We start from the raw sequence: 72,089 nt of genomic DNA, 5'->3' as shown, positions 1-72,089 counted from the left end.
CTTCCCGAAATCCCTCTCAAAAACCAAAGATGTGTGCCTATCGTACTGGCACCTCTTAAGCAAAGATTTCACCCTGGAGATATCCTCTCGGCAACCTCCAGTCGAGACCAGTTGTTCGAGTTTCCTCCTCAGACCCCGATACAAGCGGTACTTGTCCAGGGACCTGAGGCTCGAGAGCTGGCGGAAGAATTTTGCCACCCGATCTTTGAATATCTCCCACCACTTAGTGTCACAAAGATCCAGCAACTCTACCTGACTCTGAAGGAAGTCCTCAAAGGATTGTCTCACCTCTGCTTCCTCCAGGAGGGCCGAATTTAGCTTCCAATAGTCTCTTCCCATTTGGGGGGATTCTGCAACATTCAAAGAGAACATAATCATGCAGTGATCGGAGAATTCCACCTCTACCACCTCTAAAGGTGAAAAAGTAGTCTCCTCCTTTAAAAAAGAAACTGTCTATTCTAGACCTAATCTGACTACCTCTATAATAAGTGAAACCACCGTGGCCTGGGGTGTGCCTAATGTGGACATCCACCAGGTGAGCCTCGCTAGCTATGCTATTCAGGGATACACTATCATAAGCCAGCCGGTCTCTGGCGCCTCCCCGGTCTTGGGACCTTGTGACTGTATTAAAGTCCCCGCCAAAGACCACCTGCTGACTCGTAAAAAGGAAAGGTTTGATCCTCATAAAGAGACGCTTCCGATCCCACCTGGTTTTGGGACCATAGATGTTTATCAGGCGAAGCTCTTGACCCTTCATTAGGACATCTAAAATCAAACACCATTTCTAACTCAATCACTCGTCCGCTTTCTACTGGTGCGGTAAAAAGAACCGCCACTCCGCTATACGGCTCAGCCCCCAGAGACCAATATGATGGACCACACCTCCACTCCTTTTTTGCTTTATATACAGCCGCCAAATCTGGCTGCCTGGTCTCTTGCAAAAATAAATTCTCAGCTTCAACCCGGCTGAGAAAATCAAAGGCTACAAACCTAGCCGCATCCGATTTAATACTGGTGACATTAATGGTCACCAGCGTCAACGGAGAGAGTGCCGCCATACAGAGTGATTAAGTTAGACGGTCTTCTTCCTTCCCTTCCCCTTCTTTTTCTTCTTCTTACCCCTCTTGGGGCTACCCCCTAAGGTGGCACGATTTCTTTTGAGAGAGACAGTGGTGTCCATCTCATTAGTCACCACCGACTCCTCCTTCGCACCACCCTTGTCATTCCCATTCCCAGTGTCTGGACCTGCCCCACCTCCCGAGGACCTTGCATCCTCACCGGAGGGAGGTGCGGGCCCTTCCAGAGGCTCCTTCTCTTGCCCCTCCGGCTCCCTACCTTCAACCTCCTCCCCGGAAGAAGAGGAGGCGGAGATCTCATCCAAGGTGAGGTACCGGTTGGAAAGATCCAGGGGAAGAGAGTGAGGATTAGAGAGGTCCAGGAGGAGCTGGCTTTTCCTTCCACAGGCACTCTAGTCGGGCTAGATCTTTTTTTGGTCAGACGTTTCCTTCTTGTTCTTTTAGACTCTGTCTCACTCCCCTCTGTTGCACTCTCGTAGCAAGAGGACAGAGTCACCTCGGAACGGTCTAGTCTCCTAAGTTCCTCATTCACCTCAATATCCCCCAGGGTCTCAGCTCTAGGAGAGGCATTCTTTTGGGAGTGCACAGGCATCACCCCAGGACGGGGTTCCACCTGCCCCCTCTCCATTTGACGCCTCTCCCTCCAGTCTCTGCTGGGACGGGCCGTCTTTTCTCTTCATTGACCCCACTGCCCTGTCGCCTTCGCCAGCACTCGCCTCGGTGGTGGGAGGCCAGCTCACCTCCGCGCGTGCATGAGCCACATTGGCGACAGAGCGAGAGCAATGACTGAACGGGTGCCCTAGCTCACCACACAAGTTGCATTTAATCTGCCCACAAGATGCAGCTAGTTGGCCTTCACCCCCGCACAACGCGCACCTCTGCACTTGGCAGCTTAGGCTGCCCCCTGTAGAACACCATGATCCTATCCCGACCAAGGAAAGCAGATGATGGTATGTGGGAAACCGACCCCCCTGAATGTTTCAACTTAATCTGAAACATCCAGGCACCCGACCAGATGCCAAACTCATCCAGGTTCTTGCTAGGAAGACCCTGGACGTCCCCGTACCTGCTTAACCAGGTCAAGATGTCAACACAAGAAAGTGACTCGTTACAGGTCAGAACGGTCACTTTCTTGACCTCATTCTGGCGGGTTATCGCTTGCACAAAAAAACCCTGCCAGTCTGGCTGGTCTTTTGCCAGTTCATACCCAGACCAGAAAAGTTCAAGACCCTGTGGCCGGGCAAAACTGACATCAAACACCCGGGTGCCATACGGATGTATCAGGGCAAAGATGTCACATGCCCTGATGCCCATCTGAAAGAGGAGCTCTGCCACCCTCTTCCTGGTAGGGCACGCTTCGTTACCTCTACATTTCAGACAGACAACATTCCGTCTGGTTGACCCGGGGCCGGTTGTGGGTGAGGACCAGGTGGTCTCGCCCCCGCCTTGCTCTCGGAAGGCACGCAGGCCATGCCTGTCTATCCAGAAGGATAGATCCACCTGCTGCCCCCCTACTGTAATGGAATTCTCTCCTAAGAGCCTCTAGAAGTTGCCGCTGCAAGTTACCGTCACCAGACATTGGTAATGAGGAGGACAATGGGGACCGCCCCTCCCCCCCTGCGCCGGCGACCACACCAGCATAACCTCTGCCAGGTGTAACCGACGCAGGAGGGGCAGCCAGACCGGGCCCACCCCCACCCCCCAGACCTATCTACAGCAGGTGTCACTCCAGACCCCTCTGAAGGGGCTACATGAGGCACACCGGCCACTTGTACAGTGGCCGGCCGACCTCCAACATTCACACCTTCATCAGGGCCCGGGGCAACACCACTAACACAAACTGTATTTACACTACTAGAAGTGACCACTTCTTCAGTGGCCACTACCGCACTCTCCCCTCCCCCCACACACACTGCTGGGCCAGAGGGGACAGAGGTCACGTTATTCGTTTTGTCCAGCATTTCCTTGCTGGACACATTGTTAACAGTCTTTCCTGATTTTATACAAGACAGGAGAAGTGGTACTGTGCAGTGTCCATATATACAGAATAAGAGCAGATACTGAGAATTACACCCAGTATACAGGACAGGGGAAGTGGTACTGTGCAGTGTCCGTATATACAGAATAAGAGCAGATACTGAGGATTACAACCAGTATACAGGACAGGGGAAGTGGTACTGTGCAGTGTCCGTATATACAGAATAAGAGCAGATACTGAGAATTACACCCAGTATACAGGACAGGAGAAGTGGTACTGTGCAGTGTCCGTATATACAGAATAAGAGCAGATACTGAGGAACTCTTTTTAATTTTATACAAAAATACAAAAAATTTGCCATAAAATTTCCAAACAATATATAAAACAATATATAAAACAAGTATATACACTTACCCTACTGGCCCAGCTCCATGCAGACTATCTCATTCATACCTACTAAAAAGAGAAAATGAAACCTAGCCTAACGTAAACATCCGATCCGGCTGAACCCCGACTATATACAAATTGTTTCTAACAGAAAATAACAACTTGTCACAATAAATAATATACCATATATACATATATATATATACATACACATACATATACACACACACATACATACACACATCATTTTTTTTTTTTTTTTTTATATATTTTTTTTTTTTTTTTTTTTTTTTTGTATTTTTTATATATTTTTATATATTTTTTTTTTTTTTTTTATATATATTTTTTTTTTTTTTTGTAATTTTTTTTTTTTTTTTTTTTTGTTATACACACACATATACGAGAAAAAACAAACCTATACTAACCCTACTAATCTATCTATCCCATCACCTTCACCCAGGGCCAACCCCCGCCTCTTGTCCCTCCATGAGGCCAGCCCTTCCTCCACCACCCACACCCAGCCCCTCGCCTCATGTCCTCCTATGTCCGCATAGTCCAGGGCTGGATGCAGGCCTCCCCACACGAAAAAATAAATAAATAAATAAATATGAACCCCCCCCCCACCCCATCCCACCCAACCTAACTACACCCCACTTACCCTATCATACAATATATACATCTTATAACAACCATATCTATCTATACAAACCAATATTAAAATCCACCCGAAGGCCCAAGTTCAGTCATTTGCAAACCTTTCTTCAAAAACTCATCTTAAATACAAACAAAAACCTAATGTGAAAGCCTCAGCCCAACACCAGGAAAAGTGCTACTGAGGCTAAGGTACATCAAAGGTGAAGCCTCTCCAGAGGTAAGAGACCCCATCCGTACCCACCTTCTCGCACTCAAGAAAGCGAACCTTCGCCAGGTCACCTAGAATGTTCCTACACACTTCTTCCACAGGGAGGACTTTCTGCTGGGTTGAAACTAAACACCGTGCGTTCCATGTGAAGTACCTGACCACTATGCTAACTACAAAAGCTGTGCATGGGTCCCTTCTTCCCAAACCTTTGAATGCTCCATAAGCCCATTCCGCATAGGAGAGGTTGGCTAGCCTAGGCCAGCCAATGGATGCGCCCACCCGTTTGTATACCTCTGTATTAAAGGGACACTGAAGCAGGAAGTGCTCCATACTTTCCAGTATGTCGCCACACTCCTCCCGGGGACAACCCCTTTCATCAGAGTTCCTATACCTCAAGTTGCCCCTTACATACAGCTTCCCGTGAAAGCAGCGCCAAGCCAAGTCCCAAAACTTCAAGGGGATCCTTGCCGAATTTAACAACTGTAAACCCCTGTCTAGATCCCGGCTTGGGCAATCCTTAAGGGCCAGGGGCTTTCGGAAGTGGGTCAACAAGACCCTCTCATCAAGGGATCTCCTTGACTGGGTCTTGATTTCCCTCACTCCCAAACCCCACCGGCGGATCACCTTCAGAATCGGGGTGACATAAGCCGGAAGATATCCGTGAGGTGTACGCAAATCCTTCACTTGCCCTCCTGTCTCCCACTCCTGGAAGAAAGGCCGAAACCAACCCCTGCAAGAGACTACCCACGGAGGAGCCCTCTCTTTCCAGAGGTTTGCCAGGTTGATCTTAACAAAGGTGTTCACGAGGAACACCACTGGGTTGACCATACCCAACCCCCCTAATCTCCTCGTACGGTATGTCACCTCTCTCTTGACTAGGTTCAGCCTATTCCCCCATAACAGTTGAAAGAACAGACTGTAAACCCGAGTCCAGAGAGGTTCTGGCAAGACACATACACTGGCCAAATAGATAAGCAAAGGGAGAAGGTAAGTCTTGATCAGGTTCACCCTTTCCCTGAGGGTCAAAGACCAACCCTTCCACTGGTCAACCTTCTGAGCGGCGATCGTGAGCCTGCTGTCCCAATTTTGGGTGGGATAATCCCCATGGCCGAATTGAACGCCTAGGACTTTGGCTGACGACTGGGGCTCTGGGAGGGTGTCCGGGAGACCGAAAGATGGATCACCCCCTCCCAGCCAGAGACTCTCACACTTATCCCGGTTAATCACGGACCCGGAAACTTCCGAGTAGCGTTCTACCTCCGACATCACGTATTCCGCCTCCCCTCCCGAGGACACGAAAACAGTGACGTCATCGGCATACGCCACCACCCTCAGAGTGGCTTCCGGCTCCTCCAGACTCATCCTGACTCCCGCCAACGGTCCTCGATCAATCCTCCTAATAAAAGGATCAATCGCAAACACGTATAAGAGCGGGCTCAATGGACAACCCTGGCGGACTCCAGACCCGACCTCAAAAGGGCTGCCAGACCAACCGTTCACCAGAGGGAAACTCTCTGCCCCTGCATACAAGATCTTTAACCAATCGACAAACCCCCCCGGCAGGCCATATTTCAGAAGGACTGCCCAGAGGTACTCGTGGTCAACCCGATCAAAAGCCTTTGCCTGATCTAAAGCCAGCATGTACCCCTTCCAGTTACCCGCCCTACTCTGCTCCACTGCCTCTCGGACACCGAGCACAGCACTAAACGTGCTTCGGCCTGGAACTGAGCAATGTTGGGTCTCCGAAAGGAGCCGGGGCGCAAACTGCACCAACCGTTTAAACAGTATCTTGGCCAGGATCTTTCTGTCCGTATTGAGAAGCGCTATGGGACGCCAATTCTCAATACGGCTCGGATCTTTACCCTTTGATATAAGGATCAGAGCTGACCTCCTCATTGACTTTGGCAGAGCACCCGAGGAAAGGCACTCATTGAATACCTTAGTCAAGAGGGGAACCAAGGAGTCCTTAAAGGTCTTATAAAACTCGGATGTTAAGCCATCCGGGCCTGGCGACTTCTTTAGGGCAAGCCCTTCGATCGCCAGGCTGACTTCCTCTTCTCTGATTTCTTCTATCAAAACGCCAAGAGAGAGGTCTACTCTTGACTCAGGGATGGTTTCAGCCAGGAAAGCCGAAATCCTGTCCCGATTCAGATCCTTCTTCCTCAAGAGGCACGAGTAGAAGGACTTGACGATTTCCAAGATCCCTGATCTGGACCTATCCAGAGATCCCGTACCATCGACCAGTCCCGTCACCAACTTACTTTTCACTGACATCTTACAGTTTCTGTAAGGGTCGGGCGAGCGGTACTTCCCGAAATCCCTCTCAAAAACCAAAGATGTGTGCCTATCGTACTGGCACCTCTTAAGCAAAGATTTCACCCTGGAGATATCCTCTCGGCTACCTCCAGTCGAGACCAGTTGTTCGAGTTTCCTCCTCAGACCCTGATACAAGCGGTACCTGTCCAGGGACCTGAGGCTCGAGAGCTGGCGGAAGAATTTTGCCACCCGATCTTTGAATATCTCCCACCACTCAGACTTAGTGTCACAAAGATCCAGCAACTCTACCTGACTCTGAAGGAAGTCCTTAAAGGATTGTCTCACCTCTGCTTCCTCCAGGAGGGCCGAATTTAGCTTCCAATAGCCTCTTCCCATTTGGGGGGATTCTGCAACATTCAAAGAGAACATAATCATACAGTGATCAGAGAATTCCACCTCTACCACCTCTAAAGGTGAAAAAGTAGTCTCCTCCTTTAAATAAAACCTGTCTATTCTAGACCTAATCTGACTACCTCTATAATAAGTGAAACCACCGTGGCCTGGGGTGTGCCTAATGTGGACATCCACCAGGCGAGCCTCGCTAGCTATGCTATTCAGGGATACACTATCATAAGCCAGCCGGTTTCTGGCGCCTCCCCGGTCTTGGGACCTTGTGACTGTATTAAAGTCCCCGCCAAAGACCACCTGCCGACTCGTAAAAAGGAAAGGTTTGATCCTCATAAAGAGACGCTTCCGATCCCACCTGGTTTGGGGACCATAGATGTTTATCAGGCGAAGCTCTTGACCCTTCATGAGGACATCTAAAATCAAACACCTCCCCATTTCTAACTCAATCACTCGTCGGCTTTCTACTGGTGCGGTAAAAAGAACCGCCACTCCGCTATACGGCTCAGCCGCAAGAGACCAATATGATGGACCACGCCTCCACTCCTTTTTTGCTTTATGCACAGCCGCCAAATCTGGCAGCCTGGTCTCTTGCAAAAATAAAATGTCAGCTTCAACCTGGCTGAGAAAATCAAAGGCTGCAAACCTAGCCGCATCCGATTTAATACTGGCGACATTAATGGTCGCCAGCGTCAACGGAGTGAGTGCCGCCATACAGAGTGATTAAGTTAGACGGCCTTCTTCCTTCCCTTCCCCTTCTTGTTCTTTTTCTTACCCCTCTTGGGGCTACCCCCTAAGGTGGCACGATCTCTTTTGAGAGAGACAGTGGTGTCCATCTCATTAGTCACCACCGCCTCCCCCCTCGAACCACCCTTGTCATTCCCATTACCAGCGTCTGGACCCGCCCCACCTCCCGAGGACCTTGCATCCTCACCGGAGGGAGGCGCGGGCCCCTCCAGAGGCTCCTTCTCTTGCCCCTCCGGCTCCCCACCTTCAACCTCCTCCCCGGAAGAAGAGATCTCATCCAAGGTGAGGTACCGGTTGGAAAGATCCAGGGGAAGAGAGTCAGGATTAGAGAGGTCCAGGGGGGAGCTGGCTTTGCCTTCCACAGGCACTCTAGCCGGGCTAGATCTTTTTTTGGTCAGACGTTTCCTTCTTGTTCTTTTAGACTCTGTCTCACTCTCCTCTGTTGCACTCTCGTAGCAAGAGGACAGAGTCACCTCGGAACGGTCTAGTCTCGTGAGTTCCTTGTTCACCTCGATATCCCCCAGGGTCTCAGCTCTAGGAGAGGCATTCTCTTGGGAGGGCACAGGCATCACCCCAGAAGGGGGTTCCACCTGCCCCCTCTCCATTTGACGCCTCTCCCTCCGTCTCTGCTGGGACGGGCTTTCTTTTCTCTTCATCGACCCCACTGCCCTGTCGCCTTCGCCAGCACTCGCCTCGGCAGTGGGGGCCTCCCGGCTCGCCTCTGCGCGTGCACGAGCCACGTTGGCGACAGAGCGAGGGCAACGACTGAACGGGTGCCCTAGCTCACCACACAGGTTGCATCTAATCTGCCCACAAGATGCAGCTAGATGGCCTTCACCCCCGCACAACGCGCACCTCTGCACTCGGCAGCTGGCGCTGAAGTGCGAAGGGCTGCCGCACTTGTAACACAGCTTAGGCTGCCCCCTGTAGAACACCATGATCCTATCCCGACCAAGGAAAGCAGATGACGGTATGTGGGAAACCGACCCCCCTGAATGTTTCAACTTAATCTGAAACGTCCAGGCACCCGACCAGATGCCAAACTCATCCAGGTTCTTGCTAGGAAGACCCTGGACGTCCCCGTACCTGCTCAACCAGGTCAAGATGTCAACACAAGAAAGTGACTCATTACGGGTCAGAACGGTCACTTTCTTGACCTCATTCTGGCGGGTCATCGCTTGCACAAAAAACCCCTGCCAGTCCGGCTGGTCTTTTGCCAGTTCATACCCAGACCAGAAAAGTTCAAGACCCTCTGGCCGGGCAAAACTGACATCAAACTCCCGGGTGCCATACGGATGTATCAGGGCAAAGATGTCACATGCCCTGATGCCCATCTGAAAGAGAAGCTCCGCCACCCTCTTCCTGGTAGGGCACGCTTCATTGCCTCTCCATTTTAGACAGACAACATTCCGTCTGGCTGACCCAGGGCCGGTTGTGGGGGAGGACCAGGTGGTCTCGCCCCCGCCTTGCTCTCGGAAGGCACGCAGGCCATGCCTGTCTATCCAGAAGGACAGATCCACCTGCTGCCCCCCTACTGTAATGGAATTCTCCCCTCTCCTAAGAGCCTCTAGAAGTTGCCGCTGCAAGTTACCGTCACCAGACATTGGTAATGGGGAGGACAATGGGGGCCGCCCCTCCCCCCCTGCGCCGGCGACCACACCAGCATAACTTCTGCCAGGCGTAACCGACGCAGGAGGGGCAGCCGGACCGGGCCCGCCCCCACCCCCCCCAGACCTATCTACAGCAGGTGTCACTCCAGACCCCTTTGAAGGGGCTACATGAGGCGCACCGGCCACTTGTACAGTGGTCGGCCGACCTCCAACATTCACCCCTCCATCAGGGCCCGGGGCAACACCACTAACAAAAACCGTATTCACACAAGTGACCACTTCTTCAGTGGCCACTACCGCACTCTCCCCTCCACCCACACACACTGCTGGGCCAGAGGGGACAGAGGTCAGTTTATTCGTTTTGCCCAGCATTTCCTTGCTGGACACATTTTTAAAAGTCTTTCCTGATTTTTCGGGCCGGCGGGCTGTAGAACCACTGGTCCCAGCCACGCCAGCCTTATCCACTTGACGGACAGCACAGGAGGGAGGGGCGGTGCGCACCACACTCGCATCAGGACCGCCCCCTCCCTCTCTGCCTACAGACACACTGCTCTGAGCCCCTTTGTGGATTTCCGAAGCTCCACCCCCTCCACTCCTGACCACTCCCACTGCGCCTCCACTCCCCGCCGCCACAACAATACCAGCGGAAGGGACTGAAGCGGAGCAGACCGGGGCAGAGGAGACCGGAACCCCGGCAAGGACCTTGGCACACAACTTGGGAGGGGCGGAGGCAGCCACCTCGCACCCTCCCATTGCAACTCCGGATCGGGACACCGCTGTACCCGCGGCCGTACCCCCTCCACCCACAGCCACCCCTACCACCCCCGTACCCCCGTCCCCCGCCGCCACGCCAAAACCGACAGGGGGGACTGCAGGGCGCACGGGAGCGGCGAAGCAGACCGGGGCAGAGGACGCAGACCCCAGGACAGGGATCCCGGCAACGACCTCTGCAAGGGGGGCAGTGGCAGCCACATCGCCCCGCCGCTCCTCCACCCGGCACTTGTCCAGTGCCCCAGCAGAGGTGGGCGGAGCCACCCGACCACCAACCATGCCCCCCTCGCCACTCGCCCCGGGAGCCTTCCTGTCTGGCCCCTCCTGCTTCTCCTCACCGCCCCTGTTACCGCAAACAGGGACGGCGTCCTGCACCATCTTTGCCACGTCTGTCTCCCCACTCCTACGCACCGGTCCCACAGCAGAGACCGGGCCAGGGAGGATGGTGGGGTTCGTGCCCTGAGCTGGCTTTTCAGCTGGCCCCGGGCACGCAGGGTGGGTCACATAGACATACCTCACCTCTGGCTTTAATGTCTTTGCCTTTCTCTTCTTTCCTATAGGCTCATCTTCTGGTAATTCATTTCCAAAGCAAATGTCCTCACGAATTTTTTGGGGGGACTCCAGGTGGCGTATCTCAGCCATAAGCTGCCCCCCAACTCCGCTGTTCTCACTGTACCCGCCTTCTTCATCAGAACTAGTGGGGGGCAGGCACACCTGCTCTGCGGTGATACCAGTTTCCACAGGTTGCCCCCCCATGTCCGACACTTCTTCCTCACTAGAGGAGTCATCTTCTTGCTGCTCACGGCTTCCAGCCATTTCATTAAATCTTTTGTCATTCAGGAGCTTCTCCTTAAAGGGGCCACTATTCTCCAGAATGGCCCCCATTCTTTCCTGCAGCTCTTTAATAACTTCCTTCAAGCCTTTTATTTTTCTCGATATTTCCGGCCAGTTTTTTCTGGCCGCTTTGTCCACCTTCCCCCTCTCAAGCCTTAGTTGCTCCCTCACCTTCTTAAGGGTCCTATTCGCCTCCTCGAACTCCCGGAGGTAGGCCGCGATCCGGGAGCTGTAAACGGCGATTAGTTCCCGGGGCTTCATGTTGCCCCAGTCAGCCTCAACCGGAACCAGCCCATCCCCAGGAGCACTCCGCGTACCTCTTGGAGGGCTACTGTCCGCCCTCCTGGAACCGCCGGCGATGGACACGGCTTCACCTCCGGGGGCTGCAGGGGCCGCTGCACCACGACTCCTGCTGGATCTTCTGACCCCCGGGGCGGAAGATGGAACTGAGGCCGGTAGCTCACCTCCCCTACCTCCCGCCGGCCTACCCCGGGAAGCAGGATCCTGGGTCTTGAGTCGCTTCATAGCCCAGAACCCTACCAGCTCCCTGGGGAGAGAGAGGCAGGGCCTGGGCTGGGATAGATGGAACAATCCCTGGTAGCTTGTCAGCAATCAGCAGGAGCTCCTCCAGACACAACCACACCCGACCAGTGGCTCCTGCACACTGAGGATTACTCCCAGTATACAGGGGAAGAGAAGTGGTACTGTGCAGTGTATATATATACAGAATAAGAGCAGATACTGAGGATTACAACCAGTATACAGGACAGGGGAAGTGGTACTGTGCAGTGTCCGTATATACAGAATAAGAGCAGATACTGAGAATTACACCCAGTATACAGGACAGGGGAAGTGGTACTGTGCAGTGTCCGTATATACAGAATAAGAGCAGATACTCAGGATTACACCCAGTATACAGGACAGGAGAAGTGGTACTGTGCAGTGTATATATATATATACATATATATACAGAATAAGAGCAGATACTGATGATTACACCCAGTATACAGGACAGGAGAAGTGGTACTGTGCAGTATATGTATATACAAAATAGGAGCAGATGGAGAGAATGAATAGCACAGATCAGTTTTACTGCATAGGGAATGCCGTAGAAATGAAACCTATAAAATTTTAGAGGAATAATATTTTTTTATTGTATGCAATATTAAATGGCGTCATTACAATGCTTAAATTGTCCCGAAAAAACGAACCCTCCTATGGCTATGTGAATGCAAAAAATAAATAAATGTTGTGTCTCCGATAAGGTGGAGAGTAATAAAAAGGAAAGCACAGGGTGCTGACAGGGTTAAAAGACATTTCCTGGATCCAGATATGAGCAACCAATTCTCATACTTTGGGGTTTTCAATTATTATAATATTTTTATAAACTTTTCCTATTAATTTGTTTTAAAAAATGCAGCCAAAAATTCTGCAAAGACAAAGAGTAAACAGGCACAGATGTAGCAATATTATTTTATTTCACAAATAAAACCGCACCAAATGAATTCACAGTGCAGCACAAAACACCACACAGCAGCATCCGATTCCACCGTGCAGCACAACATCATTGTCCACTGACCACTCCTCTCCACTGACAGCAGTCTTGTCCCCAGGTACTGACACCCCTCCTTACTAGCAGTAAAACTGACCCCTGACAGCAGTCTTGTCCCCAGGTACTTACCCCCTTTCCCCACTGGCAGTAAAACTGACCCCTGACCACCAACTCTCCACTGCCACTGACAGCAGCATTGTTCCTGGTTACTCGCCTCATCCACTCGCACTCTCAGAGACAGTCGCTGCTCACTTGATACAGAAGGACCTGCTGTGCTCCAAACATGGTGACGTCATCATGATGGCAATGCAGGTACTTCTGCATCTGGTGAGGAACGACTGTCGCTGCGTGTGTGTAAGTGGATGAGGGGGCATTAATGGGAGCATTATTAATACTGGGAGCCACTGACGGGGGCATTAGCACTCATGGGAGGCACTATTGGGGGCATTCCTTATACTGGGGGCACTATGGAGGCCATTATTTATTCTGGGGACAGAATGGGGGCCATCATCCATACTGGGGGCACTATGGGGGATATTATTTATACTGAGGAGCAGTATGGGGACCATTATTCATACTTGGGGGACACTATGGGGACCATTATTAATATTGGGGGCATTATGACACCAGGACATGACATGGCCCCCATAGTGCCCCCTAGTATGAATAATGGCTCACATATTACACTCAGAATAAATAATCGCCCCCCATAGTGCCCCCTAGTATGAATAATGGCCCCTATATTACCTATTACCCCCTAGGCTAAATAATGTCCCCCAAACTCCCCCCCCCAGTATAAATAATGGCCCCATAGTGTCGCCCAGTATAAATACTGGCCTCCATATTGCCCCCAATATAAATAATGGCCCCCATAGTGCCCTCAGTATAAAAAATGGCCCCTATATTACCCCTAGGATAAATTATGGCCCACATACTGCCCCCAGTATAAATAATGGCCCTATAGTGTCTCCCTGAATGAATAATGGCCTCTATATTACCCCTAGGATAAATAATGACCCCCATAGTGCACCAGGTATAAATAATGGTCCCCATAATGCCCCGCAGTAAAAATAATGGCCGCCATACTGCCCCCTAGCATAAATAATGGCCCCCCCTAGTGTCCATAAGTATAAATAATGGCCCCCTAGTGTCCCCCAGTATAAATAATGGCCCCCATACTATCCCCCAGTAAAGCCAAAATGAACATTAAAAAAGGATGCAAATGGCCATTAAAATCTGTCAGTGCTTTTTATTTGAGTGTAGTCTTCACCCACTGGTGCATTTCTCCTTCTGTAGCTGATTTTCCAACAGCAGCGTATACATATAGCCGACACAAATGGACTTTACCCGATGACAGTGAATTGCTGATGCGTGCACTTACCTTATCTGGCCATGTGTACATATCTGACTAAAGAGCAGAAAGGAACAATAGAAAAAACACAAGAATATAAAACACATAGAAATATCAAACCAAGTCACCCGGCCAGCGATCAGAACCAGCAGTTGGAATAATAGTTGACTGTGGTCCTGTGGGCCGATCTGGGTAGACACTGACTGAGCTAGCTCTTTAAGGCCGAGTTCACGTGTGCGTTGTGAACTCAAACCTTATGTTCCGATCATAGTATCCGGCATACATGCTAGTGTCACGCTTCGGTGTGGGAGAGGAACACCACACCGAGCATAGGAGGAAAGGGGGGAACAGGAAATCAGGCATGAGAACTAGGGTAAGAAGATGGACACCTTCTAGTGAAAACCCTAACCAAAATCCTGAATGACTACCAGTATGAACAGACCCCAGAGGTAGGTGAGTTAATACGCAGGAATACCTAGAGCCCTATCTAGTCCTGTAGGACCCTGGTACTAATGGCAGGGACGAGACTACCTGGCCCTCCAAAAGGAAGGACGAACAGGAGTCTCCTTCAGGCCTAATACAAACAATAGGGAAATGCAACACACACAACCTAACCAAAATACAAAAGGGGAAAGGAAACACTTAACGGCTATGGAAGCACCAGGATCCAACCACAAACAATCCACAGAAGCTATAAACCGCACAGCATAGTGGGAGAAGCAACTATAAATAAGTAAGGTTAAATGACCACATTAGCAACACCTGAGGCAAGGGGTGCGGCCATCACCAGAAACAACACAGACGCCTATTGATCCACAGGGAAAACCTGTTAGATCAAACCACATGTTGCCAGTCTCACCGATCTCCTGCCACTCACTGTCGCCGGGACATCTGTATGTCTTGGTACGTCCGTCACAGCTGGCTTTTCGCTGGACAAAGAAATACTACACTTGGCATTTTTTGTCCAGCCAAAAGCTGGCATACATGCCAAAAAACAGATGGATCCAATAATAGTGAATGGGAATCCGGCGGGGAGCGATTGCCGCAGTTCACAACGTAGATATGAACACGGCCTTACAAGCAAATAGTTATGTAATACCACAAAGGCTTTTATACCGTATTTTTCGCCCTATAAGGCGCACCTTGGTTTTACAGGAGGACAATAAGAATTTTTTTTTTTTTTATTAGACCTCAGGTCAGACCACCAGTGTTAATAAGACCCTCAATAAGACCTCAGATCAGCCACCCATGCCTCATATCAGCCGCCATGGCTTATATTAATCAGCCCCATGACATAATGGAAACGCTCATTAGCATTTGCCCCATAATATGCAGTGACATTTTCTCTGACTTTGGGAGGGAAAAGTGCGTCTTATAGGGCGAAAAATACGATAACTTCATCATGGGCTTCATGAAAACTAGACACTTGGATGTTAGTAAGCTAAAGGCACATTCCAGCATCTTGTGTGTCCTGGTCAATCACTAATTAATATTTTTTTGGTCGAGCACAGTTAAACCAGGGTTAAATTAGGTTTTTTACACATCTGGAATCAGCAACTATTACAAATGGCAGGTTTGGTTCTGAAGTACCAGTGTAGTGCCCTAGAACAAGGGTTCTATGGACCATAGACGTTGGTAGATATTTGTCCCGTTTGCTGCTATGCAACGTCAACTCACTATTTTATTGCACTTTGAAGGGTTAACCTGCGCTGTGATTTATGCTGTTGTGTGCACCGAGCTAAACTTAGCGATGTGCCAATGTCAGCAGAACATAACTGTATGATTTATAACTCGCTGCCTGCCGCCATTCTCTCAAAATAAAGACTTTTATATTATGCTAATGAGCCTCTAGGTGCTAGTGGGGCGTTGCTGCAGCACCTGGAGGCTCCGTCTTCTCACCCTTTGGCACGCCCATGTCCAGTTGATTGACATCCTAGTTCTCCTCTGTGCCCGTAAAATCTCGCGCCTGCACCGTCCCGTTTAGTATTCGGCACAGGCGCAGTGAGTAAAGGACGCTCTCCTGCTGCCGGCTTCACTCACTGTGCCTGCGCCGAATACTAAACAGAACGACACCTGGGACCCCCGCTGATCAGCTGTTTAAGAAGGCGCCAGTGCTCACAGTAGCTCCACACCTTCTCTTAGCTTGGTATCGCGCTCAACCCCATTCACTTCTATAGTGCTAGGAGGCACCTAGGCCAAGTGACCGATGAACTTCATTTTGGCTAGGGAAAGCGGTGAGAAGGTCGAAGCACTGCTGCCTTCTCACACAGCTGATTGGCAGGGGTCCTGGGTGTCAGCCCCCCACCTATCAGATACTGATGACCTCCAGAGGAGAGGTAATCCTGGAAAACCCTTCTAATTAGGGGCCCTATAGGAACCCTGTCCCACTCACAAGCAGGCACACAGTAACACAACTGTATTTATACTTTAAACCGGAGCTTAGGTTTGTTTAGGGCACAAGGCAAACCATTAAAGTTTTAGGCTTTAATGTATAAAAAGCGTACAGCACTTAGTTAAAAGAAATACATACACTCACCTAAAGAATTATTAGGAACACCATACTAATACAGTGTTGAACCCCCTTTTGCCTTCAGAACTGCCTTAATTCTACGTGGCATTGATTCAACAAGGTGCTGATAGCATTCTTTAGAAATGTTGGCCCATATTGATAGGATAGCATCTTGGAGTTGATGGAGATTTGAGGGATGCACATCCAGGGCACGAAGCTCCCGTTCCACCACATCCCAAAGATGCTCTATTGGGTTGAGATCTGGTGACTGTGGGGGCCATTTTAGTACAGTGAACTCATTGTCATGTTCAAGAAACCATTTTGAAATGATTCGAGCTTTGTGACATGGTGCATTATCCTGCTGGAAGTAGCCATCAGAGGATGGGTACATGGTGGTCATGAAGGGGTGGACATGGTCAGAAACAGTGCTTGTGGCATTTAAACGATGACCAATTGGCACTAAGGGGCCTAAAGTGTGCCCAGAAAACATCCCCCACACCATTACACCACCACCAGCCTGCACAGTGGTAACCAGGCATGATGGATACATGTTCTCATTCTGTTTACGCCAAATTCGGACTCTACCATTTGATTGTCTCAACAGAAATCGAGACTCATCAGACCAGGCAACATTTTTCCAGTCTTCAACAGTCCAATTTTGGTGAGCTCGTGCAAATTGTAGCCTCTTTTTGCTATTTGTAGTGGAGATGAGTGGTACCCGGTGGGGTCTTCTGCTGTTGTAGCCCACCTTTCTTTCCCATTCTGTCATTCAGTTTGGAGTTCAGGAGATTGTCTTGACCAGGACCACAACCCTACATGCATTGAAGCAACTGCCATGTGATTGGTTGACTAGATAATCGCATTAATGAGAAATAGAACAGGTGTTCCTAATAATTCTTTAGGTGAGTGTATATACACGTGCAAAACAGTAGTGAAAATAAAAAGGATAAAACGAGAAAGTCTCTTGATAAGGGCCTTTTCCGTTCCCAGGGACAAGTAGAGAAGCACAGCCCATGGCGACTCCCTCCATTTTGGCCCAGCCTTCTGGGAAGGCTGGCAAATATGAAATATGAATAAACTATGGGGGTCATTTATCAAACAGAAATACGCCTAAATTAGGCATATTTCTGGTGCAGATCGCGGCGCAAAGATCCTTCCCGACTTCTCCCCGCTCACGCCAGGTCTAAAAAAGTAACTGTGGGTGGGGAAGGGGACGGACAGGTAGGCTTGTCTCATTTACCATTTTCTACGCCTGTTTTGGGCATAGAAAATGGTCTTAATCTAAGACAGCTCGGACGTTCTTACATTTAGAAGTGGCGGAGGATCCGCCGAAGTTTTGGAGAGGCCGGCGCCTCTTAATAACGCCAGCGGATAGGGCTTATTAAGACCGGCGTTTTAAATGTGCCCTTATGTGTTCCCGTCTGTTCTGAAGGAAATTCGCGCGTCAACATACTTCCATAATTCATGGTTCATCATACCGATCGTATAGCAGTGCGGAAATTGACCTGCCGTGCGGATTTCCATATCTACGACATGAGATCTGTTGCAAAACCGCATCTAATCCGCACCAGAACCTGCAATTAGAAATTAAGGATTTTGGTTCGGATATGTAATACCCCAGATTTGGGGGTAAAACTATGGGCCTCTTTAATTACTTTATTTAATGTTTTATGTGTAATTCTATGCAATATTACATTTGTCTCTTGTATTGTATTATCTCATTTTATCCAGCAGGGGGAGGTATTGCATGGCAAGGGCAGGCTGTAACAGGGCTTAATCACCCCTCCTGGGAGTGGACTCTTCTGACTTCCTGCCAGGAGGGGGAAATCTAGTGTGTGTCAGCAATCTTTGGTCAGAGTTAGCCGTAGAGGGGACTTGACAGGTCCTGTCCTGATGGTGGAGGAGAGTAGGGAAGCAGCTCATAGAGCACCAACTCCCCAGAGTTGAATTAAGGACAGCAGAGTAAACTGCAACCTCGCTTCTACAGTCACTGCTGTGAGGTGAGGGACTACGACTAAACACACCCTCATCCCCAGACAACCACTAGGCCAGAAACATCTAAGTGCAGAATTGCAGCCATCCCATCTGCCACCATACCTTCTCTGCTGGTGCCAGAAGTAGCCTGATGCTACTGTTTGTACTTTCAAGTTCTATGTTGCACTTAGTAAAAAGCACTTTGTTATGTTCAACTCTGGCCTCATTCTACAGTGCTGCAACGGCCCGAGGTAGGAAACCGTGACCAAACTATACCACATCAGGGCCACAACCACTCCCATCCTCTCTACTGGCTCCCATAGGGGCTCACTGCAGAAACGCACATACGGAGATTTGCATGGATCTTCTGTGCGTTCATGTCACGGCCACGGTTTTGGCCGTGACTCCTTGGGAGCCGCATACTGTTGTCCGCGGTTTGGGTTGTTGTTTCAACCGCAGCTTGAGGCATGATGTTACTTGTCTCAGGTGCGGTTGCCGCGGACAACAGGTGTGTGTGCGGTCCCTTTGGAGTCTGTGTGCGTGTATGTATACACCGTTGTTTGTCTGTGTGCACTCTGTGTATGATGTGGTGTGCACTGACACCTTTCCTGCACTGTGGTTGCCCGTGGCAACGTTTGGTGATGTGTACATGTGGTGGCAGTGTCCCGGCCTTTTGGCTGACTCCCAGGACACGCTTGCCACCCATGTCGTTGCCAGCGGTAACAACCACAGTGTGTTTGGACACGGTTTATTTGGGTTGGTGTTTTCCCTTTCCTGTGGTGCTGGAAGGGTTAACTCTCTTCCCAGTGTGTGTGATGTCACTGGGTGTGTCTGACCAGTGGGTGTGGCCACTTAGGCCTATATAGCTTTTCTCTTTGGCATGGCTCAGGAGGTTGCTTCAGTCATGCTTTGCTGTAGCAGCCTCCTGTGATTTCTATCTCCTTGTAAGGGCCACCCTTTCGGTCATATGTTATTATTGCGTGATTTGTTGTTGATGTCCTGTGTCTTTGCTTTTTGTGCAGCTATGGATGTCCTGGTCCCTGTGTGTCTTCCTGTGTGTGCTGTTTACCTTTATTTGTGTGGACAGCGTTTGCACGGGTTCCAGTCAGCTAGACTGAGACAGGTATGTGTGGAACTGTTAGGGTTCACCTGTCTTATCCGTAGTCCTGTTTATGTACCCCATCTTCATGCTGCTTGGCCAGTGAGACTCCTGCTCCTCCGTTCCTAGGAGAAGTGGGTTGTCTTACCCTGCTCCTTAGCCAGGGACCGGACGGAGGGTAAGTCAGGGCTCCGAGGTTCCTGCGCATGGGTCCTCCTACCATCAAGGTTGGCCCATGCAGGTAGGAGACAGGGTCAGCGTTAGGCCGGGAGCTGCGTTGTGAACTCGCTGCGGGAGGAACACTCGTCTACAAAACCCCACGCTGATTCCTGACTTTCTGCAGGCCTCCAGGGAGATGCTAATTGGATTACAACAGGAGATGTGTATTCCCCACACAGCTTTCCAGACTCATCACTATTCCGTTTTTTTTTTTCCGCTCTTCTGACCCCCAGGACAAATATGACAATCACATTACAAAAAACATATGCTACTAGGTAGGTGGAGGGCCTTTGTGATCAGTTCCCTAATAATGCGGAGGACAATATTACACAATGAGGTATAGGACACCTATTCCTCACACCATGGGAGATTCAGAGAGGACTCCTCCACAGGATAGAGCACGCTGCATCCGTTTTACACATGCCAAGTGCTACTTCCCATAGACCCTTCACAATAACCGACAAAAACAAATCCGTTGGTTCTCCGTTTCTTTATAAAGTATCCGTTATTTTTAAAGGATGCTATTAATAACAGATAAGCGAATTGTGATGAGAACTCGCCGGTAGATTTCCATCACCCACCCCCTGCCTGGCACTGTTTAGTTACCTCAGGGCTGAGTTATTTGGAAGCATCTCTTGCATTCACAATGTAATTCTGCCAGGTATTGTGAAAACTCAGGGTGGGTCCACACAAGACTTCTTCATGGAGGACACTAAACCGGAGGAAAACCGCAGAGAACTACACTTTATGCCTCAAATAATAAAAATAAAAAAAAATAAAGGTGAGGAAATCAGGAGAGACTGAGAAGACTGCAGATAACTAAAAACCTCAACCGCTAACGCGTGTCTTCCCCGTCTAAACTAAATTATGACAGAGGCACATGTTTGGTGGAGTGAGGATCGGTCACAGCTTTATTTATCTTTTGAATCGCTTTTTCACCAAACTCTTATTATCACCAGAAACCACTTCCAGGAGTATGAGAAGCGAAATGCCCCACGGAAACCACAATGGGCAAGTCCGTCTTCTCCTCCGGTCTTAGTAATTTATTTCCACCGACCTCCAGCTGTGACTTAAACCATGACAACTGTAACAGAAAGATATGTGAGACCAAAACATCATGGAGAAAAACAATCAAAGGGCGAGAGGGTGGGAGCATTCCTGTTGAAGGTGCCGGTGAAAAGAGACCGAGATGTGAGGAGCCCTCCTATTTATTAACTCTAGGGGGAGGGACAGGAGAGGCCATCTAATCTGGAGAAGGGGGGGAGGGCAAGGGGGAGAAAACTAAATACTCAAACAGGCAGGCCCAGGGCCAAAGGAATTTAACACATGAACTGCCAATCAGTATCTGCAGTCAAAAACGCCCTCGCTATATGCTGTGGCGTTAACTATTACGGCAAATTACATAACATTACTACAGGAAGCTGCCGGTCCTGATAACAGGAACCAACCCATGCTCCTCCAAGGGAGAAGTTACATAGTCACTGGATTTCAGCCAGAAGAGGAAGAGTAGAGCTGTACATACACAGTCAGGACAACAAAGCAAACAGCACCCAGGACCACCAAGAAGATCAGATGGAGGAGTCTCAGTTCTACCAATGGCTTCACCTGTTGGGTCTCCTGGCTCTATCATATCTGGTCCTGAAACAAGTGTGGACCCTGCTGATCGGGATCAAAAACCATATACTCTCCCGGTGGTGGAGGACTAACCTCAAGAAGAAGTATGGAGGATGGGCAGGTAAGAGGGGACGGGGTGCACATGAGATTTATATACACACAGCCCAGATCCAGTATATACACTACTACACCATGACATGTATATACACACAGCCCAGATCCAGTATATACACTACTACACCATGACATGTATATACACACAGCCCAGATCCAGTATATACACTACTACACCATGACCTGTATATACACACAGCCCAGATCCAGTATATACACTACTACACCATGACATGTATATACACACAGCACAGATCCAGTATATACACTACTACACCATGACAGGTATATACACACAGCCCAGATCCAGTATATACACTACTACACCATGACATGTATATACACACAGCCCAGATCCAGTATATACACTACTACACCATGACCTGTATATACACACAGCCCAGATCCAGTATATACACTACTACACCATGACATGTATATACACACAGCCCAGATCCAGTATATACACTACTACACCATGACCTGTATATACACATAGCCCAGATCCAGTATATACACTACTACACCATGACATGTATATACACACAGCCCAGATCCAGTATATACACTACTACACCATGACCTGTATATACACACAGCCCAGATCCAGTATATACACTACTACACCATGACCTGTATATACACACAGCCCAGATCCAGTATATACACTACTACACCATGACATGTATATACACACAGCCCAGATCCAGTATATACACTACTACACCATGACATGTATATACACACAGCCCAGATCCAGTATATACACTACTACACCATAACATGTATATACACACAGCCCAGATCCAGTATATACACTACTACATCATGACATCTATATACACACAGCCCAGACCCAGTATATACACTACTACACCATGACCTGTATATACACACATCCCAGATCCAGTATATGCACTACTACACCATGACATGTATATACACACAGCCCAGATCCAGTATATACACTACTACACCATGACATCTATATACACACAGCCCAGATCCAGTATATGCACTACTACACCATGACCTGTATATACACACATCCCAGATCCAGTATATGCACTACTATACCATGACATGTATATACACACAGCCCAGATCCAGTATATACACTACTACACCATGACATGTATATACACACAGTCCAGATCCAGTATATGCACTACTACACCATGACCTGTATATACACAGCCCGGATCCAGTATATACACTACTACACCATGACCTGTATATACACAAGTAGTAAGATGCGGGATGTTTCGTCAAAGTGACAGGTACCACGCCCCTTTTACACGCCCCCTTTTTATATAGCTTGATATCAATTTGATATCAAACTATAGACTTTTTATATCTAGTTTGATATCAAGTCTATATCTCTTGAAATTGCTGTCTTGAAATTGCTGAGCACAAATGTTTGCAAGACACATTGTTCAATTCATGAGTGCCCCAGACCCTGTCATCGACACGCCCGCTTGCAAAGCACATTTACAATATTGAAACTGCTGATCACAAATTTTTCAAATAGCTTGATATCAAGTTTATTTTGCTTCAAAATGCTGATCACAAATGTTTGCAAGACACATTGTTCAATTTGTTCAATTCAAGAGTGCCTCAGACCCTGTCATCGACACGCCCGCTTGCAAAGCACATTTTCAAACGATACGGGCCTAAATGGCTTATCTACAAACACATTGCACAATTCAAGATTGCCCCAGCCCCTGTCATCGTGTTGCTCTACAAGGCCATAGCCCCCTGTCAGGGACATCAAAAACACATTATATCATTTTATACATTTTATAAGTTTCATTTTAAATAAAAATGCAAAAAATTTATCTACCTAGCTATCCTTCTATCTAACAATTATCTATCTAACTTTCTATCTAATTAGCTATAATCTATCTTTCTAGCTATTTCTATCTATCCATTTTATCTATCAATCCCTATCTATAGTCTATCTATCATCTAGCTGTTTTCTATCTATCTACTTATCTATAGTATATTTTTTCCATCTATCTATCTATTATCTATCCTTCTGTCTATCAATTATCTATATTTCTGTCTATCAATTATCTATATTTCTATCTACCTATCTATAGGCTATCTTTACATCTATCTGCTATCTATCTTTCCATGTATCTATCTACATAGCTATGTATCTATACATCCATATACCCCATCTATCTAAAGTCTATCTATCAATTTATCTACCTATCTATCCTTATATCTAACAATTATCTATCTAACTTTCTATCTACCTAGCTATAGTCTATCTTTCTAGCTATTTCTAGCTATCCATTTTATCTATCAATCCCTATCTATAGTCTATCTATCCATCTATCTGTTTTAAATCTATCTACTTATCTATAGTCTATTTTTCCATCTATCTATCTATTATCTATCCTTCTATCTATCTATCTATCTATCAATTATCTATATTTCTGTCTATCAATTATCTATATTTCTATCTACTTATCTATAGGCTATCTTTACATCTATCTGCTATCTATCTTTCCATGTAGCTATCTACATAGCTATCTATCTATACAGCCATATACCACATCTAGCTAAAGTCTATCTATCAATTTATCTACCTATCTATCCTTCTATCTAACAATTATCTATCTATCTTTATATCTACCTAGCTATAGTCTATCTTTATAGCTATTTCTATCTATCCATTTTATCTATCAATCCCTATCTATAGTCTATCTATCATCTATCTGTTTTCTATCTAGCTACTTATCTATAGTCTATTTTTCCATCTATCTATCTATTATCTATCCTTCTATCTATCTATCAATTATCTATATTTCTGCTATCTATACAGCCATATACCACATCTATCTAAAGTCTATCTATCAATTTATCTACCTATCTATCCTTCTATCTAACAATTATCTATCTATCTTTCTAGCTACCTATCTATAGTCTATCTATCATCTATCTGTTTTCTATCTAGCTACTTATCTATAGTCTATTTTTCCATCTATCTATCTATTATCTATCCTTCTATCTATCTATCTATCTATAAATTATCTATATTTCTGTCTATCAATTATCTATATTTCTATATACTTATCTATAGGCTATCTTTACATCTATCTGCTATCTATCTTTCCATGTAGCTATCTACATAGCTATCTATCTATACAGCCATATACCACATCTATCTAAAGTCTATCTATCAATTTATCTACCTATCTATCCTTCTATCTAACAATTATCTATCTATCTTTCTAGCTACCTATCTATAGTCTATCTATCCATCTATCTGTTTTCTATCTATCTACTTATCTTTAGTCTATTTTTCCATCGATTTGTTATCTATCCTTATATCTAGCTATCAATTATCTATATTACTATCGACCTATCTATAGTCTATCCTTACATCTATCTGTTATCTATCTATCTTTTCATTTATCTAGCTATATATCTATCTATCTATCTATCTATGGATCGATACAGCCATATACCCCATCTATCTAAAGTCTATCTATCAATTTATCTACCTATCTATCCTTCTATCTAACAATTATCTATCTATCTTTATATCTACCTAGCTATAGTCTATCTTTCTAGCTATGTCTATCTATCCATTTTTATCTATCAATCCATTTTTATCCAGACAACGGTCTATCTATCTATCTATCTATCCAGCTAGCTGTTATCTATACATTTATCTATACAACTATCTATTATCTATGTATATATACATCCATATACCCATCTATCTAAATTCTATCTATCTATCTTTCTGGCTACCTATCTATAGTCTATCTATCCATCTGTTTTCTATCTATCTACTTATCTATAGTCTATTTTTCTATCTATCTATTAGCTATCCTTCTATCTATCTATCAATTATCTATATTTCTATCTACCAATTATCTATATTTCTATATACCTATCTATAGTCTATCTTTACATTTATCTGTTATCTATCTTTCCATTTATCTATCTATATATCTATGTATCTATACAGCCATATACTTAATCTATCTAAAGTCTATCGATCAATTTATCTACCTATCTATCCTTCTATCTAACAATTATCTATCTATCTTTATATCTACCTAGCTATAGTCCATCTTTCTAGCTATTTCTATCTATCCATTTTATCTATTAATCCATTTTTATCCAGACAACAGTCTATCTATCTATCTATCTATCTATCTGTCTATCCAGCTATCTGTTATCTATCCAGTTATCTATCCAACTATCCATTTTTATCCAGACAACAGTCTATCTATCTATCTACCTATCTGTCTATCCAGCTATCTGTTATCTATCCAGTTATCTATCCAACTATCTTATCTATTATCTATCTATCTATCTATCTATCTATCTAGCTATCTAACAAATGTATCTTGCTATCTATCTAACTGGCTGTCTTTCGATCTGTTTTCCCTATTATTCTAGCCATTTTTCTAAAAATGTATCCATTGATCTGTCTTTCTATCTATCTTTCTATCAATTTTTTCTATCTATCCAGCTAGCTAACAATTTATCCATTTATCTATATATGATCAATTTATCCGTATATCGGTGCCAATATAGACAGACAAACCCCACCACTCTGTCAATACACAATTTGAAATGTTTACACAATACAAAATTTCAAAAATGTTGTACAATATGCTGTAAAAAATGTAAAAATGATCATTGTATCCGTATATCTATCTATCTATCCCAATCTAACGTTTCAATAGATAAATATTTTATCTATCTATATACCTATCAATCTATATAACAATTTATCCATTTATCTATCTATCCTTCTATCTATTTCTACAATTTTTTCTATCTATCCAGCTATCTAACAATTTATCCATTTATCTATATATGAGCAATTTATCCGTATATCGGTGCCAATATAGACAGACAAACCCCACCACTCTGTCAATACACAATTTGAAATGTTTACACAATACAAAATTTCAAAAATGTTGTACAATATGCTGTAAAAATGTAAAAATGATCATTGTATCCGTATATCTATCTATCCCAATCTAACGTTTCAATAGATAAATATTTTATCTATCTATATACCTATCAATCTATATAACAATTTATCCATTTATCTATCTATCCTTCTATCTATTTCTAACCATCTAGCTACTGTAACAGGGCTATCTATCAAACATCTATCTATTTACATTTCTATCTATCAAACATCTATTTATCTATCTATCTAAATGGCTGTCTTTCTATCTTTCTTTCTATCTAGTATCTATCTTTCAATCAATCTATCCATTTATCTAACAATTTATCCATTTATCTATCTATCTATCTATCTATTTCTAAACATCTAGCTACTATAACAGGGCTAGCTATCAAACATTTATTTACATTTCTATCAAACATCTTTTTATCTATCCACATAGATAACTGTCTTTCTATCTATTATATATCTAGCTTTCTTTCTATCTATTATCTATCCATCTTTCTATCTATTATCTATATGTCTTTCTATCTATTTTAGCTATCTATTTATCTAGCTTCTAACATCTATCTAACTTCCAATCGTTCTGTCTATTTTCCTATCAATCTATCCATTTATCTAACAATTTATCCATTGATGTCTGTCTATCTATCTTTCTATCATTTTTATAGCTATCCAGCTATCTAACAATTTATCTATTTATCTATATATGGTCATTTTATCCGTATAGCTGTGCCAATATAGACAGACAAACCCCACCACTCTGTCATTACACACAGCAATGTTGCAAAGTTGTATTCATTTGAAATGCTTACACAATTCAAAATTTCAAAGTGTTGGACAATATGCTGTAAAAATGTTAAAATGCTCAATTTATCCGTATAGCTATCAATCTTTCTATTCTTCTATCAATCTATCTATTTATCTTTCTATCAAACATCTATTTATCTTTCTATCTAACCGTCTACCGTGCCACTATCTTTCTAGCTATCACATATCTATTTATCTATCATTTTATCTATCTATCTACATATCTAGCTATCTACCTATTTGACTATTTATCTAACAATTTATCTAGACCTCTATCTATCGATCAATTTATCTATGAACAATCTAACTATCTACCTATCTATCTATTTTATCTATCTATCCATTCTATCTATCTTTATATCTATTACCTATCTTTCCATTATCTTTCTATCTATAACATATCTATTTATCTATCCATTTAGCAATCAACAATCTATCTAAATATCTGCCATTTTATTTATTTAGCTTCTAATAGCTATCACAATTCGGGCTCTGGCACGCTTTACAAATTTCAAATAGTTAGATTATGTTTTATAAGAATTTATATGTTTATTATAGGCCTTTTTATGTCAAAATCTTAATTTTATATTAAAAACTTATCAAAGTGTTAGAAATGGGCATATCCAAAAAGATTTTTATCAAAATGAAACTTAACAACCTGTTTTAGCATTAGCAGTGATCTGAGAAGAATGTCTTGGAGGATGTTGCCCTCTGTAGTAAGAAGCTGACAGAAGTGGTAAGACCTTAATGGACGAATACAAATGTAGCAAGAATCAATATAAATTTAAGAGCAAATTTATTTTTTAATTTGTAACTGCCTGACATTAGATTTCACCATCTGTAGTAAGCTGTACTCAAACGCCCTGTTTTACCACTAACAGTAATCTGAGAAGAATGTCTGGGAAGATGTTGCCCTCTGTAGTAAGAAGCTGACAGACGTGGTAAGACCTTAATGGACGAATACTCTTTATATCAAACAATATCAAGCGATATAAACTTTATATCAAACACTAAAAATGCTATATCAAACTAAAACTTTATGTCAAACACTATAAATGTTATATAAAATTTAAAGAAAGATAGGCTATTAGATAGCTATTAGAAGCTAAATAAATAAAATGGCAGATATTTAGATAGATTGTTGATTGCTAAATGGATAGATAAATAGATATGTTATAGATAGAAAGATAATGGAAAGATAGGTAATAGATATAAAGATAGATAGAATGGATAGATAGATAAAATAGATAGATAGGTAGATAGTTAGATTGTTCATAGATAAATTGATCGATAGATAGAGGTCTAGATAAATTGTTAGATAAATAGTCAAATAGGTAGATAGCTAGATATGTAGATAGATAGATAAAATGATAGATAAATAGATATGTGATAGCTAGAAAGATAGTGGCACGGTAGACGGTTAGATAGAAAGATAAATAGATGTTTGATAGAAAGATAAATAGATAGATTGATAGAAGAATAGAAAGATTGATAGCTATACGGATAAATTGAGCATTTTAACATTTTTACAGCATATTGTCCAACACTTTGAAATTTTGAATTGTGTAAACATTTCAAATGAATACAACTTTGCAACATTGCTGTGTGTAATGACAGAGTGGTGGGGTTTGTCTGTCTATATTGGCACAGCTATACGGATAAAATGACCATATATAGATAAATAGATAAATTGTTAGATAGCTGGATAGCTATAAAAATGATAGAAAGATAGATAGACAGACATCAATGGATAAATTGTTAGATAAATGGATAGATTGATAGGAAAATAGACAGAACGATTGGAAGTTAGATAGATGTTAGAAGCTAGATAAATAGATAGCTAAAATAGATAGAAAGACATATAGATAATAGATAGAAAGATGGATAGATAATAGATAGAAAGAAAGCTAGATATATAATAGATAGAAAGACAGTTATCTATGTGGATAGATAAAAAGATGTTTGATAGAAATGTAAATAAATGTTTGATAGCTAGCCCTGTTATAGTAGCTAGATGTTTAGAAATAGATAGATAGATAGATAAATGGATAAATTGTTAGATAAATGGATAGATTGATTGAAAGATAGATACTAGATAGAAAGAAAGATAGAAAGACAGCCATTTAGATAGATAGATAAATAGATGTTTGATAGATAGAAATGTAAATAGATAGATGTTTGATAGATAGCCCTGTTACAGTAGCTAGATGGTTAGAAATAGATAGAAGGATAGATAGATAAATGGATAAATTGTTATATAGATTGATAGGTATATAGATAGATAAAATATTTATCTATTGAAACGTTAGATTGGGATAGATAGATATACGGATACAATGATCATTTTTACATTTTTACAGCATATTGTACAACATTTTTGAAATTTTGTATTGTGTAAACATTTCAAATTGTGTATTGACAGAGTGGTGGGGTTTGTCTGTCTATATTGGCACCGATATACGGATAAATTGCTCATATATAGATAAATGGATAAATTGTTAGATAGCTGGATAGATAGAAAAAATTGTAGAAATAGATAGAAGGATAGATAGATAAATGGATAAATTGTTATATAGATTGATAGGTATATAGATAGATAAAATATTTATCTATTGAAACGTTAGATTGGGATAGATAGATAGATAGATATACGGATACAATGATCATTTTTACATTTTTTACAGCATATTGTACAACATTTTTGAAATTTTGTATTGTGTAAACATTTCAAATTGTGTATTGACAGAGTGGTGGGGTTTGTCTGTCTATATTGGCACCGATATACGGATAAATTGCTCATATATAGATAAATGGATAAATTGTTAGCTAGCTGGATAGATAGAAAAAATTGATAGAAAGATAGATAGAAAGACAGATCAATGGATACATTTTTAGAAAAATGGCTAGAATAATAGGGAAAACAGATCGAAAGACAGCCAGTTAGATAGATAGCAAGATACATTTGTTAGATAGCTAGATAGATAGATAGATAGATAGATAGATAGATAGATAGATAATAGATAAGATAGTTGGATAGATAACTGGATAGATAACAGATAGCTGGATAGACAGATAGGTAGATAGATAGATAGACTGTTGTCTGGATAAAAATGGATAGTTGGATAGATAACTGGATAGATAACAGATAGCTGGATAGACAGATAGATAGATAGATAGATAGATAGACTGTTGTCTGGATAAAAATGGATTAATAGATAAAATGGATAGATAGAAATAGCTAGAAAGATGGACTATAGCTAGGTAGATATAAAGATAGATAGATAATTGTTAGATAGAAGGATAGATAGGTAGATAAATTGATCGATAGACTTTAGATAGATTAAGTATATGGCTGTATAGATACATAGATATATAGATAGATAAATGGAAAGATAGATAACAGATAAATGTAAAGATAGACTATAGATAGGTATATAGAAATATAGATAATTGGTAGATAGAAATATAGATAATTGATAGATAGATAGAAGGATAGCTAATAGATAGATAGAAAAATAGACTATAGATAAGTAGATAGATAGAAAACAGATGGATAGATAGACTATAGATAGGTAGCCAGAAAGATAGATAGATAGAATTTAGATAGATGGGTATATGGATGTATATATACATAGATAATAGATAGTTGTATAGATAAATGTATAGATAACAGCTAGCTGGATAGATAGATAGATAGATAGACCGTTGTCTGGATAAAAATGGATTGATAGATAAAAATGGATAGATAGACATAGCTAGAAAGATAGACTATAGCTAGGTAGATATAAAGATAGATAGATAATTGTTAGATAGAAGGATAGATAGGTAGATAAATTGATAGATAGACTTTAGATAGATGGGGTATATGGCTGTATCGATCCATAGATAGATAGATAGATAGATATATAGCTAGATAAATGAAAAGATAGATAGATAACAGATAGATGTAAGGATAGACTATAGATAGGTCGATAGTAATATAGATAATTGATAGCTAGATATAAGGATAGATAACAAATCGATGGAAAAATAGACTAAAGATAAGTAGATAGATAGAAAACAGATAGATGGATAGATAGACTATAGATAGGTAGCTAGAAAGATAGATAGATAATTGTTAGATAGAAGGATAGATAGGTAGATAAATTGATAGATAGACTTTAGATAGATGTGGTATATGGCTGTATAGATAGATAGCTATGTAGATAGCTACATGGAAAGATAGATAGCAGATAGATGTAAAGATAGCCTATAGATAAGTATATAGAAATATAGATAATTGATAGACAGAAATATAGATAATTGATAGATAGATAGATAGATAGAAGGATAGATAATAGATAGATAGATGGAAAAATAGACTATAGATAAGTAGCTAGATAGAAAACAGATAGATGATAGATAGACTATAGATAGGTAGCTAGAAAGATAGATAGATAATTGTTAGATAGAAGGATAGATAGGTAGATAAATTGATAGATAGACTTTAGATAGATGTGGTATATGGCTGTATAGATAGCAGAAATATAGATAATTGATAGATAGATAGAAGGATAGATAATAGATAGATAGATGGAAAAATAGACTATAGATAAGTAGCTAGATAGAAAACAGATAGATGATAGATAGACTATAGATAGGGATTGATAGATAAAATGGATAGATAGAAATAGCTATAAAGATAGACTATAGCTAGGTAGATATAAAGATAGATAGATAATTGTTAGATAGAAGGATAGATAGGTAGATAAATTGATAGATAGACTTTAGCTAGATGTGGTATATGGCTGTATAGATAGATAGCTATGTAGATAGCTACATGGAAAGATAGATAGCAGATAGATGTAAAGATAGCCTATAGATAAGTAGATAGAAATATAGATAATTGATAGACAGAAATATAGATAATTGATAGATAGATAGATAGATAGATAGAAGGATAGATAATAGATAGATAGATGGAAAAATAGACTATAGATAAGTAGATAGATTTAAAACAGATAGATGGATAGATAGACTATAGATAGGGATTGATAGATAAAATGGATAGATAGAAATAGCTAGAAAGATAGACTATAGCTAGGTAGATAGAAAGTTAGATAGATAATTGTTAGATATAAGGATAGATAGGTAGATAAATTGATAGATAGACTTTAGATAGATGGGGTATATGGATGTATAGATACATAGCTATGTAGATAGATACATGGAAAGATAGATAGCAGATAGATGTAAAGATAGCCTATAGATAGGTAGATAGAAATATAGATAATTGATAGACAGAAATATAGATAATTGATAGACAGAAGGATAGATAATAGATAGATAGATGGAAAAAATATACTATAGATAAGTAGATAGATAGAAAACAGCTAGATGATAGATAGACTATAGATAGGGATTGATAGATAAAATGGATAGATAGAAATAGCTAGAAAGATAGATTATAGCTAATTAGATAGAAAGTTAGATAGATAATTGTTAGATAGAAGGATAGCTAGGTAGATAAATTTTTTGCATTTTTATTTAAAATGAAACTTATAAAATGTATAAAATGATATAATGTGTTTTTGATGTCCCTGACAGGGGGCTATGGCCTTGTAGAGCAACACGATGACAGGGGCTGGGGCAATCTTGAATTGTGCAATGTGTTTGTAGATAAGCCATTTAGGCCCGTATCGTTTGAAAATGTGCTTTGCAAGCGGGCGTGTCGATGACAGGGTCTGAGGCACTCTTGAATTGAACAAATTGAACAATGTGTCTTGCAAACATTTGTGATCAGCATTTTGAAGCAAAATAAACTTGATATCAAGCTATTTGAAAAATTTGTGATCAGCAGTTTCAATATTGTAAATGTGCTTTGCAAGCGGGCGTGTCGATGACAGGGTCTGGGGCACTCATGAATTGAACAATGTGTCTTGCAAACATTTGTGCTCAGCAATTTCAAGACAGCAATTTCAAGAGATATAGACTTGATATCAAACTAGATATAAAAAGTCTATAGTTTGATATCAAATTGATATCAAGCTATATAAAAAGGGGGCGTGTAAAAGGGGCGTGGTACCTGTCACTTTGACGAAACATCCCGCATCTTACTACTTACACACAGCCCAGATCCAGTATATACACTACTACACCATGACATGTATATACACACAGCCCAGATCCGGTATATACACTACTACACCATGACCTGTATATACACAGCCCGGATCCAGTATATACACTACTACACCATGACCTGTATATACACACAGTCCAGATCCAGTATATACACTACTACACCATGACATGTATATACACACAGCCCAGATCCAGTATATACACTACTACACCATGACCTGTATATACACACAGCCCAGATCCAATATATACACTACTACAGGCATGTCCAAACTGCGGCCCTCCAGCTGTTGCAAAACTACAACTCCCAGCATGCCCTAATAGCTGTAAGCTATCCAGGCATGCTGGGAGTTGTAGTTTTGAAACAGCTGGAGGGACACAGTTTGGACATGCCTGCACTACTACACCATGACATGTATATACACACAGCCCAGATCCAGTATATACACTACTACAACATGACATGTATACACACAGCCCAGATCCAGTATATACACTACTACACCATGACCTGTATATACACACAGCCCAGATCCAGTATATACACTACTACACCATGACCTGTATATACACACAGCCCAGATCCAGTATATACACTACTACACCATGACATGTATATACACACAGCCCGGATCCGGTATATACACTACTACACCATGACCTGTATATACACAGCCCGGATCCAGTATATACACTACTACACCATGACCTGTATATACACACAGCCCGGATCCAGTATACACTACTACACCATGACCTGTATATACACACAGCCCAGATCCAGTATATACACTACTACACCATGACCTGTATATACACACAGCCCAGATCCAGTATATACACTACTACACCATGACATGTATATACACACAGCCCAGACCCAGTATATACACTACTACACCATGACCTGTATATACACACAGCCCAGATCCAGTATATACACTACTACACCATGACATGTATATACACACAGCCTAGATACAGTATATACACTACTACACCATGACCTGTATATACACACAGCCCAGATCCAGTATATACACTACTACACCATGACATGTATATACACACAGCCCAGATCCAGTATATACACTACTACACCATGACATGTATATACACACAGCACAGATCCAGTATATACACTACTACACCATGACATGTATATACACACAGCTCAGATCCAGTGTATACACTACTACACCATGACATGTATATACACACAGCCCAGATCCAGTATATGCACTACTACACCATGACATGTATATACACACAGCACAGATCCAGTATATACACTACTACACCATGACATGTATATACACACAGTCCAGATCCAGTATATACACTACTACACCATAACCTGTATATACACACAGCCCAGATACAGTATATACACTACTACACCATGACATGTATATACACACAGCTCAGATCCAGTGTATACACTACTACACCATGACATGTATATACACACAGCCCAGAACCGGTATATACACTACTACACCATGACCTGTATATACACACAGCCCAGATCCAGTATATACACTACTACACCATGACCTGTATATACACACAGCCCAGATCCAGTATATACACTACTACACCATGACCTGTATATACACACAGCCCAGATCCAGTATATACACTACTACACCATAACATGTATATACACACAGCCCAGATCCAGTATATACACTACTACACCATGACATCTATATACACACAGCCCAGACCCAGTATATACACTACTACACCATGACCTGTATATACACACATCCCAGATCCAGTATATGCACTACTACACCATGACATCTATATACACACAGCCCAGATCCAGTATATACACTACTACACCATGACATGTATATACACACAGCCCAGATCCAGTATATACACTACTACACCATGACATCTATATACACACAGCCCAGATCCAGTATATGCACTACTACACCATGACATGTATATACACACATCCCAGATCCAGTATATGCACTACTATACCATGACATGTATATACACACAGCCCAGATCCAGTATATACACTACTACACCATGACATGTATATACACACAGCCCAGATCCGGTATATACACTACTACACCATGACCTGTATATACACAGCCCGGATCCAGTATATACACTACTACACCATGACCTGTATATACACACAGCCCAGATCCAGTATATACACTACTACACCATGACCTGTATATACACACAGCCCAGATCCAGTATATACACTACTACACCATGACCTGTATATACACACAGCCCGGATCCGGTATATACACTACTACACCATGACATGTATATACACACAGCCCAGATCCGGTATATACACTACTACACCATGACCTGTATATACACAGCCCGGATCCAGTATATACACTACTACACCATGACCTGTATATACACACAGTCGAGATCCAGTATATACACTACTACACCATGACATGTATATACACACAGCCCAGATCCAGTATATACACTACTACACCATGACCTGTATATACACACAGCCCAGATCCAGTATACACTACTACAGGCATGTCCAAACTGCGGCCCTCCAGCTGTTGCAAAACTACAACTCCCAGCATGCCCTAATAGCTGTAAGCTATCCAGGCATGCTGGGAGTTGTAGTTTTGAAACAGCTGGAGGGACACAGTTTGGACATGCCTGCACTACTACACCATGACATGTATATACACACAGCCCAGATCCAGTATATACACTACTACAACATGACATGTATATACACACAGCCCAGATCCAGTATATACACTACTACACCATGACATGTATATACACACAGTCCAGATCCAGTATATACACTACTACACCATGACCTGTATATACACAGCCCGGATCCAGTATATACACTACTACACCATGACCTGTATATACACACAGCCCAGATCCAGTATATACACTACTACACCATGACCTGTATATACACACAGCCCAGATCCAGTATATACACTACTACACCATGACATGTATATACACACAGCCCAGATCCGGTATATACACTACTACACCATGACCTGTATATACACAGCCCGGATCCAGTATATACACTACTACACCATGACCTGTATATACACACAGCCCGGATCCAGTATATACACTACTACACCATGGACCTGTATATACACTCAGCCCAGATCCAGTATATACACTACTACACCATGACCTGTATATACACACAGCCCAGATCCAGTATATACACTACTACACCATGACATGTATACACACCAGACCAGTATATACACTACACCATGACCTGTATATACACACAGCCCAGATCAGTATACACTACTACACCATGACATGTATATACACACAGCCCAGATACAGTATATACACTACTACACCATGACATGTATATACACACAGCCTAGATCCAGTATATACACTACTACACCCATGACCTGTATATACACACAGCCCAGATCCAGTATATACACTACTACACCATGACATGTATATACACACAGCCCAGATTCCAGTATATACACTACTACACCATGACATGTATATACACACAGCCCAGATCCAGTATATACACTACTACACCATGACATGTATATACCACACAGCCCAGATCCAGTATATACAACTACTACACCATGACATTTATATACACACAGCCCAATCCAGTATATACACTACTACACCATGACATGTTATATACACACAGCCACAGATCCCGTATATACACTACTACACCATGACATGTATATACACACAGCTCAGATCCAGTGTATACACTACTACCCATGACATGTATATACACACAGCACAGATCCAGTATATACACTACTACACCATGACATGTATATACACACAGCCCAGATCCAGTATATACACTACTACACCATGACATGTATATACACACAGCCCAGATCCGTATATCACTACTACACCATGACATGTATATACACACAGCCAGATCCAGTATATACACTATCTACACCATGACATGTATATACACACAGCCCAGATCCAGTATATACACTACTACCCCATGACATGTATATACACACAGCCCAGATCCAGTATATACACTACTACACCATGACATGTATATACACACAGCCCAGATCCAGTATATACACTACTACACCATGACATGTATATACACACAGCCCAGATCCAGTATATACACTACTACACCATGACCTGTATATACACACAGCCCAGATCCAGTATATACACTACTACACCATGACCTGTATATACACACAGCCAGATCCAGTATATACACTACTACACCATGACATGTATATACACACAGCCCAGATCCAGTATATACACTACTACACCATGACATGTATATACACACAGCCCAGATACAGTATATACACTACTACACCATGACATGTATATACACACAGCTCAGATCCAGTATATACACTACTACACCATGACATGTATATACACACAGTCCAGATCCAGTATATACACTACTACACCATGACATCTATATACACACAGCCAGATCCAGTATATACACTACTACACCATGACCTGTATATACACACAGCCCAGATCCAGTATATACACTACTACACCATGACCTGTATATACACACAGCCCAGATCCAGTATATACACTACTACACCATGACCTGTATATACACACAGCCCAGATCCAGTATATACACTACTACACCATGACCTGTATATACACACAGCCAGATCCAGTATATACACTACTACACCATGACATGTATATACACACAGCCCAGATCCAGTATATACACTACTACACCATGACATGTATATACACACAGCCCAGATCCAGTATATACACTACTACACCATGACATGTATATACAACAGCCAGATCCAGTATATACACTACTACACCATGACATGTATATACTACACAGCCCAGATCCAGTATATACACTACTACACCATGACATGTATATACACACAGCCCAGATCCAGTATATACACTACTACACCATGACCTGTATATACACAGCCCAGATCCGGTATATATACTACTACACCATGACCTGTATATACACACAGCCCAGATCCAGTATATACACTACTACACCATGACCTGTATATACTAACAGCCCAGATCCAGTATATACACTACTACACCATGACCTGTATATACACACAGCCCAGATCCAGTATTTACACTACTACACCATGACCTGTATATACACACAGAACAGATCCAGTATATACACTACTACACCATGACATGTATATACACACAGCCCAGATCCAGTATATACACTACTACACCATGACCTGTATATACACACAGCCCAGATCCGGTATATACACTACTACACCATGACATGTATATACACACAGCCCAGATCCAGTATATACCTACTACACCATGACATGTATATACACACAGCCCAGATCCAGTATATACACTACTACACCATGACATGTATATACACACAGCCCAGATTCGTATATACACTACTACACCATGACATGTATATACACACAGCCCAGATCCAGTATATACACTACTACACCATGACCTGTATATACACACAGCCCAGATCCAGTATATACACTACTACACCATGACCTGTATATACACACAGCCCAGATCCAGTATATACACTACTACACCATGACCTGTATATACACACAGCCCAGATCCAGTATATACACTACTACACCATGACCTGTATATACACACAGCCCAGATCCAGTATATACACTACTACACCATGACATGTATATACACACAGCCCAGATCCAGTATATACACTACTACACCATGACATGTATATACACACAGCCCAGATCCAGTATATACACTACTACACCATGACATGTATATACACACAGCCCAGATCCGGTATATACACTACTACACCATGACATGTATATACACACAGCCCAGATCCAGTATATACACTACTACACCATGACATGTATATACACACAGCCCAGATCCAGTATATACACTACTACACCATGACATGTATATACACACAGCCCAGATCCAGTATATACACTACTGCACCATGACCTGTATATACACACAGCCCAGATCCAGTGTATACACTACTACACCATGCCCTGTATATACACAGCCCGGATCCAGTATATACACTACTACACCATGACATGTATATACACACAGCCCAGATCCAGTATATACACTACTACACCATGACCTGTATATACACACAGCCCAGATCCAGTATATACACTACTACACCATGACCTGTATATACACACAGCCCAGATCCAGTATATACACTACTACACCATGACATGTATATACACACAGCCCAGATCCAGTATATACACTACTACACCATGACATGTTTATACACACAGCCCAGATCCGGTATATACACTACTACACCATGACATGTATATTCACACAGCCCAGATCCGGTATATACACTACTACACCATGACATGTATATACACACAGCCCAGATCCAGTATATACACTACTACACCATGACATGTATATACACACAGCCCAGATCCAGTATATACACTACTACACCATGACCTGTATATACACACAGCCCAGATCCGGTATATACACTACTACACCATGACCTGTATATACACACAGCCCAGATCCAGTATATACACTACTACACCATGACCTGTATATACACACAGCCCAGGTCCAGTATATACACTACGACACCATGACATGTATATACACACAGCACAGACTCAGTATATACACTACTACACCATGACATGTATATACACACAGCCCAGATCCAGTATATACACTACTACACCATGACCTGTATATACACACAGCCCAGATCCAGTATATACACTACTACACCATGACCTGTATATACACACAGCCCAGATCCAGTATATACACTACTACACCATGACCTGTATATACACACAGCCCAGATCCAGTATATACACTACTACACCATGACCTGTATATACACACAGAACAGATCCAGTATATACACTACTACACCATGACCTGTATATACACACAGCCCAGATCCAGTATTTACACTACTACACCATGACCTGTATATACACACAGAACAGATCCAGTATATACACTACTACACCATGACATGTATATACACACAGCCCAGATCCAGTATATACACTACTACACCATGACCTGTATATACACACAGCCCAGATCCGGTATATACACTACTACACCATGACATGTATATACACACAGCCCAGATCCAGTATATACACTACTACACCATGACATGTATATACACACAGCCCAGATCCAGTATATACACTACTACACCATGACATGTATATACACACAGCCCAGATCCGGTATATACACTACTACACCATGACATGTATATACACACAGCCCAGACCCAGTATATACACTACTACACCATGACCTGTATATACACACATCCCAGATCCAGTATATGCACTACTACACCATGACCTGTATATACACACAGCCTAGATCAAGTATATACACTACTACACCATGACCTGTATATACACACAGCCCAGATCCAGTATATACACTACTACACCATGACATGTATATACACACAGCCCAGATCCAGTATATACACTACTACACCAGGCTATGTATATACAACAGCCCAGATCCAGTATATACACTACTACACCATGACATGTATATACACCCAGCCCAGATCCGGTATATACACTACTACTCCATGACATGTATATACACACAGCCCAGATCCAGTATATACACTACTACACCATGACATGTATATACACACAGCCCAGATCCAGTATATACACTACTACACCATGACATGTATATACACACAGCCCAGATCCAGTATATACACTACTGCACCATGACCTGTATATACACACAGCCCAGATCCAGTGTATACACTACTACACCATGACCTGTATATACACAGCCCGGATCCAGTATATACACTACTACACCATGACATGTATATACACACAGCCCAGATCCAGTATATACACTACTACACCATGACCTGTATATACACACAGCCCAGATCCAGTATATACACTACTACACCATGACCTGTATATACACACAGCCCAGATCCAGTATATACACTACTACACCATGACATGTATATACACACAGCCCAGATCCAGTATATACACTACTACACCATGACATGTTTATACACACAGCCCAGATCCGGTATATACACTACTACACCATGACATGTATATTCACACAGCCCAGATCCGGTATATACACTACTACACCATGACATGTATATACACACAGCCCAGATCCAGTATATACACTACTACACCATGACATGTATATACACACAGCCCAGATCCAGTATATACACTACTACACCATGACCTGTATATACACACAGCCCAGATCCGGTATATACACTACTACACCATGACCTGTATATACACACAGCCCAGATCCAGTATATACACTACTACACCATGACCTGTATATACACACAGCCCAGGTCCAGTATATACACTACGACACCATGACATGTATATACACACAGCACAGACTCAGTATATACACTACTACACCATGACATGTATATACACACAGCCCAGATCCAGTATATACACTACTACACCATGACCTGTATATACACACAGCCCAGATCCAGTATATACACTACTACACCATGACCTGTATATACACACAGCCCAGATCCAGTATATACACTACTACACCATGACCTGTATATACACACAGCCCAGATCCAGTATATACACTACTACACCATGACCTGTATATACACACAGAACAGATCCAGTATATACACTACTACACCATGACCTGTATATACACACAGCCCAGATACAGTGTATACACTACTACACCATGACCTGTATATACACACAGCCCAGATCCAGTATTTACACTACTACACCATGACCTGTATATACACACAGCCCAGATACAGTGTATACACTACTACACCATGACCTGTATATACACACAGCCCAGATCCTGTATATACACTACTACACCATGACCTGTATATACACAGAGCTCAGATCCAGTATATACACTACTACACCATGACATGTATATACACACAGCCCAGATCTGGTATATACACTACTACACCATGACATGTATATACACACAGCCCAGATACAGTGTATACACTACTACACCATGACATGTATACACACAGTCCAGATCCAGTATATACACTACTACACCATGACATGTATATACACACAGCCCAGATCCAGTATATACACTACTACACCATGACCTGTATATACACACAGCCCAGATCCAGTATATACACTACTACACCATGACATGTATATACACACAGCCCAGATCCAGTATATACACTACTACACCATGACATGTATATACACACAGCCCAGACCCAGTATATACACTACTACACCATGACCTGTATATACACACAGCCCAGATCCAGTATATACACTACTACACCATGACCTGTATATACACACAGCCCAGACCCAGTATATACACTACTACACCATGACCTGTATATACACACAGTCCAGATCCAGGATATATACTACTACAATATGACTTGTATATGTTATAGGTTATTATAGATGTTCACAATTACTGTCTGTTTCCTATATGTACATGGCACTCAGTTTTCCAAGTATGAAATGATGTGATGTTACTACTTTCCTTCATATTAAATTGCTGCTATGTAGTCTTACATCTCACTCCTAAGGAGCTGGTGTAGAGGATAACTTGAGACATATCCAGTAGCAATAAATAAAAAGTGCAGTTTCTGGTACCAGTTGGGGGTGGGTATTGCTCTCAGTTTGATGGAAATCGATTGGCACTAGCAAGTATTTGTCGATATAGGTGACCATTGTAGTAAAGGCTTGATGTTAGTCTGGCCTAACAATGGTTTTGTTAGGTGGTGGTGTCTGAGCTGTTGCAGCAGTGTCTGTAAACCTGTCTTTCACTGACCACTATTCTGTGTTTTCTTTCTTGTTTTTTTCTGAGGTAGAATTAAGTTGTTCTCACAGAAGTATACTATCTGTTTCCCTCATAGTGGAATAAGATATAGACCTAGGAATAGAATCTCTGACATGTGTTTCCTTACTCCCCCACTATCTGAACAGGTACTCCTCTCCCTTCTCTGTCTCACTAGACTGGAACTCCCCCTCCTGGCAGGAAGCAGGACCAGCCCACTCTTACCAAGAGGGGAGGAAGAGGGGGGTTAGCCCTGCTCCTGCCAGTCACTGTCAACCATTAGCTCCCCCGCTGGAATAAATGGAATAGCATCACATTCCAGTAGAGAACATGGCATATAAACATTAAACAATTGTAGATACTCCCAGATTTGGGGTACTGCAGCCTCTCCCTATTTCTGCACTATAGCGGAGCCTATTTTGCATATATATATATATATATATATGTATATATATATATATGGACAACTGCCATTGGAATAACTAATTGCAACTGGTGTGATATACCTACTTCCACAAAATACTGATTAAGGGGTTTGATATACCTGCTTCCACAAAATTCAGATTGAGGGATGCGATATACCTGCTTCCACCAAATATTCATTAAGGGGTTCTATATACCTGCCTCCACAAAATACTGATTGAGAGGTGCGATATACCTGCTTCCAAAAAATACTGATTAAGGGGTTTGATATTCCTGCTTCCACAAAATACAGATTGAGGGGTGTGATAAACCTGCTTCCACCAAATATTGATTAAGGGGTTCTATATACCTGCTTCAACAAAATACTGATTAAGGGGTATGATATACCTGCTTCCACAAAATAATGATTGGGGGGTTGCGATATACCTGCTTCCACCAAATATTGATTAAGGGGTTCTATATACCTGCTTCCACAAAATACTGATTAAGGGGTTCGATATACCTGCTTCCTCCAAATATTGATTGAGGCCTGCGATATACCTGCTTCCGCAAAATACTGATTTAAGGGGATTGATATACCTGCTTTCACCAAATATTGTTTGAGGCCTGCGATATACCTGCTTCCACAAAATACTGATTAAGGGGTTCGATATACCTGCTTCCTCCAAATATTGATTGAGGCCTGCGATATACCTGCTTCCGCAAAATACTGATTTAAGGGGATTGATATACCTGCTTTCACCAAATATTGTTTGAGGCCTGCGATATACCTGCTTCCACAAAATACTGATTAAGGGGTTCTATATACGTGACAGGGAAATTAATATAGTTAATCTGTCTGTTAGTTCAGTGGGTGACCTCAAAGAATGAGGAGAGCATCAAATAAGGGACATGGCCCTGGTCATGGTGCTGGTGGAGCTCTTGTTGCAGGGAGAGGAAGTGGTTGATCTGTGCCAGCTACACGCCCAAGTGAAGCACCTTCCTCAGGTGCACGTAGGTGACAGGACATTCAGCATCATTTTGTAGGCCCGAATACTGGTGTAAGAATGGTGAGGCCAGAACACGTAGAGGCGGTAGTAGTTTGGATGGCTGACAGTGCCTCCAGTTCCTTCAGATTGTATACCACCCGGTCCCCTGCTGAAACCGCAGAGTTGGCACCTGCAGCCCATGGGCATCTATCTTTCACCTCACCCCCTTGCAAATAAGCCAAGCAGTATGAGCCCCAAGTTATGCAGCAGTCTCTTACGATTTTTGATGACTCTGCTGGCAGGGTTTTGGTGTGCCATCCACCTAGCCCTGCCCCAGAAGTGGAAGAGATTGAGTGCACTGATGCCCAACCACTTATGTTTCAGGATGTGGACATGGGAGGACCACCGCAGCACGTCTTGGATGATGACAAAACACAGGTGCCAACTTCTGCGGCTTTCTGCCATGTGCAGACCGGCAAGGAGGGCAGGGGTGAAGAGTGTGTGGAAGATGATGATGAGGTCCTAGACCCCACATGGAATCAAGGTCATACGAGTGACGTGTGCAGGTCGGAGGAAGAGGTGGTGGTCACACAGCGCCAGCCGCACAGCAAAAGAGGGAGTAAGGTGCAAAAGCAGAGTGGCCATCCCCTAGCCAGTATGACCTGAGGGTCAACCCATACAAGCTCATATGTTGGGGCATCCAGTGGGCAGCATTTATCACGACCTCCAGGTGGCAGCATTTCTACTAAACACACTTCTCTACCATAGACATACTCCTTGGTGGTGATATACTCCAGATTACTACCGACAACTGACACCTGTAAGGAATATTCCACAAATATCTCTGGCTCATTACTAGTAAACACCACATCCATCAGCGTGAAGAGCTTACTGATTTTATCATTCAGCCACTCAAATGTATTATCTTGAGCTACATTCAGCCCAGTGTGATCCTCCATATCCTGCAGCGTATCCCTGCTTGACCCAATTAGCTCTGAGGTGTCAGTACATAGGACACCAACAGCCGACATATAGGGTTCAGCATCACACACCTCCCCATCATCAGAGAATCCAGGCTCTTTTCAGCACTGACACCTGCTGCACTCACAGTCACCTTATCAGTGGCCTCCAAGGAGGTCCCTCCATGATCCACCACTGGTTCTGTGCACCCTTCCAGCATACAGTCACTAACAGATATTTTCTCTTCCCACGTCAAGCTCACCGACTTGACACTCATTTCCTCAGGTACAACTGACTCCTGGTTGCCACTAGCAACTACCATAACATCAGAGGAAACTGACATGGCCACCTCACTCTCTGAGCTGCTATCCGTCACAGCACATATATTACATGTCACACTCTTGTCATTATCAACCCTGACCTCGAGGGGCGCACATGAGCTAATCCCGACATTGGACATTTCCTCAGTAACCACATCTGCTTCAGATTTTGTAACAGTTTTGTCCCCCTCAGGTCTCACTATCCTGCTTCCTCTTACACGGGTTAGCACAGGATTCCTGAGGTTAGCCATGCCAAAGTTCCCTCTTGTAACTGACAATTCAGGTAAAGCCAGGGCCGGTGCCACCCATAAGCAAAGTAGGCCACCGCGTAGAGCGCACTATTGCTGGGGGGCGTCAGCGGTGGCCTACTTTGCTTATGGGTGGCGCCGGCCCTGCCCTCCCGCTCACCCCTCTGCAACCTGTGGCATCCCCGTCTCTATGGGGTGCGGACTGTTGGCTGCGCTGCAGAAGTATCTCCAACTCCTCACACACAGCAGAGAGAGCGGGCTGCGGGCAGTTAGGCATGTATAGTGCGACACGAGAAGAAACAGTGACCTCTACTGGACAAAGCCCATACTGCGCCTCAGAGACAACTTTCCTGTCTCCTAGGTGCAGTATGGGCTTTGTCCAGTAGAGGTCACTGTTTCTTCTCATGTTGCACTATTACATGCCCGCAGCCCGCTCTCTCTGCTGTGTGTGAGGAGTTGGAGATACTTCTGCAGCGCAGCCAGCAGTCCGCACCCCATAGAGACGGGGATGCCACAGGTTGCAGGGGTGAGCGGTGGGCACCATGGCAGGGGTGAGCACCAGAGTGCTCATGTCAGGGTTCGTGTTTGGCACCCTTGCATTTCAGCATGTGAGCTCTGGCTCAGACATGGTAAGTAAGGCAGCAGGCTCCTGTGACAGGGGGAATAGGAGAGGGCCCCTACTACTGTTTGTGGGTATAGTGTGCCTCCACATGTGCCATGGAGACCATGGTCAGTTCTTCTATGTGCAGCTTAGTATGGTGCCCTACGCCTGGCTTCACCTGGATTACATTGCCAGCTCGGTCCCAGTACACTGGGGGATGGGGCACATTCCTGTCCCGTGAAAAAGGGGCGGGTACAAGGGCGTGGTCAATGGGCGGAATCAAGGGGGCGGCAAAATTAGCTTTTGCCTAGGGTGGCAAAAATCCTTGCACCAGCCGCTGGTAAAGCAGTGAATTTCTCTCCTGCAGACACCTGTGAGGGAGACATCTCAGCTGGCTTACCTGCCAGTTCACACACTGCTTTTACCTGATCAGGTATTGAGCTCATTTCCTGAAACAAAGGCAGGTTAGACATAGTATGTAACATCACATTACTATTTCCACATAACAGTTGTGTCTCTTTTCAATCAGACACCTTCTCATTAAACCCGTTGTTGTCCAAGAGTCCATTAGACTTTTTAAGTCCATGTTGCACAGTCTCAACATAAACCAGCATGGACTCCCTATGCTCAGGACTCTTTCCTAGCAACTTCTCTGGTTGCACTTTTGGTCACAATTCAGACTGTCCGATAGTGAGACTCCACCCACCATCACCTCATGGACTTTTGGCTGAGAGTCCTCTGGCTTTTCCCCTTCAGGTAGCTGAGCAGCACACTCTGCAGGAGACTTTTCCCCATTCCACAACTGCCAGAAATATGGGAAGTCTCTGCCCAGTCTGAACTCTGCTCTAAGCTCAGCACACTTTAACAGTTCATGTTGTACAGTTCCATAATCAGTCACAAAAGTAAGAAATAGTCTTACTGGTCTCTAGACCCATCTTAAGGAACAACAGTACCTCTGTAAGTACCTGTGACACTCTTTGCTGACAATCCAGCTCAGCCCATAATGGGATTCCACCCACCAACAACTTGCATGTCTTCCTCTGCAAATCATCTGGGCTCCTGACCAAAGGACAATCCGGTGCCCACTTGACGGCATCTCCAGCAGCACTCTCTCTGTTGCCGGATAGCTGCATGCTGCAGTGCTTAGTTTTTTCTAGCAACAGCATTACTCAACCTCCGCACATCCTCTCTAGGAGTCTGTACACATTGGCAGGGAACATATGACCTCCTGAGAGCCGAACCGCTCTCCATCTCATTTCGCGCCCGTTGGTTGCCCTTAGCAATGGCACACTTTGCCTTTTCCTCTGGACCTCCAGGCACAACAATGACACCTTGGACCTTTACAAAGTGACCCCTCAGTGTTTAAGACTTTCTCTCCAGGACCAACTGCAGTTGCGTCTCCAAAGCCTCCTGCTCTGCATCAAAGCCCACCATTTCACTTTGGGTAAAACCCATCTGTTTGGCCAGGGTTTCCTGCCATTTTATTTGCCACAACCGTCTGACATAGTCTGCCATAAGACCCATGGTAGCAGACTTTCAGCAAGCAAGTCCACTTTAATCAGAGACCACAGCCTCCGGGTGTCTCTCTCTCTCTCTAGAGACAATTTCAGTATTCACATTTCTTTTGCACCGCATACATCACAGTCTCATCAGCAGAGATAACAGTCTCTTTAAATTGATCCCAATAGAGAGGGAGAACTACTGTGTAGTCAGTGGCCAGACGACCTAGAATTTGTGTTTATGATTTATGTATGGTCTGCTGTTAAAGTGACAATAAAGCTGGTCGCGGATAGTTTTCACCCAAATCTGTAGTGTCCAAGTGGCTTCTTGAGGTGTGCAAACCGTCTAAGATGAGAAGAGGGCGATCCTGGAGAGCTAAGTGACCCCGAGTTGTCACACCCCATTAACAATGGTGTTCGGAGAGTCTCTATTATGTCCCTCTCATGACTTCTCCATTAACCATATTAGACAGAGAGCCCCCATTATGTCTGCAGAGACAGTAGAGAAGGTGGTACTGCGTACAACATTGTCACATGTAGAGCAGTGACCACAGGGATGTGATCTCCACTTTTTAGGTCAACAGAAATTTGTCTGATGAAGAAACATCATGGCTTCTAACTAGTAAATCCCCAATGGTTTTACTTCACAGCAAAGGTTCATAAGAGATGGAATTCATCAAATTAGGGCCCATTTGTAAAATTAGCTTAAAGTTTTTATAAGATGATATTCATTTTTTTTCCATTGGAATGACAATCAGTAACCATTTTAGTGATGTCACAGAATAAAGTCCGCTTGCTGGATTTTGGGGGCACAGAATAAAGTCCGTTTGCTGGATTTTGCTCGCACATAAACATTTTAAAAGTTCTCTCCTTATGATTGCAAGCCTTAAATCAATATTCTTTTCCCTGAAAGTGGGTGTTACAAATACTCCTGGCCTTTCAATATTTTCTGTAGGGTTAGAGCAAATAGTATGGGGAGCATGGAAAGAGGGAGCATCCAATACTGCACTCACAAAACAACATCCGTGAATGCATCATTGCATGGTTCCTCCATCCTCTCTGTACTATTTGCTCTAACCCTACAGGGCAATAGTTGAGGGTCAGATGCATTGATGACACCCAATGTAAGAATAATGCATCATTCTTGCTTTAATTGTGAAAAATGAAGATATCCAAATTTTACCGAGCCCATGCTATATAAACAGGATGTCGTCAATATATCGCATCCCTGTTAAGACTTCACCCCATTGTAATCCATGAAAGCATACTTTGATTCTCTTTTCCAAAAACAGTTTTGTGTATACTGAGACTCATGTTTCCTCCATAGCAGTTTCACATAAGTGACAAGAATTGTGTCCAAAGACAAACTTCACAAATATCATTCCACATCATACAAGACCAAAAACATATCACCCCCCTTATCAGTCAGAGATCCCCATTTATGATCCCTATTATGTCCTCAGCATCAGTTCTAGTCAGAGACGATCTCCATTATGTCCTCTTCTGTCTTATTATCCTTAGTGCCCTATTATAATAGGTGAAAGCCAACACAGTCCTGGAAATGAATAATACATCTCCTTGTGATCCCCCTTGTTAAACTTGTGTAACATCCACCCTATCTCATATGTCTTGGCTGACTAGGTAACTTTTTTAACTTAATATACCATTATCACTAAGACGGTGGTAGAGTTTCTCTAGAAGCTTCCAGAGAAAGTTTGGGCACATTTACAATAGTATGAAACAAAGGTCAACTGAGAGCAAGAGACACCCTATACACCCATAAACCACTAGTCATTTGACACCCATAATCTGGATGGTAAAACCTTCCAACTATGGCAGTAGTTTAGGTGTTCATAGTCAAGTGAGTAATAAGGACTGAATCAATGTATGTTTCCATTAACTGATGTTAAGCAAAGATTATGAAAATAGGTAACTGAAACAAAGTATATTCCATATAAATATGGTCTGTTTACTTCTCCCACAGTGGTAACTGGAGCGTCAGATGGAATTGGGAAGGCATACGCAAAGGAGGTAAGTAGTCCGTGGTCTATCAGTCTATTTATCTATCTCTTATATTGGTCTCATACTTCTATCTCTTCCCTGAAGTTGGCCAGGAGAGGCCTTGATGTCGTCCTCATCAGTCGGAATGTGGAGAAGCTACAAAAGGTTGCAGATGAGATAGGTGAGGGGCAAGAAGGTCTTACCCATGATGCCTAGTCAACAAGTGCAGTAGGTACAATATGGATGTTTAGTGAAGACGTTCTCTTATTCTCTCATTCAAATATTGAGACTCAAGACCTAATCTTTATATGTATAACATCCATAGAAAAAGAAAGCCGACGAAAAACAAAAATCATCCAGTTGGACTTCACCGGAGGGCCTGACATTTATCCAAAGGTGGAGAAGGCTTTGAAGGACCTGGATATCGGAATTTTAGGTAAAACTGGGCAAAAAAATCCAGTGTTTCTACCAATGTTCTTACACCAGACATAAGGCCACAGATTTCTAACAAGACTCACTACCTTATCCACAGAACATTATCCCAAAGTAGTCAGAAATTGTTGGGAAATTGATTTTGCTGTACATGACAAGTACTGATGTGTTTGTCCATTCTCCTTCTTATCATGGAGTCATGAAAATTGCTCTTACCTAAGTCTGGAGAGACGGCAGGTCTTTAATTGTACTGAGCTACTTTATGACTTCTAGGTTATGTTGTAGTTTGGTGTCTGCTCCTGGGTGGATTCACTACAGGAACTAAGATTGGAATGGATGACATCCAATATGCCATACCCATAGACAATAAAACTACTCCCATCACGTTTTCTTATCTGAGGATTTATAACAGAAGTGGATGTGATCCAGTGTACCATTGAACAGTTCTGATTTTGGGTTACTCATAACGGCATTATCTAAGTCCCCCTCTGGTCTTCATCACTTAACCCCTATACACAGGTCTGGACTTAGCTGCAGAGGAACCACCGGGCTGCTACCTCTTGGAGTAGTCTCTGTTCAGTGACTGCTGATCCACAGAGGTTAAGAAAAACTAGTGTAGAGCACCAAGTTATCAGGAAAACCATAGTCAGCAAAAAGCAGAGGGAGCATGTGTGCCCTAAGGCACTGCAGGGATGAAGCTCACCAGTAAGTAGCAGAGAAAGGCAGACATGGGTGGTGGGGAACAACGAGTTCCAGGGTTCTACATTCATCTATTCACAGTATCATGTCAATAGTGGGTTCCTCTGTGAATCTTTGTCAGCAAGAACTTTTCTACACAATGCGCTATTCATACCATAAGGACATTCTGGAACAATTGATGGAAACTGTGACCGCAGAGCTGGACATCACAGAGAATAGAGCTTCACAGGTGTTTTCTCTTGTTACAGTAAATAATGTCGGGATGATTTACTCCTCTGAAGGATGCAGATTTCTTGAGGTCCCTAATATAAACAAGGTGAGTTCCATAATAGATGGTTACCACTATAATGTATATATACAGTCTAAAAAAATAAGTACACCTCTCCCAGAGAGGTCACTGCATACAGTACTAGATTGCACAGAAGGTAGACACAGTGAAACAGGGAATAATATGGTTGAGGAAGACATTAAGGATTCCCAAAAAAGACCTAGCCATTTAGGCCTCTTTCACAGGAAATTCTTTGCTACCTGTCAGACATATATTAGATATTTCACTCTAGTGATTATCGTTATTACTGTTACTGCAGTGTGTAATGGGTATCGCTAGAGAGGCAGTTTGTATATTTTACTCTATAGATTGGGTATAAACAGGATACGGACAGTGTAAAGTATCATTTTCATTGATGTTTTTTGTTTGTGGTGTGCTTAGTGCAACTGCATTCCAGCAGCTGGTAAACATCTGGGTCATGGTGTTAATAACTGCTCTAATAACTGCTCTTGGATCTGAACAAGGTTCCAAGTAGAGCTTCAACATGCAACAAGAAGAAATGGGAGTGAGACAAAACATTTATTGAGCATTCAATTAATAGAAAATAACGATTCAACTGAAACAGGCAGTTTTTCAGCTGATCCAAATTTTAGGACCACATGTCTTTAAAAGGCCAAATCTGTGCAAAGATGTGGATTCATTGTCACTTTCTGTCAGGTAGTCACACGTTGTGATGGCAAAGGCAAAAAAACTCTCCCTTTTTGAACTGCATAAGCAGAGTCTCTCACAGCGCGCCATCGCTGCTGAGGTGGGACGCAGTAAGACAGTCATTTGGAACAAAAAAGTCAAGTGGAAGACCCAAAAAAATGTCATCAGCACTGAGCCGGAGGATCCAATTGGCTGTCCGTCAAGACACTGGACGATCCTCGACCCAAATTAAGGCCCTTACTGGTGCTGACTGCAGCCCCATAACCATCAGACGGCATTTGAGACCGAATGGCTTCAAAAACAAAAAACGTCTTCAAAGACCTCATCTCCTTGAACGCCACAGAACTGCTCGTTTGGACTTTGCAAGAGAGCACCAAACATGGGACATTCAAAGGTGGAAGAAAGTTTTATTCTCTGATGAGAAAAAATGTAACCTTGATGGTCCTGATGGTTTCCAACGTTACTGGCATGACAAGCAGATTCCACCTGAGCTGTTTTCTACGCGCCACAGTGGAGGGGCCGCCATAATGGTCTGGAGTGCTTTTTCCTTCAGTGGAACAATGAAGCTTCAGGAAGTGCAGGGGCGTCAAACGGACGCTGGCTATGTCCAGATGTTGCAGAGAGCATTCCTCATGACTGAGGGCCCTCGTCTGTATGGTAACGACTGGGTTTTTCCATAGGACAACGCTACAGTACACAATGCCCGCAGGACAAGGGACTTCTTCCAGAAGAATAACATCACTCTTTTGGCCCATCCTGCGTGTTCCCCTGATCTAAATCCAATTGAGAACCTTTGGGGATGGATAGCAAGGGAAGTTTACAAAAATGGACAACAGTTCCAGACAGTAGATGGCCTTCGTGCGGCCGTCTTCACCACCAGAAATGTTCCCACTCACCTCATGGAAACGCTTGCATCAAGCATGCAGAAACTAATTTTTGAAGTGATAAACAATAAAAGCGGAGCTACTCATTACTGAGTTCATGTTTGGAAGTAGGATTTCTGTTTTGGGGGGGTTTAGGTATTTTTTGGGGAGGTGTGGTCCTAAACTTTTGATCAGCTGAAAGACAGCCTGTTTCAGTTTATTTGTTGTTTTCATTAAATTGAATGCTCAAAAAATGTTTTGTCTCACTCCCATTTCTTCTTGTTGCATGTTGAAGCTCTACTTGGAACCTTGTTAAGATCCAGCCATGCTAAATAGGATTTTTTGCCATTTTTCAAGTGGTCTTAATCTTTTGATCAGGACTGTATTTGACGATCAGAGAGCAAATATGTTTTCTGATTAACAGGGGAAAGGGGAATGGATAACAAGACCACAAATCCATGTTATCCTTCTCCTGGGGACAATAAGGATAAGCACACAGGTGACAGTTTAGAAACTGAATATCAGCACAGATTTTCATGAGAACTACTCTATGTTTCGACACCAAACACCGCATGTGTTATTAGCAGATTTTATTGTGTATTTTTATGCAGTTTTTTCAGATCTTACCCTTTGCATTGCAAAAGGTGAAATCTGCACATTAAAAAAAAATGCAAAAACTGTTGACATGATGCAGATTTCAAAATCAGGTATATTTCTGCACAGAAAACAATGCAAAGTGTACATGAGATTTGTCAGATCTCATTGACTTTGCCAGTGCTGAATTATGTTGCAGTTTTTCCCCACAAAATGTGTATGCAGGTATCCATACAGTTACACTTTCTCCCTGTGCATCCTGTCAGCACTTCACCCACTGGCCTCCCCTCTTCTTCCATACTGGATGACATCTCAGATGATTGAAGGTCAGGAATCAAAGCTACAGGCGTATGCAGCTTTTCACAGAAACCCATTCTAAGGGCTCTACCTCTAGATATATTGGTCGTATTTTACAGATGAGATTGTCACCTTTAAAAATAAGACCTGGCTGAAATCTCTAGCTGTTACAGAGCCTGAGATCCAGCCATAAGTAGCATGGATGTACAGTATGGGCTAAGAACTGAAAGTCTGTAAGCATGTATGATATACCTCCTTTGCAGGGAAAGGGTTAAAGATAAAATCAGTGATGTCATCACTTCTATACATAAATTATATTTTCCATTTGCTTGATTTACAGTGAATAATCAATATCATGAACAGAAGTGTACTATCCATGGTGCAAGTTATGTACTATTATGTCACAGAGCACCGGTACTTGACGTTTGGTGCCATGATAGTAAGTCACAGTGATGTCACTGGGTCCGAGCCATCATTTGTGGGTGCTAGCTGTATAAGGGTTCCTTTACGCGTTGGGGGATTTTGTTGCAGAATTTTTCTCGACTGAAAATCAGTTCCATTCATTTTAATGGGGAAGCAAGCACATGGATTTCTGCAAGCCCCATTCAGGTGGATAGAATTTATTTTCAGCTGTGGAAAATTCTGCAACAAAATCTGCACTGTGTGAAGGCACCCTTATACCGCAGGAACTGGGTTCTGACTGCAAGGATCAGAGATAATCATGCTCCTGCCAGTTTAACCCTTCAGAACCACATTAATGGTTAAAAAGAGGGAGAGAGCTCTGATCTGCTCTGGTCTTCTGATTGGCACCCGACAAACATAGTCGCAGGGTGCCAAGCTCTTGGCACGGCAGCACGGTGCCTTCTGCCATGTCTCAGCCACTAATACTTTCTGCTCGTCAGAATGACTATACACTGTGATAAAGGATTATTACAGTTTATAGTACAAGAGATCACAAGATTGATGGCCAAGTTCCCTAAGTGGATTTAAGAAAAAGTGTAAAACAGGTTCAATAAGGTTTTTAAAAATACTACAAAAAAACAAAACCACTAAAAAGTCAAATAACTCCCTATTCCAATTTCTCATATATGAAAAATAAAGCATAACTGGTGGTATGATCGCGTCGGCAAGAACCCAATCTATTACTGAACGATTAAAGAAAAAAATCCCAAAGCAAATATTTCTCTTTTTGGTCACCTGCCCCCCCCCCCCTTCCCACCCCTTGATGGGCCCTCAGACAACACCGCCTGCAAAAAATGACAACGTTACGGGTGTCAGAATATGACTACACAAAGCAATTGAAAAAAAAAAAAGCATATTCATTTTTTTTAATTAGTAAAACATAACAGAAACCAAAGTTTGGTACTTCCATAGTCGTACTGACCCCCAGAATAAAGTTCAAATATTATTAATACGGCATAGAGTACACTATAAAAACTAAACCCTAAAAACTTACCCAGTGACCTCCTTTTCATCTTCTTTTCATCATGTAGACACATCAATTCTCATGCTCCTTTTCTGCTTAGACTATCTGATGCTTAATGTGCATTTAGTAGCCCAAAACACTTCCTGCTGCCCTGGGATTGGCCAGCGTTGCTCACATGAACAACGCTGACCAATACAAGAGCAAGGCTGAACAAGTGTAGTGACCCAGTGGATCACTGATAAGAGTTAATTGACTACTAAAAGGGTTAGCAATTCACTGCTGTGTGATTCCAAGAGCTGATAATGGAAAAACAATATAATTATCATGCCCTACTCAGCATGAAGAAGCCATGCCCCCTCTGAGTCAGGAGTGTCGTGTAGTCTGATTGCATCAGCCAATGAGTCTGTACATTCAGTTAATGTGATATTTTTTTTTTATCCTGAACTAGATGGTTGCTTTAAAAGGGGTTGTCCAGGATTTTACTACTGATGCCATATCTTCAGGATAGGCCATCAAAATCTGATCAGCAAGGGTCTGACACCCTGCCAATCAGCTGTTATGGAGTATCTGAGAGGTGGGAAGTCGACATGGAAACTTTGGGCAACTTGTAGTGGACGGAGATGTCTTCTGCAGCGCTGCGGCCGCTCAGTTCTGTTGCAGAGGCACTGCAGTATCCATCTCCATCCGCTACATTTAGAATGGAGCCATGTACTTCCAGCACCAAAGAGACCACAAAACAGCTGATCGTGGTGCAGTGTGCTAGACCCCACGAGTCAGCCATTGATGGGCTATGCTGAGTATAGGTCATTAATACAAAAAAATCCCATAAGTGTAACTATCACACCTTCATGGATGACCCAAGAGGAAGGTTGGCAGATTTTAATAAAGGCAAAATCACTGATTTAATTGCTCGCATATACAGTGGCATGCAAAAGTTACTGTTAACAGTTAAGCAAGTTTAAGATGAAATTATCTCCAAAAGGCATGAAGCTAAAGATGAAACTGATTATTTTAGTTTTGTGCAATTTTTGCCTGAAAAAAAAAGAAAAGGAGTACCTTGCAAAAGTATGAAAACCCAAGGAGACTTAAGCGCTCAGATAACTTTGACCGAGGTCTCAGACATTAAATAACCTGCTAGGTTTAAGGATGGTTCACAATCATCGTTAGGAAAATCCAGGTGATGCTAATTTCAAAGCTTTATAAATATCCAGACTCCTCTAACCTCGTCCCAAAAATATTTCAGACAGCTGCTCATAGAATTGCTAGAAAGGCGAATCAGAACCTCCACTTGACTGCAAAAGACCTTCAGCAAGATTTAGCAGACTCTGGAGTTGTGGTACTTTGTTCTACTGTACATCGAAACCTGCACAAATAAGGCCTTCATGGAAGAGTCATCAGTAGAAAACCTCTCCTGCATCCTCACCACAAAATTCAGCGTCAGATGTTTGCAAAAAAAAACTCTAAACAAGCCTGATGCATTTTGGAAACAAGTCCTGTGGGCCAGTGACGCTAAAATAGAACTCTATGGCCACAATGAGCAAAGGTATGTTTAGAAAAAAAAAAGGCACAGAATTTCATGAAAAAAAACACCCCTTTAAGCATTGGGGTGGATCAATCATGCTTTGGGGTTGTGTTGCAGCCAATGGCACAGGGAACAATGGAATCAATGAAATTCCAGCAAATTCTAGAAGCAAACATAACACCAGCTGTAAAAAAGCCAAAGCTGAAAAAAGGATGTCTTCTACAGATCCTAAACACACCTCAAAATTCACAAAAGACAACCTCAAAAGGTGCAAGCTGAAGGTTTTTCTATGGCCCTCACAGTCTCCTGATCTGAACATCATTGGAAATCTGTGGATAGACCTCAAAGGAGCAGTGCATGCAAGACGGCCCAGGAATCTCACAGAACTGGAAGACTTTTACAAAGAAGAATATATGAAAATCCCTCAAAAAAGAACTAAAAGACTCTTGGCTGAAAAAAAAAAGCTTTTACAAGCCGTGGTACTTGCCAGAGGGGGGTGCTACTCAGTACTAACCATGCAGGGGCCCAAAGTTTGACTTTTGGGAACTTTTCTTTTTTGCTATTTTGAAATGTAAAAATAGAAAATAATTTTTGCTTAAAATATAAAGGGAACGTATGCCTTTTGGAGGTCATAGAAACATAGAAACATAGAATGTGTCGGCAGATAAGAACCATTTGGCCCATCTAGTCTGCCCAATATACTGAATACTATGGATAGCCCCTGGCCCTATCTTATATGAAGGATGGCCTTATGCCTATCCCATGCATGCTTAAACTCCTCCACTGTATTTGCAGCTGCCACTTCTGCAGGAAGGCTATTCCATGCATCCACTACTCTCTCAGTAAAGTAATACTTCCTGATATTACTTTAAACCTTTGCCCCTCTAATTTAAAACTATGTCCTCCTGTAGCAGTTTTTCTTCTTTTAAATATTCTTTCCTCTTTTACCTTGTTGATTCCCTTTCATGTCATCTTCAACTTCAAGGTAACAGTAATTTTGACCAGGGGTGCCCAAACTTTTGCATGCCACTGTATATGATAATAATAACACAATAAATATCTGTCATATTACAATATAATATATAACAAAATTTTTATGACATTTTTCATTTGCTTGATTTTCAGTGGCTAAACGACATCATGAACTGCAATGTTTTATCCATGGTGCAGGTAAGTATCCTTAAATAGCGCAAAAGTAAATTTCAGTGTTGCTGTTATATTCCATGACGTTTGTTGTGTTTTTCAGATGACCAAGATTCTGTTACCTAGAATGGTGCAGAGGTATGGAGGGGTGAGAGGGTTGTAACATGATGCATTTGCTGCTATGTAACTAGAGATGAGCAAATCGATTCTAAATTAATCAACTACTTTTAGAATTTCCCCCAAAATGTGTTCGAATTTGATTAAGGCCATTTTACATATTAGATATTAAAGTAGGGGAGGGAATATGAAGATGGAGGAGCCCTGCCAAGCAGACTAGTCCATAATGCCGTGCAGCCAGTCTCATAGCCATCAGGAGGGGCAACATTGATTTGTGCATTAAGCGCTACGTATGTAAGTTCTCAAGCAGAGATGCCATTCTGAGCTCCACCACTGATGTGATGGGATGTGTTTGGGAAGATATATTTAGGTACGTAGACTAAATTACTTGGAATAGGATGAGTTAGTTTACCGTGTCTGTTACAGGGCTGGAGCTGTTCACACGAGCTAGCAGCCCAATTAATATTGAAAAAAAGCCTCAATCTACTGGCTGATGACATGTTAAGCATCATAGTAGCACTGGACACTGTGCAACTGCACATTTTCCCCAAAAAACTGTTGCAAAACCTCTACAGTTAATAAGTGTACAATGATTGTATTTTCCAGCGCTTTGGTCCAACTGAAGAATAGAAAAAAAATAGAATTTTATTTTAAAAATCCCACTTAGCACAGAGTAGTGTACCTGACCTGACATATTGGTGTGCATCACACTTGCCATGTATCGTAGCATTGGACTATTGTTTGTGCCAGCTCAAAAGCTGTGTCAGACCTAGGGCAAGCACAGGTGGTGTGCATTGTGGTGGCAGAAATGATGTGATGATGGTGGTTCTGTATGGGTATCTCCCATATGGTTATTTTTCTCCACACTGCCTGCTGTGATTGTAATGGACTCTAAACATTGAAAATTGGTGTCTGTCAAAACAATCAGTTTTCTCCAGCCTGCCTGCATACCAAACTATCACCGTCTTTAAGCTCTACTTTGTCCAACTCAAACAAAGTACCTGCTGGATAAAACTAAACTGTGGGCATTCAAGCGTAACTGTAGGAGCTACAGCTCACCTTAAACATTTGAGACAGCATTACCTTTTCAACTGGCCAACAATATAAACAAAACCGTCATCATTCTAGTAGCCAGGCCACATCCATAAGTTGTACAGTGTTGTTGTCGTCATTATTAGTTACCGATTCTCACACTCAGACTATCACATAACGTGTGGTCAGGAAACAACAATACAAGCCAAATAATCTGCTTGTAAGCAAAATGAACTCCAGGTGGTGCAGCCGCTGCCATACCAGCTAGTGGATTCCATTGCCTTTAGGGAACTAATGATGTACACGCTATGAAAGATACCTAGCTGCCATTATTTCTTTAAAAAAGAAAATCCATGCCTTGTACTCTGATGGGTCCATCGTTTATTAATTATGAGGACAGAAACAATAAGTATTTAAATCTAGCAGAAAAAATAATGGTGCACATTTCCTGCTCCCTGCCCTGAGCCTGGAAAACAGGAAAACCCTTCATTAATATCTTACCTCTAGGCTTAGCTGTCATCACTTAGAGCTACAGGCCAAGGGATCCTTCTGACAACTTGTCAGGAGCCTCATCTCCAACAGTGTCCCCACATACCAGCTACCAAGCCTGGGAGGATGTGTGTACATAATTGTGAGCTGATAGGACGCTGACTGGCATTGACCTCTCTTTCTTCTTAGGAAAAAAGGTTTAATCATAAACGTTTCCTCCGATGCTGGCGCCCGTCCTTATCCAAATGCAGTGATGTATAGTGCTACTAAGGTACCTATAGAGTCTCCTATAAAACATCTTCAGAAGCAGTATGGCTTTCAAGAATGGTATTAACTAACATACATTATATGGAGAAAGTTTTTGGGAAATTACATTTCAAGGAGCTTTCTAGATCTATAGACATTAAGAGATTAGGACATTGGCGTTGTTCCCTTATTGTTCTTCTGGGAAGACTTTTTATGGGAATTTTGCCCATTCCTCCAGAAGAGCATTTGTGAGGTCAGACACGGATGTTGGAGGAGAGGGCCTGACTCGAAATCTCTATTCTAGTTAATTTAGTTGGATGGGGTTGAAGTCATAGTTATAATGCCCCCAGCAGTAGTAACAGAATTACAAAAATACTATACTTTCCTCACTCTTACTGTTCTTCTGGCCTGCGGCCTGAGTCCTGGCTGTAGGCAGTTGCGATGATGTCATCACATCACAACCACCTGTGCCGCTCTGCATCATTATAGAGGCCTATGAGAGTGTACAGTGGGTACAGGAGCCATTGGCTCCCATACCCTGCTGCAGTACTCAAATGTGGGCATTGGGCAAAACAATGGTAAAGAGCAACATGGCACATTAGCGCAACTAGGAATGACTTATTAAATTTAAAGATTTAATGTACAACAAAAGTACAGTGCTAAACCCAAAAAAATATATACAGTATATAATTCTCCCCTTCCCCCCCGCAAAAAAATAAATAAAAACTTAATGGGCATCACCACATGCGAAAACCCCATACTATAAAAATATAAAATAATATGCCATATGGTGTATATGTAATATTTAATAAAAAGTGATCAAAAAGTCAAACACACCTCAAAATGGTACCCCAAAAACTACATATCATCCCGCCCTCACACATCTCCGTAGACATAACTACAAAAAAAGTTTTCCCCCCATTTTTTTCCCCAGGATTAAAGCGAAAGAAAAAATACACGTGAAAAACCGTAATCATTCTCACCTGGACAATGAAGAGAACAAGTTAATTTTACTGCATGGTGAACGCCGTAAAAACAAAACCCGTAAAACTGTGGGGGGGGAATTGCGTTTTTTGCCCAATTCCACCTCATTTGGAATTTATTTCCCGCTTCCCACTACATCGTATGCAATAATAAATGGTGCCATTAAAAAGTAAAACTTGTCCTGCGGCTATGTGAACAAAAAATAAAAAAGTTAGCAATGTCTAAAATCTCTCATTTTGATCCCAATTCTGCAGAGGGTGGGGTTGAGGGGGTTTCCTTCCATTCTTGGCCCATCCTTCTGGGAAGGCCTTCATTATGTGTGCATGCTCCACCTCTCTCACTCAGCTGGCAGATGTGAAATCAATAAAGTATGTCTGATCTGCTCCGATGGACATATGGGCGCCAACATGTTTTCATAATGCGTGCTTCATCATGGCGATCGGTTTAATACCAAATATGACCGATGTAAGGGCCCCATAATGGGAGATCCATATTATATGGAAATGCCAGCTGTCGCGGACGCGGTGTTTAGACTCCCTGTGATGCCCACCTTATACCAACCATTGTGATTACAGGGATTAATATGTACGTTGTAGCAGGAATGAGTTACAGCTTATGATATATTTTATTCACCCTCTGGTATTCCAGACCCCGGAAGGTGCCGCACATATTTCTATGGGGCTTGAGTATAGAACCCCAGGAAACATTACGTTACCACCTCCAAAGAGTCCGTTTTTAGCAGTCAGGTCCTAACTGGATTTTCTCCAAGTGGATGTCGATTCCAAACAGGTTTCTGGACGGGCGGCAACGTACAGACAATATTACAGAAGGGGGGCATAAAGTATACAGAATTACATGCCATATACACAGATAGTAGGGACTACATGGCAGGCCTCCATTTATCACAGCCCTTCTCACTATAACCCTCATCATCATCATCATCATATAGACCTCTTGCACTCGATGGTCTACAAGTAGAGTTGTGTCCTGCCTGTTATTTGTTACTGGTTGTCGATAGAACCTGTGTGATGTTATCGCTCTCATCATCTCATCACCACGTTGTCTCTTTTTTAGGCTTTCATGGACTTTTTCTCCCGCTCCCTCTACTACGAGTACAGATCTGATGGGATTACAGTTCAGGTACCAGTATTACGTTCATATTAGAGATTAGGACATTTCTTGAAATTAGATTTGAGTCCTATTCGCCAAATTACTCCAAAAATGTAATTCTACCAGAATCGAAAGTGCTCTAATTGTCCTTTATTGGGGGCAGATTTTGTTTAAACACACACAGTGTTAAGGGGGAAAAAAAGTATAATGCATTGAATTTAGCAGGTACATTAAAGAAACAGTATAATGTGTTGAACTGCTTTATTAATGCCACAGTAATGCTTTGAATTTGACTGGTATACAGGGAGTGCAGAATTATTAGGCAAATGAGTATTTTGACCACATCATCCTCTTTATGCATGTTGTCTTACTCCAAGCTGTATAGGCTCGAAAGCCTACTACCAATTAAGCATATTAGGTGATGTGCATCTCTGTAATGAGAAGGGGTGTGGTCTAATGACATCAACACCCTATATCAGGTGTGCATAATTATTAGGCAACTTCCTTTCCTTTGGCAAAATGGGTCAAAAGAAGGACTTGACAGGCTCAGAAAAGTGCGATATCTTGCAGAGGGATGCAGCACTCTTAAAATTGCAAAGCTTCTGAAGCGTGATCATCGAACAATCAAGCGTTTCATTCAAAATAGTCAACAGGGTCGCAAGAAGCGTGTGGAAAAACCAAGGCGCAAAATAACTGCCCATGAACTGAGAAAAGTCAAGCGTGCAGCTGGCAAGATGCCACTTGCCACCAGTTTGGCCATATTTCAGAGCTGCAACATCACTGGAGTGCCCAAAAGCACAAGGTGTGCAATACTCAGAGACATGGCCAAGGTAAGAAAGGCTGAAAGACGACCACCACTGAACAAGACACACAAGCTGAAACGTCAAGACTGGGCCAAGAAATATCTCAAGGTTTTATGGACTGATGAAATGAGAGTGAGTCTTGATGGGCCAGATGGATGGGCCCGTGGCTGGATTGGTATAGGGCAGAGAGCTCCAGTCCGACTCAGACGCCAGCAAGGCGGAGGTGGAGTACTGGTTTGGGCTGGTATCATCAAAGATGAGCTTGTGGGGCCTTTTTGGGTTGAGGATGGAGTCAAGCTCAACTCCCAGTCCTACTGCCAGTTTCTGGAAGACACCTTCTTCAAGCAGTGGTACAGGAAGAAGTCTGCAAGGTAAGAAAAACATGATTTTCATGCAGGACAATGCTCCATCACACGCGTCCAAGTACTCCACAACGTGGCTGGCAAGAAAGGGTATAAAAGAAGAAAATCTAATGACATGGCCTCCTTGTTCACCTGATCTGAACCCCATTGAGAACCTGTGGTCCATCATCAAATGTGAGATTTACAAGGAGGGAAAACAGTACACCTCTCTGAACAGTGTCTGGGAGGCTGTGGTTGCTGCTGCACGCAATGTTGATGGTGAACAGATCAAAACACTGACAGAATCCATGGATGGCAGGCTTTTGAGTGTCCTTGCAAAGAAAGGTGGCTATATTGGTCACTGGTTTGTTTTTGTTTTGTTTTTGAATGTCAGAAATGTATATTTGTGAATGTTGAGATGTTATATTGGTTTCACAGGTAAAAATAAATAATTGAAATGGGTATATATTTGTTTTTTGTTAAGTTGCCTAATAATTATGCACAGTAATAGTCACCTGCACACACAGATATCCCCCTAAAATAGCTAAAACCAAAAACAAACTAAAAACTACTTCCAAAAATATTCAGCTTTGATATTAATGAGTTTTTTGGGTTCATTGAGAACATAGTTGTTGTTCAATAATAAAATTAATCCTCAAAAATACAACTTGCCTAATAATTCTGCACTCCCTGTATTAGTACAACAGTGTGTCGAGCTGGTATATTAGGCGGTAGTACAATGCATTGAACTCTGCAGCACGTTAAACAGTAGTCAAATTGCAGCTTTTTTTTTATCAAGACAAAGGTGCAATTGCGCAGCGTAGCCAGTGAAATGCATGCTGTGGTGCAGGGACTGCTTGAGAAAATGGACTACAAAGCACTTATAACTCGTGGAAGCTTTTTTAAAGGCCTCTTTGCTGAAACAAAGAATGTGTCACGCAGGCACTGCAGCATTTTGGTTATTGCAGTGCATTACATGAAGCTTTCCACTTCCCACACAGAATGCCGAGTGACCCTATGCTTTCTCTGTCTGATAAAACCATGCACTTTCTATCTATTGATTCAGTCTACCTAACTAAAAATGTACCTAAACTGTCCCTATAATACCCTATGGCCTCTTTCACACGGGCGAGATTTCCGCTCAGGTGCGATGCGTGAGGTGAACACATTGCACCCGCACTGAATCCGGACCCATTCATTTCTATGGGGCTGGGCACATGAGCAGTGATTTTCACGCATCACTTGTGCGTCGCATGAAAATCACAGCATGCTCTATTTTGTGCATTTTTCACGCAACGCAGGCCCCATAGAAGTGAATGGGGCTGCGTGAAAATCGCAAGCATCCGCAAGCAAGTGCAGATGTGTTGCGATTTTAACGCACAGTTGCTAGGAGACGATCGGGATGGAGAGCCGGTCATTATTATTTTCCCTTACAGAATGCTAAGTAAAATAGGGCTGGAGGGGTTAAATGAAGAAAATAATAATTTAACTCACCTTAATCCACTTGTTCGCGCAGCCCGTCTTCTTCTTGGAGGAAAAGTGTGGTGACGCCACTTCGCTGATCACATGGTCCGTCACATGATCCATCGTCATGGTGATCATCAAAGGTCCTTTACCCAGGTCCTGAAGAAAAAAAAAAGAAGAGATGCCGGCTGCGCGAACAAGTGGATTAAGGTGAGTTAAATTTATTTTTTATTTTTTTAAACCCCTCCAGCCCTATTTTACTAAGCATTCTGTATTAACAATGCTATTATTTTCCCTTATAACCATGTTATAAGGGAAAATAATACAATCTACATGGGTACCACATTCAGTTTTTTATCACTCGCGTGGAAAAAACATTGCACCCGCACGATAAAAACGCAATCGCAGTAAAAACTGACTGAAATAGCGTACCTATATGCGTGGATTTGCCGCAATGCACCCGGGACGCATCCTGAGCCAAAACATGATGCCCGTGTGAAAGAGGCCTATGATTGCTGGCTTGTGTCTGTATCTGCTTTCTGTGCTCAGAATGGCGTCTGTGACTTCTGAGCAGTTCCAGAGACTTAAGGACCTGACAAAATCCTGGCCCCCCGATTGTCTGTCAGCCTCTGAGCCAACCAGTGAACCCCCCCCCCCCCCCCCCTTCCCTGGGTCATTTGATCCTTCCCGCTAATTTACATTGTAAAATGGTATTTTTGTGAAATTCATAATGAATAAATTTTTTCATCATCACTGTCCTCGTCCCCATCATCTGCCAATTTGTGTTATCTGATGTGTGACGATAGCCTGTGTAGGACATGATATAATAGCAGAATTATGACTGCAGCTCTGGAGGTGACTCAGGTGAGTGATTTGATACAACCTGATATAAAAGCAAAATGAAGACTGCAGCTCTGGATGTAGCTGTGGTATAAGATATAATAGTCTTGATGACCACGACTCTGGATGTGACTGAAGTACAAGACATGATGTAACAGTAGAACAATCACTGCAGAACTGGATGAGACTGCACTATTAGACATGTTACAGCAAATTGTGATTGTGACTGGACTATAAAATATGATATAACAATTTTTACTCTCTAATATTATACTATTTTCTTTGCTGTATGCAACATATGGAAACTGTCATTTTTGATATTAGCCAATCAGAAGTATACTTAGTCTCCCTTATTTACATACAGTATATTAACCAGAATTTACATGCAGTGACGGCTCCCCTCTTTCCCCTCAGTCTCTTCTGCCACTCTACGTGTCCACCAACATGAACAGCAACATGGGCACCAACTTTCTGGTGAAGACCAGCGATGACTATGCCCGGGAAGCTCTGAACACCGTGGGGTACTCCCATCGTAACAATGGCTGCCTCTCCCACTGCCTCCAGGTACAACCAACTTACCTCCTCAGGCTGTGCCTAAATAGACTGGAGGGGTCACATATTTACTGCTGTTATCTCTTTTCAGAGTTACATCCTTGACCACCTGATGTCCGAGACCATCAGGACCTCCCCGATCCTGCACTTTATTTCAGACTACACCACAGATCTGCAGGTCAAGATGATGAAAATGAACTAGAGCCATCAATAAATATAAGCAAGAAATAACTAAAGAAGTCCATCCAATAAAGAACAAAATCCCTAAAAAAGTGGAGTCCAGCAGACCTACGTATTTATCACTCTCGGCGCTTAACCATGGTTCATCAATAAAAGCTGCTAATGTTTTGCAAGATGGATTTCCTTCATTATATCTTCCTTATGTGGTGAGCGTCAAAGCCAGGCGTACGGATCCCATCTGCACTGGCATAGGCGATTTCTGCAATGTGCGATTGAGTGAGCTATAACTTTGTTACTTTCATATATCAATAAATAATCAGGGACGTTGTACTGTGTCTATATGTACAGAATAATATACTGAGCAGCACACCCAGTATACAGGACAGGAGAAGTGGTACTGTGCAGTGTCCATATATATACAGGATAAGAGCAGATACTCAGGATTACACCCAGTATACAGGACAGGAGAAGTGGTACTGTGCAGTGTCCGTATATACAGAATAAGAGCAGATACTGAGGAACTCTTTTTAATTTTATACAAAAATACAAAAAATTTGCCATAAAATTTCCAAACAAGATATAAAACAAGTATATACACTTAACCTACTGGCCCAGCTCCATGCATACTATCTCATTCATACCTACTAAAAAGAGAAAATGAAACCTAGCCTAACGTAAACATCCGATCCGGCTGAACCCGTACTATATACAAATATATACAAATTGTTTCTAACAGAAAAAAAAGACAACTTGTCACAATAAATAATCATACAAAAAATATCCAAAAAAAATTTTTATTATTATTTTTTTTATTATATATATATATTTTTTTTTTTATTTTTTTTTGGGATATACACACACATATGAGAAAAACAAAAACAAACCTATACTAACCCTACCAATCTATCTATCCCATCACCTTCACCCAGGGCCAACCTCCGCCTCTTGTCCCTCCATGAGGCCAGCCCTTCCTCCACCACCCACACCCAGCCCCTCGCCTCATGTCCTCCTATGTCCGCAAAGTCCAGGGTTGGATGCAGGCCTCCCCACACGAAAATAAATAAATAAATATGAACCCCCATCCCACCCAACCTAACTACACCCCACTTACCCTATCATACAATATATACATCTTATAACAACCATATCTATCTATACAAACCAATATTAAAATCCACCCGAAGGCCCAAGTTCAGTCATTTGCAAACCTTTCTTCAAAAACTCATCTTAAATACAAAACAAAAACCTAATGTGAAAGCCTCAGCCCAACACCAGGAAAAGTGCTACTGAGGCTAAGGTACATCAAAGGTGAAGCCTCTCCAGAGGTAAGAGACCCCATCCGTACCCACCTTCTCGCACTCAAGAGAGCGAACCTTCGCCAGGTCACCTAGAATGTTCCTACACACCTCTTCCACAGGGAGGACTTTCTGCTGGGTTGAAACTAAACACCGTGCGTTCCATGTGAAGTACCTGACCACTATGCTAACTACAAAAGCTGTGCATGGGTCCCTTCTTCCCAAACCTTTGAATGCTCCATAAGCCCATTCCGCATAGGAGAGGTTGGCTAGCCTAGGCCAGCCAATGGATGCGCCCACCCGTTTGTATACCTCTGTATTAAAGGGACACTGAAGCAGGAAGTGCTCCATACTTTCCAGTATGTCGCCACACTCCTCCCGGGGACAACCCCTTTCATCAGAGTTCCTATACCTCAAGTTGCCCCTTACATACAGCTTCCCGTGAAAGCAGCGCCAAGCCAAGTCCCAAAACTTCAAGGGGATCCTTAGCCGAATTTAACAACTGTAAACCCCTGTCTAGATCCCGGCTTGGGCAATCCTTAAGGGCCAGGGGCTTTCGGAAGTGGGTCAACAAGACCCTCTCGTCAAGGGATCTCCTTGACTGGGTCTTGATTTCCCTCACTCCCAAACCCCACCGGCGGATCACCTTCAGAATCGGGGTGACATAAGCCGGAAGATATCCGTGAGGTGTACGCAAATCCTTCACTTGCCCTCCTGTCTCCCACTCCTGGAAGAAAGGCCGAAACCAACCCCTGCAAGAGACTACCCACGGAGGAGCCCTCTCTTTCCAGAGGTTTGCCAGGTTGATCTTAACAAAGGTGTTCACGAGGAACACCACTGGGTTGACCATACCCAACCCCCCTAATCTCCTCGTACGGTATGTCACCTCTCTCTTGACTAGGTTCAGCCTATTCCCCCATAACAGTTGAAAGAACAGACTGTAAACCCGAGTCCAGAGAGGTTCTGGCAAGACACATACACTGGCCAAATAGATAAGCAAAGGGAGAAGGTAAGTCTTGATCAGGTTCACCCCTTTCCCTGAGGGTCAAAGACCAACCCTTCCACTGGTCAACCTTCTGAGCGGCGATCGTGAGCCTGCTGTCCCAATTTTGGGTGGGATAATCCCCATGGCCGAATTGAACGCCTAGGACTTTGGCTGACGACTGGGGCTCTGGGAGGGTGTCCGGGAGACCGAAAGATGGATCACCCCCTCCCAGCCAGAGACTCTCACACTTATCCCGGTTAATCACGGACCCGGAAACTTCCGAGTAGCGTTCTACCTCCGACATCACGTATTCCGCCTCCCCTCCCGAGGACACGAAAACAGTGACGTCATCGGCATACGCCACCACCCTCAGAGTGGCTTCTGGCTCCTCCAGACTCATCCTGACTCCCGCCAACGGTCCTCGATCAATCCTCCTAATAAAAGGATCAATCGCAAACACGTATAAGAGCGGGCTCAATGGACAACCCTGGCGGACTCCAGACCCGACCTCAAAAGGGCTGCCAGACCAACCGTTCACCAGCGGGAAACTCTCTGCCCCTGCATACAAGATCTTTAACCAATCGACAAACCCCCCCGGCAGGCCATATTTCAGAAGGACTGCCCAGAGGTACTCATGGTCAACCCGATCAAAAGCCTTTGCCTGATCTAAAGCCAGCATGTACCCCTTCCAGTTACCCGCCCTACTCTGCTCCACTGCCTCTCGGACACCGAGCACAGCACTAAACGTGCTTCGGCCTGGAACTGAGCAATGTTGGGTCTCCGAAAGGAGCCGGGGCGCAAACTGCACCAACCGTTTAAACAGTATCTTGGCCAGGATCTTTCTGTCCGTATTGAGAAGCGCTATGGGACGCCAATTCTCAATACGGCTCGGATCTTTACCCTTTGATATAAGGATCAGAGCTGACCTCCTCATTGACTTCGGCAGAGCACCCGAGGAAAGGCACTCATTGAATACCTTAGTCAAGAGGGGAACCAAGGAGTCCTTAAAGGTCTTATAAAACTCGGATGTTAAGCCATCCGGGCCTGGCGACTTCTTTAGGGCAAGCCCTTCGATCGCCAGGCTGACTTCCTCTTCTCTGATTTCTTCTATCAAAACGCCAAGAGAGAGGTCTACTCTTGACTCAGGGATGGTTTCAGCCAGGAAAGCCGAAATCCTGTCCCGATTCAGATCCTTCTTCCTCAAGAGGCACGAGTAGAAGGACTTGACGATTTCCAAGATCCCTGATCTGGACCTATCCGGAGATCCCGTACCATCAACCAGTTCCGTCACCAACTTACTTTTCACTGACATCTTACAGTTTCTGTAAGGGTCGGGCGAGCGGTACTTCCCGAAATCCCTCTCAAAAACCAAAGATGTGTGTCTATCGTACTGGCACCTCTTAAGCAAAGATTTCACCCTGGAGATATCCTCTCGGCTACCTCCAGTCGAGACCAGTTGTTCGAGTTTCCTCCTCAGACCCTGATACAAGCGGTACCTGTCCAGGGACCTGAGGCTCGAGAGCTGGCGGAAGAATTTTGCCACCCGATCTTTGAATATCTCCCACCACTCAGACTTAGTGTCACAAAGATCCAGCAACTCTACCTGACTCTGAAGGAAGTCCTTAAAGGATTGTCTCACCTCTGCTTCCTCCAGGAGGGCCGAATTTAGCTTCCAATAGCCTCTTCCCATTTGGGGGGATTCTGCAACATTCAAAGAGAACATAATCATACAGTGATCAGAGAATTCCACCTCTACCACCTCTAAAGGTGAAAAAGTAGTCTCCTCCTTTAAATAAAACCTGTCTATTCTAGACCTAATCTGACTACCTCTATAATAAGTGAAACCACCGTGGCCTGGGGTGTGCCTAATGTGGACATCCACCAGACGAGCCTCGCTAGCTATGCTATTCAGGGATACACTATCATAAGCCAGCCGGTTTCTGGCGCCTCCCTGGTCTTGGTACCTTGTGACTGTATTAAAGTCCCCGCCAAAGACCACCACCTTTCGTAAAAAGGAAAGGTTTGATCCTCATAAAGAGACGCTTCCGATCCCACCTGGTTTGGGGACCATAGATGTTTATCAGGCGAAGCTCTTGACCCTTCATGAGGACATCTAAAATCAAACACCTCCCCATTTCTAACTCAATCACTCGTCGGCTTTCTACTGGTGCGGTAAAAAGAACCGCCACTCCGCTATACGGCTCAGCCGCAAGAGACCAATATGATGGACCACGCCTCCACTCCTTTTTTGCTTTATACACAGCCGCCAAATCTGGCAGCCTAGGTCTCTTGCAAAAATAAAATGTCAGCTTCAACCCGGCTGAGAAAATCAAAGGCTGCAAACCTAGCCGCATCCGATTTAATACTGGCGACATTAATGGTCGCCAGCGTCAACGGAGTGAGTGCCGCCATACAGAGTGATTAAGTTAGACGGCCTTCTTCCTTCCCTTCCCCTTCTTGTTCTTTTTCTTACCCCTCTTGGGGCTACCCCCTAAGGTGGCACGATCTCTTTTGAGAGAGACAGTGGTGTCCATCTCATTAGTCACCACCGCCTCCCCCTTCGCACTACTCTTGTCATTCCCATTACCAGCGTCTGGACCCGCCCCACCTCCCGAGGACCTTGCATCCTCACCGGAGGGAGGCGCGGGCCCTTCCAGAGGCTCCTTCTCTTGCCCCTCCGGCTCCCCACCTTCAACCTCCTCCCCGGAAGAAGAGATCTCATCCAAGGTGAGGTACCGGTTGGAAAGATCCAGGGGAAGAGAGTCAGGATTAGAGAGGTCCAGGGGGGAGCTGGCTTTGCCTTCCACAGGCACTCTAGCCGGGCTAGATCTTTTTTTGGTCAGACGTTTCCTTCTTGTTCTTTTAGACTCTGTCTCACTCTCCTCTGTTGCACTCTCGTAGCAAGAGGACAGAGTCACCTCGGAACGGTCTAGTCTCCTGAGTTCCTCATTCACCTCGATATCCCCCAGGGTCTCAGCTCTAGGAGAGGCATTCTCTTGGGAGGGCACAGGCATCACCCCAGGAGGGGTTCCACCTGCCCCCTCTCCATTTGACGCCTCTCCCTCCGTCCTCTGCTGGGACGGGCTTTCTTTTCTCTTCATCGACCCCACTGCCCTGTCGCCTTCGCCAGCACTCGCCTCGGCAGTGGGGGCCTCCCGGCTCGCCTCTGCGCGTGCACGAGCCACGTTGGCGACAGAGCGAGGGCAACGACTGAACGGGTGCCCTAGCTCACCACACAGGTTGCATCTAATCTGCCCACAAGATGCAGCTAGATGGCCTTCACCCCCGCACAACGCGCACCTCTGCACTCGGCAGCTGGCGCTGAAGTGCGAAGGGCTGCCGCACTCGTAACACAGCTTAGGCTGCCCCCTGTAGAACACCATGATCCTATCCCGACCAAGGAAAGCAGATGACGGTATGTGGGAAACCGACCCCCCTGAATGTTTCAACTTAATCTGAAACGTCCAGGCACCCGACCAGATGCCAAACTCATCCAGGTTCTTGCTAGGAAGACCCTGG

General features: G+C 43.2%; 1 protein-coding gene across 1 annotated transcript; it reads left to right on the top strand.

Moving 5' to 3' along the window:
• Positions 1-20,923: 20,923 nt before the first annotated feature.
• Positions 20,924-66,463, top strand: LOC122924094 (very-long-chain 3-oxoacyl-CoA reductase-B-like). The gene is made up of 11 exons (XM_044275018.1): positions 20,924-21,365; positions 50,164-50,210; positions 50,286-50,361; positions 50,506-50,616; positions 51,560-51,627; positions 58,115-58,159; positions 58,236-58,270; positions 59,960-60,041; positions 62,075-62,140; positions 65,973-66,122; positions 66,202-66,463. Exons 1-11 carry the CDS (start codon positions 21,203-21,205, stop codon positions 66,310-66,312), a joined length of 954 nt encoding a protein of 317 aa, XP_044130953.1. The 5' UTR covers positions 20,924-21,202; the 3' UTR covers positions 66,313-66,463.
• Positions 66,464-72,089: the final 5,626 nt, after the last annotated feature.

This window comes from Bufo gargarizans, unplaced genomic scaffold (assembly GCF_014858855.1).
Source record: "Bufo gargarizans isolate SCDJY-AF-19 unplaced genomic scaffold, ASM1485885v1 original_scaffold_2225_pilon, whole genome shotgun sequence".
In the NCBI taxonomy this organism is placed as follows: Eukaryota; Metazoa; Chordata; class Amphibia; order Anura; family Bufonidae; genus Bufo; species Bufo gargarizans.
This window is presented reverse-complemented; position numbering and strand designations above follow the sequence as displayed.

Excerpts from the sequence above, each read along its gene's own strand:
- LOC122924094 (XM_044275018.1), top strand. The coding sequence starts at position 21,203 with ATGGAGGAGTCTCAGTTCTACCAATGGCTTCACCTGTTGGGTCTCCTG. Across the intron at positions 50,362-50,505 it reads AAAGGTTGCAGATGAGATAG|AAAAAGAAAGCCGACGAAAA; the intron begins GTGAGGGGCAAG and ends TAACATCCATAG. Across the intron at positions 60,042-62,074 it reads TGATGTATAGTGCTACTAAG|GCTTTCATGGACTTTTTCTC; the intron begins GTACCTATAGAG and ends TCTCTTTTTTAG.